Source organism: Ursus arctos, unplaced genomic scaffold, assembly GCF_023065955.2.
Source record: "Ursus arctos isolate Adak ecotype North America unplaced genomic scaffold, UrsArc2.0 scaffold_5, whole genome shotgun sequence".
Classification (NCBI taxonomy): Eukaryota; Metazoa; Chordata; class Mammalia; order Carnivora; family Ursidae; genus Ursus; species Ursus arctos.
In genome coordinates, this window is record NW_026623067.1 from 45,124,429 (window position 1) to 45,185,264 (window position 60,836).

The 60,836-nt window shown below is 37.7% G+C and overlaps 1 protein-coding gene across 3 annotated transcripts; it reads right to left on the reverse strand.

The window, feature by feature from the left end:
- Positions 1–9,546: 9,546 nt before the first annotated feature.
- On the reverse strand, positions 9,547–59,767 carry IL6ST (interleukin 6 cytokine family signal transducer). Of its 3 annotated transcripts, XM_044384182.3 has the most exons (18): positions 59,550–59,750; positions 46,555–46,642; positions 42,311–42,424; positions 41,314–41,393; positions 36,625–36,930; positions 35,635–35,755; positions 29,909–30,075; positions 29,211–29,365; positions 27,620–27,779; positions 25,677–25,759; positions 24,829–25,039; positions 24,135–24,317; positions 22,372–22,473; positions 22,044–22,190; positions 21,572–21,712; positions 18,092–18,188; positions 15,258–15,339; positions 9,547–14,557 (listed from the first exon to the last, which is right to left on the reverse strand). In XM_044384182.3, the coding sequence occupies exons 4-18, from the start codon at positions 41,375–41,377 to the stop codon at positions 13,820–13,822; spliced, it is 2,757 nt and encodes a 918-aa protein (XP_044240117.3). In that variant the 5' UTR covers positions 41,378–41,393; positions 42,311–42,424; positions 46,555–46,642; positions 59,550–59,750; the 3' UTR covers positions 9,547–13,819. The 3 variants fall into 3 exon arrangements, with proteins under 3 accessions (XP_044240117.3, XP_026354730.3, XP_026354733.1); XM_026498945.4 differs by lacking the exon at positions 42,311–42,424 and having other exon boundaries at positions 59,550–59,767; XM_026498948.4 differs by lacking the exons at positions 29,211–29,365; positions 29,909–30,075; positions 35,635–35,755; ... (3 more) ...; positions 46,555–46,642; positions 59,550–59,750 and adding exons at positions 26,669–26,677; positions 27,211–27,226 and having other exon boundaries at positions 25,677–25,777; positions 27,620–27,679.
- Between the last annotated feature and the right edge of the window lie 1,069 nt (positions 59,768–60,836).

Genomic DNA, 60,836 nt, shown 5'->3' on the forward strand with positions numbered 1-60,836 from the left:
ACATAGCTGATCAGTCCTGCATCCTCTAATCTGTTGATTCCCTTTGGTATATTTTTCATTTTAGTTATTGTGCTCCTTAACACTGACTGGTTGCTTTTTATATTTTCTGTTTCTTTTTGGAAGTTCTCACTGAGTTCATCTACTCCTCTCTCACGTCGAGTGAGCATCATTATGACCATACTTGGAACTCTTTATCAGGTAGATTATTTATCTCCATTTTGTTTAGCTCTTTTTCTGAAGTTTTGTGTTGTTCTTTTGTGACCTATTCCTCTGCCTTTTCATTTAATTTGACTTTTTTGTTCCTATGAAATAGATGAAACCCCTACCCCTCCTGTCTTGAAGGAGTGGGCTTGTGTTGGAATTCCCTTGTGTAGACTGCATGTGCCTGGCAGCTTTGGCTGATTGGTTGGATCTGGGCAGGGGTAGGCCAGGGTTCTGGGCCTTTCCATGCTGGGGCCATCCTGCTGGGATGACTATAGCTTCAGCAAGCATGGGCTGGGGCATTCCTCACAGGGGATGTCATGTTGGGATGGCTGCAGCTGAAGTGGGTGTAGCCTGGCAGATTCTAGGGTGCTCCGTGCCAGGACCACTCTGGCAAGATGGCTGAACCCAGGGAGGTCCCCCTTTTTTGCAGGTGACACCTGGCAGGATGGATGGAGTTGTATTGGGCATAGGCTGAAGATTTTCCAGTGTGTGCTGTACCACGGCAGCCTTGGTAGGATGGCTGTAGCTCAGGTGGCATGGGTGGGGCTGATGCTTTGAGGTGATGGCTGGGTCTGGTGTGGGCTATGTGACGGGCTCACTGAGGCAGCAAGCCAGCTAGAGTGCTTGGATCCTGCTTCCATGTGTTCTGTTAAGGTGGAGAGGGAACGCAAACAGTAGCGCTCACCAGCATCTCCACTCCAGCCTGAGTGGAAAGTTGCAGCAGCTCTCCCACCATTTAGGGCACTGTCTAGGGCTGGTAAACAGGTTTCCTTCACTTATAGTCTAGTTGTATTAAGCAGCTGGGTAGGGTGTTTTTGTTTTTGTTTTCCTGTTTTGCTTTTTGTTTTTTCTTTTTGCTGTGCCCCTGGTCAGATGAATCTGTATGCGGGCCCCTCAATGATATCCCTCCCTACTGAAATTTGTAGCACTGGGGCTGGGATTCCTGTCATTATCGTGCCTCCATGTCTCCTGCTGTTCTCTTTGTGGTCCCTCTATCCTTTCAGTCAGCCATGAGGGCCTCAGGAAGAGCTGCTCTACATGTAGGTAGATTTGGTGAGTCCATTGGAGGAGGTCAGGGTCTTGTTACATTGCCATCTTGGACCCCTCTTAGTATGGACTTGTAAGCAATATTCTTCCAATCCATCAGCATGGAATATCTTTCCATTTATTTATGTCTTCATTATCTTTCATCAGTGTCTTACAGTTTTCAGAACACAAGTCTTTCACCTCTTGGGTTAAATTTATTTATGGCACTTGTAAATGGGATTGTTTTCTTAATTTCTAGTTTGTTACTAGTATATAGGAATGCAAGAGATTTTTTATACTGATTTTTGTATCCTTCTGCTTTATTAAATTTGTTCGTTCTAACAGTTTTTTGATAGGCTTTCAGGTTTTCTATATATCTAGAACTCTGTCACCTGCAAACAGTGACTGTTCTTCTTCCTGTCTGACTTAGATGCCTACATTTATTTATTACTTTTTCTTGCCTAATCGCTCTGACTGGGACTGCCAATACTTTGTTGAATAAAAGTGGCAAGAGTAGACATCCTTGTCTTACTCCTGAAGAAAAAAAGAAGCTTTCAGATTTTCATTGTTGAGTATGATATTAGCTGGGGGCTTGTCATATATGGTCTTACTTATATCGAGTTATGTGTTCTCTGTTCCTCCTTGGTTGAGAGTTTCTTATCAGAAGTGGATGTTGACTTTAATCAAAATCCTTTCTGGCATTTCTGTAATAAAGCCCACTCAATCATGATGTATGATTTTTTAAATATATTATTGAATTCAATTTGGTAATAATTTATTGAGAATTTTTAAAAAGTTTTTATTTAAATTCCAGTTACTTAACCTACAGCGTAATGTTAGTTTCAGGTGCACAATATAGTGATTGAACACTTCTCAGATCCAAGTACCACCCAGGCGTGACCCTGCTTGGCTTCCAAGATCAGACAAGATTGGGCATGTTCAGGGCGGTAGGACTGTAGACTTACTGAGGATTTTTGCATCTATGTTCATCAGGGATACTGACCTGTAATTTTCTTGTAGTGTCATCATCTGGTTTTGGTTTCAGGGTAATACTGGTGTAGTGAAATAAGTTTGGAAGTGCTCTTTCCTCTTCTTTTTTTTTTGTGGAAGAGTTTGAGAAGGATTGGTGTGATTTCTTCTTTGAATGACTAGTAGAACTAAGAAAGTCATTTGGTTCTGAACTGCTGTATTTAAGAAGTTTTGGATTACTGATTCAATCTTCTAGTAGTAATCAGTCTGTTAAGATTTTCTATGCATGATTCAGTCTTGGTAGTTGTGTGTTTCTAGGAATTAAACATGTCTTGGAGGTTGTCCAGTTGGCTGCTGTATGTTTCTTGTTTTGATTATAGATAAGGTAGATGAGGGTCAGAGAAGTGGTACCAGATTAGTGTGCCTCCAAAGTCCCATGCTGATCCTAATGGGTAATCTTGCACTGTTTGTTCATGTCTGTGTGGGTCTGTGTGTGTAATTGGAGACGGCTAAATTTGGATGGGGAGTGACCTGGCTGTCACTGAAAACCTGGGGAGCAGCTGGGGCAGGAGTCCCACAGTTCCCTATCACCACCGCCCCCCCCATCACTACCATCTTTCTTGATGCTTTCCACAAACAGAACCTCAGGTGAGGCCTGTCATGTCAGGGCAGTGTTCTCAAAGGTTAGGCAGTTGATGCTGGAACATCGGAAGGATGGATAAAGACAGATATTGATTGGGCAGGAGTATTAACTACGATGGTGTTACAAAAGGAAATGAGCTCTTTCTCAGCTCTTTGCCATTCGTGGTTGCATGGAGACACCCTTGTGAGATTCCCTATCTAGTCACACCCAGGAAACCACTGCTTCCTGTTGGCTTCACCCTCCGCAACTAGTGGGCACAGCCAGAGATGTGGCATAGACATGACCCCCTGAAATCAATAAAATTGCTTCCCCAAGACAGAAACCTGCTAGTACTGAAGAGGGGAGATGGGGCCTGGTGTCGTAAGCCGGAGTCCTAGATCCTTAGGCTTCCCTCATCATCTGCAGGATGTCTCTCCTTGGACACACTAGCCACAGCATCAAAAAGTATGTAACCTGTCCCTTACCTCATTGGCTCATTTACCCAGATACACTTCCTTTACCTCTTTCCTTTTGGGCAGTGTGGCTTCTGGGATGTCTGGTGACTGTCTTAGCCTGCTTGTGTTCCTCCAGGACTAAGCCCGTGTCAGTCTTCATCAGCATCAATGAAACTTTTTGTAACAGTTTGTCATCCCCTCTGGTTTACCATCTCTTGTCTGTTCCTCAGTCAAGTGCTAGAATAATCTTCTCATGGTTACCCCACTTGCCCAGTTGGAGAACCTGGACTACTCCTTGTCTCATGTGATGACAGAAAGCACAGAGCTCCACCATCTCCAAGCAGGACAGGAACAAGAGAGGCACCTGCTTATCCCCAGCGCCACGCACCTGCACCGAGTGCCTCCCTTACTTACATAACCCGACTGTCAGGATGGCCTCAGCCCCCTGCCTGTCACCAAGCTCCTTTCTGTCCTGCTCACTTTATTTCTGACTATCCCCTTTGTGCTATGGGAGGCCCTAGGGAGGCTGTCCAACATCATCAAATCCTGACACTTGGATTATCATGGGATCAGGGGAGACTCTCACCTGCACAATTATTTGCACAGACCCTAGTTGCTTGGAAATGGGATTGGTTTGCTTTCCATGATTCTTTAGGAGAAGAGCGAATCCTGTTCAAATGTTGACTCAAATTCAGTAAAAAGGTTGCAATTGGATATTTCTCTTAAGCCTTCCTCAACTGAGGTCAGAGATCTACGATTAGAAGGCCTTCCTATTTCAGTCCTGTGAGTAGATAAAGTGCAGGGTAATCTCCCCCTGGCACGACTGGATTGCAGATCAGACTGGCAGTGGCTGGCCTGAAAGGAATGGTGTTAGGACCTTGAGGGCCCTTGATTGCTTGAGAAAATCACACTTTGGGTTGTGGGCTGGAAGCAGGGCAGGTAATATCTGGGTGTTTCTAGAAAGGTCAATAAAATTTCTTTGAAATTTTGATCTCATATTACGGTTTTGAAATTTAAATCTCATACTACAAAAAGAATTATAGTTAACCCAGTTTTAAAATTTAAATCTCGGGGCGCCTGGGTGGCACAGCGGTTAAGCGTCTGCCTTCGGCTCAGGGCGTGATCCTGGCGTTATGGAATCGAGCCCCACATCAGGCTCCTCCACTATGAGCCTGCTTCTTCCTCTCCCACTCCCCTTGCTTGTGTTCCCTCTCTCACTGGCTGTCTGTATCTCTGTCAAATAAATAAATAAAATCTTTAAAAAAAAATTTAAATCTCATATTACAAAAAAAATTATAGTTGAATCTGACCCAGAGAAGTGAGGCAGCATTACCTTGAAAACTGTGTGCACATAGTGGTCTCTCTCCTTTGAACTGTCCATGTCCATCACTTCAAAGTTTTATAGAAAGTTTTTTTTTTTTTTCCAGGAAGGCATTCCTGATGAACAGCTTTTTGCCTGAATATCAAATCAGTATTTTCCCTAAAATCATTTCCCAGAAAAGGAGGAGTCCCTTAATAATAAATTCCTTGCAAAGTTTCTCTTACTACACGCTCTTTCTCAATTACTTTGAAAATGGGAGTGTTTGGGAAAGACCCATTCACGAAAATGACCTCAATTTAGGCTTAGTTTGGGAGTTTTAGTGGAGATCTCCAGAAGAATTACCATAAAAGGAGCCAAAGGCAAAACCCAAAGATTTAGTCATTACTCCCATGGTATGAGCTCACTATGAAATATATATGTTTTCATTTTAAACGAGTTTTTTAAAGACCCTTTTAAAAAGCAAAATGCGTAAGCAGTTACCTTATGGAGATGATACATAGGCCCTTCTGAGGTAGTTGGTGAAACTGTTAATATTACACAAGTGGGTACTCAGGACTTGGGACATTGTTTCCAGCGACAGCTTCCTCATGCTGTGTCTCCAGCAACTACATGGCAGTGACAGGGATGAGCTCTGGAAAACCGTGCTGATTCCAAAAGAGGAACTAGTGATGACAAGGAAAAACCCTGTTGTCCACGAGCACGCAGATTTGGATAGAGTTATTTCATGAGTGAAAAATCAATGTTTTATATTCGTGTATTGGATATTGTCTAATTTAAAATAGCAAGCCATAGGTAGACATGCAGCTGTTTAATCAACATATTATAAAATGTATCCATTCATGTTCAAAAATTTTCTTGAGATCTTCTCGCTGGAAAATTGGGAGCTGACTCTGTATTTGGGGCTGCCTTATATTCAAGCCCCGAGATAACTAGGAACCTGGTTTCCCTAGTCTGCCCTTCACGTGTCTTTTCTGATGTGCTCTTTTTTAAGGCTGAGGCTAATCGTGTTTACTTCATCTTCCTCTCCAGAATAACTTCTGAGGACAGGGCTGTTGTCTTTTCTGCTGTAACCCCTCCCAAATGGAGTTCTCCCCTCCTGTGGTGTGGGAATGTTTGCTGGTCTGTCTTCTCATGGTCCTTGTCTGGGATGAGGTGATGGAATAAGACGATCTGTAAGGACCCATCCTGGCTTTAATTTTTGTTTTAAGTTTTTGTTTTTTGACTTACCGAGGATCTATGTTGCTTAAAAAAAAAGCTTTTAAGCCATTGGTATGTAGGGCTGGGAATCAGGAGATGGTTTCATGTTGGAGGCGGAGAAGAGGCCGAATCCCTGACTGCCCATGGTACTGTGCACCCTTGGGTAAAATGAAACCTGAAACCAGTGCTAAAAAAAATTTCATTAACAAATTTGGAAACCTGTTCTGTCTACTCATGCTTTCATGTCTTCCTCTAAACAAGATCTACCAAGCACTTCTATCTACCTGGTGTCCTAGGTGCCAGGGACTCAGAGATGAAAAAAACTCGGGAACCTTCCTCCAGGGGGTGTGGCTCCCAGGTCAGAGGGAGTCAAACCCTGGCCGGCAGTGTTGTCTCCAGACACAGAAGACTGTTAAGTCTGGGGAGAAAGAGGAGAAGAATGAACGGTCTCACCCAGAGGATCTTTTGAGTTTCTCCTTCATTAATAAGAATTTTCTAGCTAAACATGGGATTAGGACTAGGAGAACATAGTAGAAGAACAAATCAGTGCATAGGCTGGGAGGTAAAACAGTATGTTCCAGCAACTAGAGAGAGTATTTCTGGAAAGAGAGGTGCAGTAGGACCAGGAAAGATGATGCAGCCGGAAACGCAAATGTTGGTTATAGGGTCAGAGTGGGGTTGGGGGGGCGTGGCGGGGAGACAACATGCGGGCCTTTCATGCTGCCAGTGCTGCCCCCTAGTGGATTGGCAGGAGATGGGCTGGAGCCAAGGGAAGCCACCCTAGAGGAGAGGCCCCAGAGGTGGACGAAGGGCGATGGATCTGGGCACCGGGCAGCAGACGTGGGCAGTCTGTGGCAGAACAGCCCGGGACAGGATGTGTGTGACCTGAGCACTCAGGAAAGGTGTCCTGCACCAGACCCTTTGGTCACGAGCTGCAGTGGGCCCGATTCCACCATTAGAGGATCTTTTCTTGGGCCAAATGGGACAGCAGGAGTTGTGTTAAAATGCATTCTGCTGAGGAAAGAGGGACACGTTTACCTCCCTTTCCTCCCTCCCTCCCTTCCTTCCTGTTTCCTTTTCTTTCTTTTCTTGTTTTTGTTTAAATTCCGGTACATTTACCTCTCTTTTGGGTGTTGCTATATGTGCTTAGAGCGAATGCCTGAGCTGAGGGGGAAGGCAGTCTTCTGAGATAACTCCGATGAGGGCCTAAGGGGATCCTGATGAGAAAGACTGCTCTGGGCTCAGTGCTGCCGACGGGAAGCTTGGGGAAAGTAGCTGGTGACGGGCGGCAGCGGTGAGGACGGGGAGACTCCGAAGATTTAGCAGGCTCTAGGAAGCAGAAGCGAGTCACTGTGCGAGCCGGTGAGCAGCAAGGTGTTCCCTAAAAGCAGCTGGCGACAGACGGTGTGCACAGCAAAGGATACAGGCTTTGGGGTCAGGTTAGAGTTGGAACCCCATTGTGTTGTCTACCATATGGCCCCGAGCAAGTGGTTAAACCTGAGTCTGTCGGTATTCTGACGCTTACCTCGTAAGAGTTTTTAAGGATTTACTGACCCAAAATGAGTGTTTCGTAGGTGGTACATATTCGTTCACCTTTATGCACCCACACCGGCCTGTGGCCCCCGGAAGCTAATGAGAACTGGCTTGGGCGTGCAGCGAGCGTGCAGCCCAGCGACATCAACAGCCAACACTTCCAGTCGAAATTCTCAACGTGGAGCTTTTACTTTCTCAGGAGTCCTTAGCTGGGCTCTGATGGCAGCTGGGAGTGCAGGTGTTCGAAGTCTCGACTGAACAAGGTGCCGAAGCCACGCTGACTTTGAGCGTGAAGGTGGCTGCCTTTCCCTTCTTTGCGTGCTCATGCACAGTTAGGTTTTCTGTTGTCAGAATCCGAGTCCCTTTAAGTACCTTTTTACTTAAATATTCTTTTAGGCCATTCATTTAAAGGCACGATCCCCTTCTTGGAAGCTTATAGATCCAACTCCAGAGAAATTTATAGTAATTTATTTGAAAGCTGTCCCTAGACCACAGGCTTCTCACGGATGTAGCCAAAAGTGCATGGAAAAGTTTCCTCCAGGGATGGGACGGAGATGCGGACGTACTGGTTGTAGCATGGACCCGTTCATTAAGACGGTTTTATCAAAGCGGTCTGGACTGAGTCCAAAGGTGGCTCTCACTCAGTGTCTGAACGAGTGCTGTGGGGGATGAACTGGTGACTGCTGGGATACTCCGGATACTCTGTCTCTAAAGGATTGTACATAGCCCTGGATGAGGAGGCCCCTGGAACGAGATACACTTCATCTGAGGTGGGGTTGTTTTCACCCCACTCTTACACTTTTGTGTGTGAGGATTCCCCTAAATATCTCACCATGTTATCCTACTAAGATTGCAGTTTCATACAAATGGATAAAGGAATCAATAAATACCATTTAAGTGGGAGATAATTCTAAGAAAAGTTCCAGATCGATACAGGTCTAGTTACACTTTTCTGCTATGTTAAGGGACATAACCATAGTGACAAAGAATGAAAGTAAAAGACTGAGGTTTTGGATGACCAAAGATTTCTAAAACTAAGCTATGCTGTCCCATCTATTTTAAATCTGTAGCCATTGGGAGAAAATAACTACAAAAATAAACGAACTTTGCATTTAAAGGCAGATTTTCTCCCTCAGTGGGGATAGAACTATTTTAAGCTGTTGAGAAACCAAGCATCAACAGGGCCATGAACTGTTGACCTGGATTTAGTGGGCCACACCTCCCTCTGCTTCCCTGCACTGTCCTCTTCTCTACCTCCGTTCTGCTTTCCTCCTCCTCTTCTGCTTGCTCGAGGGAACTCGCCGAAGCATAGGACTTAAATGCGTACGTAAATAAGCGAGCACAGATGCACACACAGACACACACGCACACAGCTGTACTGTTTGCATAATGAAACTGGAATGTTTTATATAACTTTAAAGAGAAAAAAGCTTAATGCGAAAGTTAAAATTGTTTCTCTGCCCCTGAGTTAGGGAAACAAAACTCTGTAATCTTTCTGGAAGCAGGCTGTATTGCTTAATATAAATTAGGATGACACAAGAGGTACCACAATGAAGTCTGGCTGAATCTGTTAGAGCCAAATGAAGGATTTTAAACAAAGGAACACTTAGCCCAAAGCCCGGAGATTATTTTTGTAACCTGTAGTACATACATGCAGGGATGAAGTTAACTTGGTTTATGGATTTGATTCCCTGCATATTTTAGATAAAATAAAAATGTGAAGACATGAAAATCTAATAGTTCAGCATTTTCTTCCAAGTGGAATTGGTGACTTCGTTTCACAGACTACTAAGTAATCTTAGGGGAGCAGTGGGATGCTTTTTATCAGTTGGCTTCATGCCTCTGTTCGTAAGACTTGAGCATTGTGGCTACAGACCAGCCACTAGATGGCGCAGTACCTCTGTACTTGGCTGGTCTCTTGGCGCCTCAAAAGAAAAAAAAAATCCACTGGGAGGTGGTGTGGTGCTGGGATTCCAGAACTCATCTTGTAAATTAATTTACCGGTTTTCCAGATTTACAATCTCTCAGTCCATTCTGTTATTAAGACCAAGATAATATATCGATTTTCTTCTAAAACCTATTCCGTTATGCTAAATGGACATTTTAAAAGCCACAGAACCCTCTAAAAGCATCTAGTAGTGACTCAACAGCCGTAGTGACAAATACTGTTACCTCAAACATTAAATGTAGTGACGTCACACTAGTGATCACACACGGAAAAAATTTAACCAAGAATTTATTTCTTAAATTTACTTGAAATATTAGAGCTGATACATAAGAACGTTTACAGTAACGTTTAGAGTTATGTTAACATAAGACCGATAGCTATGGTAACAATTAGCACATGCAGTTCACTACAGAGGTAAAAATACAATACTCTCTAGACAAGCCTTCTACATGAAGTAGACTAGGTGGGGGTAAATTAGCAAGTGAACTTCAAAGGATTGCACTTACAAGTAAAAGGTACATAGCGAGGATATAAAGAGGATACACGCCTAATGCTAATCACTGTATTGTAGTACTAGCGAATTGCACACTTGTTTAGAGTATACTCAATAAACATTAAGACTAAAGAGTTTTCAAATATCTGCCTTTAAAATATCCCTTTGACATCACATTTTGGTATTCATGTTACAGCATTTGAAAACATGTAGTTACCATTCAGACAAAGGTTGTCTTTAAGGGATAAAAGATCTAGACGAGCTATCTCCATTGGTTTTCAATGCATTTTCATCATAATCAATGGTAAAGCACTGGGTAATGAAGTTAAACTAATCCACTTGAAGGAGCTGCTGACTGCAAAAAGCTCTTAAAAATTTAGGAAAAAACAGACAACAGTAGAGGTCACACCAAGTTGCCTGCCTTCTCTCTTTAATGCAATGTATACTAGAATAGCACGCTAATTAGTGCATACTAGTAGCACGTGACAAAGGTTAACTGAAAAGATAGTACATTTGGCTCTGGAAAGTTTGTTTTGACTTCTATCTGAATTCCGTTTTTAAGTATTCTGAAAAGGAACTGCGTCAAAAGACCATTTGAAAGAATTAGGCTGTAAGTTGCTAGTTTATACCATCTTTGAAATCCATAAGAATGACCAAATTTATTTTATTTTTAAAAATTTATTTTTAGTAATATCTACACCCAATGTGGGGCTTGAGCCCATGACCCTGAGATCGAGAGTCGCATGCTCTTCCACCTGCGCCGGCCAGGCGCCCCGACAATGACCAATTTTACGTTAAATATAAACAGCTTGCCATTTGATGGCTTCATATTCTCAATATATAGAAAAGTGCAATGAATTTTTAAAAGCAATCTTACTTAGGCAATAGAACTGAACACGACCTGCAACAGAAAGCTATCCCAGTAACTTTTAACAATTAAAAAAAATTTATATAGCTTATTACACATTGACATCCATTTCAACAAAGTAACAGAAGTATATGGTTTAAAAATTTCTTCTTAAAACCAGACATAGGACAAAGATGTAGAATATAACAGAACAGAGGAAGAGCTCTCCTCCTTGATTTATACTTGGTCAATGAACATGCTAGTTAACAAATTTCAGAGAATTATATATGATTATCTTCTACATTATTTGTCATGTTTTTAACCAGTTAACCCTGTGGACAGAAAAGACATTTTAAAAACTCATTTCTCTTATGAAACTATTTAAGATGTTCTAAAGGATGAGCTTATGTTTTACAAATACACTTCTTCATGAAACTTGAATTTCACAGTAGGCTAGGAAGATTAGTTAACTTCACGTGTAGGGACGAAATTAAATGAACAGCTAGGTAGAGATCTGATGTGAACGCAGAATGTGTGAATGGTTTTGCTTTTTCCCCTGCTTCTACTTACATGTTGGGTATGCTCCTGAGTGCTGACTGATCCGGGTTTAAAAAAAAATTTTTTTTTTTTTTTTAGATTTTAATGGGTTTTAAGTCTGGGAGTTTTCCCATAGTCGCTTGGTATCATGCCTTTGTAAGGGATGCGGGTAGGGTACCCGGCACACCAGTAACAAACTGCAACGGCAACACCTGTGGCACACATGCCTGCTTTTTACTCCTGTATGAGGCCCAGTGCATCAGAAGCAGTGCATTAGTTTTGTCCATAGAGAGGCTTTGCCAGCATTAAAGGAAATTTCTGGATACTCAAGATTTAGTGAGGACCACATCCACTAACTTATAGACTAATTTTCATATAAACCGGATTTGTTTCTCTGCCTACGTAAAATACAGCTTACATGCCTCAAAACAAATTATCTTAAAAACCTGAAGGAGAAAACCCCACAAATTATCCTACGACATGCCTTGGGAAAGTAATTTTGTACTTTAAGCAAGTTTCAAGAATGCTTTTTCTCTTGCTGGGCAAAGATGTGCATCACTTTTTAGTAATCCAATCTAAGGCTGTTTCCTGAGTGGATTATTGGTTCAGGACTAGCCGTTTAGTATGTCTCAAGTGCTCTTGCACCCGGCATGGGTGGGGGGGCACTCAGGGCACCATGTTCTATACCTGTTTCAACAGATTTGCTTATATGGTGTTTTTTCTTCAATGACTTCATTCTCATTCCCTTAGATTATGAGTGTACATTTTATAACTGCCCCCTTGCCCTCAAGGACAAATTCACACTAGAATTCTTCCTACCACTGCTGTTTATCTTGAGGAAGGGTAGAGCTGACCATTTTTACAAATAACGTGACTACTTACTTGAAGGAAATGAAAAAGTAAACCGATAGAAATTTCTTGACAGATTCTTAGCAAGATAAATGTAATCCTACTTTGAATCAGGCTTAAGTGGCGGTGGTGCCTTTATCCTGTAGTGTGACTTTGGGGTCCCTCCCTCCCTATTTGGCTTCTCTGTGCCCAGTCTTCCTCATGTACTTCTCATCCTGTCATTCGCCAATCTCATGGTGCTTCTACCCTGCCTCTCAAAGACCGGGCGTGAGAGGGCTCTAAACGCAGTAGGCAAGAATACAAAGGGTAACGTCTAATGAACAGGTCTAACATGAACAATATTCTGAGAGAGTAAGGAGTAGAATTAGATTTCAACTGTCAATGGGTAGCAACTTTTCTTAGCCTTTTATTCTTGAATAACCTCTACAAAGTTTTTGAAATTGGCCTGGTTTTGGTGACTTAAATATGACAGAAAACCAAAACATACTTTCTGCAAATGTACCTTATAGCACTAGTCAATCACTAATGATTTATGAAAATTTCTTCATACTTCTTATTCTGTCTTTAGCCCTGCCTCCTTGTCAGATGTGATGGACAGGGTATGACAAAAATGTGAAAGTGGGGTTAAGTGAACATTGGAGCCCTAGCTTGCTTCTCTCTGGGAAGAACAAAACTTGCAAGGAGAAGTTTAAAATCTCTCTAAATCACAATGTAGAACTCAGTCAGTCCCATCTACCTCGGGACTGGCAGATATTAAAATAATATCCCTTCATTAGGTGCCTTTACAACAGGGGATGCGCTGTGACATTTACTAACATCGACACGTATGCTTCTGGATGGTGGTGTATTTTGCTAAGCAGTGCCCATGTCCTCTTAGTTTGCTTCAAACACTAGCAATAAAAACCTTTGAATCTTGGCCTACTTAAAAATAAAAACAAAACATGTATCTTCACCTTAAAATGTGTTTTAATTTAACATTGTATAAAGTGCTTCATCAACCAAATTCTCTAGTATTTTAACAAAAAGGGTCAATAATGTTTATATAGAAAGATGTTAATAATTTAAGTCTTTATAAATGGCGAAGAATTTTTAAAATGGAATGAATGCCAAACTATGTTAACCTAGCTCTTAACTTCTTAAATGGGCACTCTGCTGAATTTGTGAATAACAAGAAAGCAAATTTTGAAAATCTTAGATTACTTATGATTCAAAAATTTTTTAATTTGCAAAATTCAGACTGGAATTGGCAGCATCATTACCAATGGAAGAGAATGTCTACTACTTCCTGTTGGCAATATTAAGCCCAGTATTTTTTTGGTTGGTTTTGGTCAGACAACAAAAACTGGGTTTATGTAATTAGGCCACCTGCAGCTCTCTCAACGCTGTCAGCTGAAGCAGAGCCTAGATCTCACTCGTCCAATTTTTTTATCTTAACTCTATCTCGGCCACTTTATTTGGTGACAGCAGTATAGCTGTACTAAGTATATCACTGCTTATTATTTAAATACCCTGTTTTCTAGCTACCAAAGTTAAGTTTTACTTTATAAATTTCAGACAAGCTTTCTGTTTTTCTTCAGTGCAAACATCCTGAAACAGCACAAAATCATTCAGCCATTCAGAGGATGAAGTCAGTTTATGTAGTGCTTCAAAGTAGAATCCCAGATACTCTGGAAGGGAAATAGCCCATGGGGGAGGACAGTTTCTTGTCCTGAAGGGCAAATGCTTATCTTCAGTGAGTGAAGATTATTTTTATCTGAAATAACAGATAAAATTAGCTTTAGTTTACAGGCGCTGCTGAAATCGTACAGGAACCAGTCTTCACTGAGGCATGTAGCCACCGCGTCGGACAGTCTGCGGGAGGTAACTCTTGGGCATTCCTTCATCAACTGCAGCCTCCATCCCCACTGTTTCAAGTCTCTCTACCTGTCCCTCAGTACGTGGGCCAAAAGCATCTGCTACAGAAATTTCCTGAAACATTTTCATTTGCCCGGATCCATAGGGCTGTGAGATACCTGAAATCTGCTGTTTGAGTCTCACAAACTCTTCTTCATTGACTGATGAAACTTGCTTTGACCTTTCAAAATGTGAACTATCTGGGCTGGTTTCACGCTGACTGCAGTTTTGTTTGAAATACTGTTGCCTGGGGAAATTGCCGACACTGCTCTCTGTGTTATCTAACAGCTGTAGATCTTCCGGCCGCTCCTCAGAATCTAACAAAGGCTGGGTGGACTCGGATCTTGAGAAGACTTGGACTGCCGGGACCTGGTGTCTGTAGCCACTGTGCACCACCGTGGAGTACTGGACGGCGCCCGAAGTGTTCTGTGCACACTCATTTTCATCGCTGCTCGAAATGCTGGGCCTGGAGGAGGACATGCAGGAAGACCCTCCAATACCACTGCTGTGTCCTTCAGTGCTAACCTTCTCCTTCTTGAACAGGTCCAGTGATTTCAGATCTTCTGGAAAAGGCTTTTTGTCATTTGCTGCTTCTATTTCCACAACACTTACATCAGTGAAATTGCCATCTGAATACATTTGATCTTTTGAATTAAAATTATGCTAAGAAAGAAAGAAAAAATGTATTACCTACAGCATTATGTTCATTCAGAAACTCTGAAACACAGATGGCAAATTCTAGTTAAAACCACAGAGAAATGCATGTCTGAAACTTCTCAGTAATTCCCAGGGTGCAGAGATAATCTGTATCACTAAGCCCTGTCAACTAGCTGAACTGCAGATATTGTGGAAATGGTTCTGAGAAGCATGAATCAGACTGTATTTTGCCAGAAGTCCAAATCAATACTGTCATTCAATTTTGATAAGCTACTGGTATATAAAGAGTATTTCATTACTAGACTATGGAGCCTAGGATTACCAGGATAGAAAAACTCAAGAAGGTAAGATTAAAATATGTCCTGTATTTTAACATAAAATCAAAGATTATTAGAGGGTAATATAAAGTTTAGTCATTTCACCTTTAAGGAGGTTCAAAGAATTTTGGTCTAGGTTTCTAGAAATCATTTCAACAGTATTAAACTGGTATACTGTTGAATTTTAATATCCTATATAAAATGCTTGCCTTACAACACAGTTACCACAGAGCAGTATTTATGTGTACTGAATAGAATAAGGAATATCAGAATATGTTGTGATAATACTTTATTATCATTTACTTTTCAATTTGGGCTCATTTGGTTCAACTCTATAAATGTACCCTAACATGTCTGTGTATAAACAAGTAGGAAACACTGTATCTTACCCTAGGGGGTGTATGAGGTGACCACTGGGCAATAAGACTCTTTGAAGGATCTGGAACATTAGGCCAGATATGTTTTTTAATTCTGGAGAGGAAAGAAATATAATGTCTGTAAAACCACATGTAATAAACAACAAATAGTCCTTAATTCTAAACATGAGCTTAATCTAGTCATAATGAAAAGCTGTTTAAAAAATAAAATTCTGCAATAAAAACCAATTAAAAAGTTGAGCCAAGTCACTAAACCTTATAGTACACACTTCCCAACAAAAAAACAAAAATGTTCAATTTCCAACTAAAACTACATAATAAGTTCTCACATAGCTACCAGAAAAAACATGATAAATTTGATTTTTCACAAGAGTATTTACCTTAATATAGTTCCTAGCCCAAAGTCAGAGATCCCTAAGTGTGCATAGTATACAGGAAGTGAGATATCTTGAGAATAAGTTCAAATAAAAATGAGTAATAAGATCCTGACAGACAGACTCTCCTGTGGAAACAACTATAAAATCTGGGTGTAATATAAAAAGCAATAAAGTTAACAACCTAAACAAAAAGAGCAACCAATGGATGAATTCCTCGAAATCGACTGAAAAGAAAATCTGTAAATTAACATTCTTCCCACAAGAAAATCTCAAATGGTAAATTCTAGCAAACACTTAAAGAGAAATAATATGAATCCTATGTAAACTCTCCCAGAAAACAGAGAAGGTAACGTGTCCCCGTTCATTTGATGAGGTAATCACTATTACCCTAATTTCAAAAGTAGTGAAGACACTACCAAAAAAAAAAAAAAAAACAAAAAACAGTGCCACTCATGAAACAAACATAAATGCAAAAATAAACACACTGAATCCAGAAAAGTCTGAGAAATGCAAGGATGGTTTAATGTGTGAAAGAAAAACGATGAATAAAATTCACCATGTATGAAGGAAAGAGAAAAATTGTATGATCATCCACAGATGCCAAAAAAGCATTTGACAAAATTCAACACCCAGTCATGACTAAAACTCTCAGCAAAACAGAAATATATGAGAACTTCCTCAACTTAAAACGAACATCACATGTAATGATAAAAGACTGAATGCTTTCTCCCTTAAAACTGGTGATAATGCAAAGTTTCACTTAAGCAGTGTAAGAAAAAATAACTCATCCTTACTGGTGAGCAGCGAAAATGCTAAGAAATCCAAAAAGGTATTAGAGTAGATGAATCTATCCAGGTCTTAGTATACAAGGACAGTGTATTTTTTTAATAAAAAATTAATTGCATTTCTATTTCTAGCAATGAACAATTAGAAAAGAAAAATTTCTGAAAATGCCATTTACATTGTATAAAAAATATTTAGGAATAAATTTAACGTAAGATGTGTAAGGCCTATCCACTGGAAACAACACACTGCAAAAGAAAATTAAAACCTGTAAGAGATATTAACATATCCCTGAACTGAAAGACATGTAGCTTATGAAAATGTGAACTCATGTTTAGATTGCAATTTTTCCCTAAACTGACCTACAGATCCAATAAAATCTCAATCAACAATGTACCAGATTTTTTAAAAGGAAATTTCCTTTTCATATAAATATTAGTATCAGTTTATCAAAGATTCTAACCAAAATTTTGAAAAATAAGATATTAGAAGAATTCTAACTGCTCTCAAAACAGTAAAAATTAAGACAGTATGGTATTAGGATGAACAGACATATAGATCAATGGAACAGAATTCAGAGTCTGTAAATAAATCCAGACTTAATGGATAACTGATGTTGGCAAAGATATGGGGGAAAAGTATTTTCATTAAATAACGCTGAAACAACTAACTAGGTATCTATGGAAAAAAAAAAACCTTGACCCTAACCTCATACCATGCACAGAAATTCTGAATAGATCACAGACCTATGGCTACAATGATTAAAGTTCTAGAGGAAAACAAAGGAGAACATATTTGTGACACTGACAGGCAAACATTTCCTACATAAAACACAATCACAAAAAAACTGAAAAAATGGACTTCATCAAAATTAAAAACTTTGTTTTTCTAAAGTTACAGTGAAGAAAATGAGAAGGCAAAGCCGCAAGACCAGACTTTCCAAAACACATTTGAGAATAATTTTGTAATCAGAATATATAAAGAAATCTTACAGTTCAATATTAAGGCAAACAACCCAATGTAAAAATGGGCAAAAGATTTCAGAAAATGTATCACAAAAGAATATATAGAAATGGCACATGAAAAGATCATTACTACTTACTAGGGAAATGGAAATAAAACTACAATGAAATAGCATTACACGCTGATAAGGAAGTGGCTAAAATTAAAAACTGTTGCTAATATGGAACTGGAAGGCTCACAGAGCTGGGGAGAATACAAGATGGTATAACCATTTTGAAAAAGTCGTCTGACGGTTTCTCATAAACTTAAATATGCATTTACTATCTGACCCAGCAATCCCACTACCAGGTATTTACACGAGATAAATGATAACATGCCCACGCAAAGATCTGTAGGTGAATGGTCACGGCCATATTATTCACAACAGCTCCAATTCAAAGAAACAACCTGAATTTCCCTAACAGATGTATGAACAAATTTTGATAAATCTATACTGTAGAATACTTTTCAATAAATAGGAGAAAAATAGGAGTATATGCACCAGTAAGTCTCAAAAACATGTGAAATGAAAGACCTAATATAAAAAGACTTACAAAATCCTAGGAAAGAAAAAACTACAGTCACAGAAAGCAAATCAGTAATTACTTGGGGCCAGAGGTTGAGGGAGAGAATAGGGCATAAATCCAGGGGAAAAACTGCAGAAATAAAAATAGGGGTACTTACAGGTCTCGCTTATTAAAGCAGAACAATACTCCCAAAAGGGTTGTCAATAGGAACGCTAAGCAAACAGGCACAACTATGGCTTCAATTTCTCCTTGAGCTAAAAACAGAAGAGGTAAGAAGGAAAATAATGGTCAATGCATATTTTGACACAAATAATAAAACTTCCCAGCCAGAGGATTGTTGAAAAGATGAAATACCATCCTGTTTTCATCACCTTTTCAAACTTAAAGGCTGTTTTCTCTCCCCTCCCTTTTCTTGGTAAATGATATCCTAGCCCTTTATACCTTACACAGTAACCTGGCCACAGGGTAAGCATAAACTATATGTTGGTTAAGGGAATAAAATGACTAAGTTCATTTTATTGGACAGATAATCTACCCAGTAAGCTGGAGCTCCCAAACCCAACCATTTATTACATTTATCATCTACCCTCAGCAGAAGCCTAACAAAAGCTTATCTTTGGGATCTGTGAGTATTGGGGAGAAGGGGAAAAGTTGTAGAACAATCCTAATAATTGAACTACAAATGTGATCCTCTATAAGGATTTAAAAATAAAAGGTTCAGGAAAAATTTTTAGTAGCTATTTATTTTCAAGAAGATGGCGTCGGGGCACCTGGGTGGCTCAGTTGGTTAAGTGTTCAACTCTTGATTTTGGCTCAGGTCATGATCTCAGGGCGGTGGGATTGAGCCCTAAGTCAGGCTCTGCACTCAGCAAGGAGTCTGTTGGAGATTCCCTCTCCCTCTCTCTGCATCCCTCCCCCGAACCCCCGGTTGTGTGCTCTCTCAAATAAATCTTAAAAAAAAAAAAAAAAAAAAAAGATGGCATATCTGATAAATGGCTAAGGATTTATAAGAATTTTTTTTTAAATCTTATTTAATTAGTTGAGAGAGAGAGAGGTGAGAGCATGAGCTGTGGGGAGAAGCAGAGGGAGAGAGAGAAGCAGATTTCCCGCTGAGCAGGGAGCAGGCAGGGCTCGAACCCAGACCTGAGTGGAAGGCAGACACTTAACCGACTGAGCCAGGCAGTAGTAGGAATAGTATCACCTAAAAATCAGTTAAGCGTAAGATTTCTAAATAGCAGACGATCCCTAAGCAGCATTTAAAAGAGGGTTTACTTAATCAAATGAATCACTAATTGGATAGTTATTACTTTTTTTAAAAGATTTTATTTATTTATTTGACACAGAGACAGCCAGTGAGAGAGACAGCCAGTGAGAGACAGACAAGCAGGGGGAGAGGGAGAGGAAGAAGCAGGCTCCCAGCAGAGGAGCCTGATGTAGGGCTCGAGCCCAGAACGCCGGGATCACGCCCTGAGCCGAAGGCAGACGCTTAACGACTGAGCCACCCAGGTGCCCCTGGATAGTTATTTCTTAATGATTAACCTTATGGTTGTTTCTGCTTAACTCCTCCAGTCGCCTTCTAATTAGTCTTTTATGGGAAAACTTTACAAAAGTAGTAGTGCAATCATATACTATTCACTTAGACTGATCTCAGCACCACACATAGACCTTTGTAAGTAACTTTATTTTCTATGAAGCCTAACACAAATCAATAAGTCAGATCAGTGCTCAGAATAAACTGTACATTGGCAAATACTAACTCTTGTATGCTCAGGCTTCATGTATATATCAAATCAGATTCAGGCAGAACCTTTACTGCAGCTAAACTCACTATGTTTTTATGTCTTGGGCCTTCACTCATTCTGTCCTAAGATGCCCTCTTCTTTCTCCTTATTCACATCCTAACCTTGACGCTTAAGTACTACCTCCTTTATAAAATCTTCTTTGAAGGTGAAACTCCCCCCTACTAATTATCTTTAAATTCCTACTCTATTTACTGCCTTCATGGCCCAAAGGCCTTTCCATTCAATTACTTTACTTATGCTGTCTTTCTTCAAATACACTGTAAGGTCCTTTGGGAGCAAGGCCCATGCTATATTAAGAAGCCACAATGGTTCGACAAAACAATACATTGATCAGTGAAAAAAGCAGATGATGAAGTAAATCCTAACAAGTATGCTCTAATTTTTGGGAAAAAATGTATGCATAGATAACATATTTGTATATCCTTCTAGTATTAAGAGATTATTCTAGATGAGGGATTAGGAGTGATTTTTCTTCTCTACAGAACGTTACTTTCGTAATCAGGATAATATTTTAAAAGGCTATTTTTTAAAGATCAATTTCAATTACTACTTGCTACATATTTGATTAACATGTCACCACAAATCTTATTCCAGAAACTATGCTCATTACTGGCTATCACAACAAAGCTCAGGATCTTTTTTTTTTATCTATTTTATGTAGTTATTCATTCGTTTTCCTCCATCATTGTGTTGGTACTTGGGATAATAAAATAAGGTAATTTCTATACTGATTCAAAATGTAGTAGGAACAAGAAAGAATGCAGCAGCTTCAGTCTGTGTTAGGGAGGCTAAAGGAACAGCCAAAACTAGAGAAGGTGAGGAGCTAACGTAGGGCTACACATTTGGAAAAGACAGAGAAAGATGGAGAAAATCATGAGAAGCTTAGGGTCAAGGAAAGAGATTATCAAAGGGCATGCAACAGCAGTAAGTAGAAGGCATGATCAAGACGACTTTATACTTGGCTTATGTAAGCAAAAAAGGTAGGAAGAAATTACTACCTTATCTAAATTTCTGGTTTTGGCAAAGACTTGGACGGTTGTGTCAGGGAAAAGAGAAATGTATTTGGGAAGGAGAGAGAGGATGGCTGAAGTCATGGACAGGGAGTGTGAATAGGTAGATAATAAAAGAGGGCTGAGAATACAGTTCTGGAAAATACAAACCGTTCTTAAAAAGAAGAGTGAAAAGGAGGCCAAGAAGGAAGTACCAGAGAGGGAGAAGACGCAGGAGAGTGCTGTTACAAAAAGACGTTTAGAAGAACCAAGGGAAGAGGCAGTTTCAAGGATGGAGAAGCCAACAGAGTAAAATGCTGAGAAGTACAGAAAAAAGACTAAAAAGCATGCCTTGGTGATCATAACTAAGAGGACTTCCCTGAGTGACATCAGGGAGATTTCAGTGGAGTGGTGGGCTGGAGGCCTGGTTTCAGCAACTCAAAGACTGAGCTGGAAGAATGGATATAGAGCCTGCAAGGATGGACTCATCTTTCCAGCAACCTGCCTATAAAAAGAAGGAATAAGAGAAGGAAGAAAGAGAGCATACTCGACTTTGCTAGTGAAAATATGAACCTATTTAGAAAGATACACAAATTCTTTTGGCATTTACAGAGTACAGATGAAATCAGTGAGAAGCAGTTAACGAAATAAGAGGTGAGTTCTGATAGTTTAAAGAAACCAAAATCGGATAAATACAAAAACTGTAATTTATGAAAAATTCATTTCTATGAATCCAAAGATGCATTTTCAACAAAACTTTAGCTTATTAACGAAGTCCATTTTTAGGCTAATTAAATTTTAGAATGAAAAAAAGAGAAGAAAAGAGCAAACATCATTATTTCTTACCAAACTTTGGTGTGGTGAAAGTGAATTCCGGGCCGTCCTTTCCACCTTCGTCTGTGTATGCTGCCATTCGTACCATGTACAAAGTGTCACTGGTCAGAGAGGACAATGTATATTCTGTGTGCGAAGAATCCACATTCACGGCTAGAAGAAATCAGTAAGTGTGGTTTATTCAACTGCTCAATGTTCTGCTTGATTTGGCTTTTATTTGACATTGCAAAAGTATTAAAAAGGAAAAAAAATTATTTTTCAGAAAACAACTTTCATATCTCTGACTTAATATTCTTCTCCCATAAGCACAACACAGTAGTTCTTTAATAGGACCATGAAAGCAACCGTAAGGCATATTCTCAGGTGTCTCTTTCCTGATGATAATATACTCTACTTAAAGATGTGTAACTTAAGAAAGTGAGACTTAATATTTAAAAGCTTAAGAAAAAAACCAGTAATTCTTAATAACTGATAGTTTTATTACCGGTTTCATTTCCAATGATGGTTCTATAAAATATAGTATAATTTCGGATAAATCCATTCTGAACATCAACAGGAAGTTGGTCCCACTCTAAGACAGCTTCATTTTTCCCCACTTTTTTTGTCCGAACAGTAGGTCCTTTGGAAGGTGCTAGAAGAGAATAAAAGTATTTGATAACCGAAAATCATTACAATTCAGTATATTACTAGAATTTACCAAAATTTAATTATTATATTTGAATATTGTAAGACATACCACTATTTAAAAAAGATAAAATGTCTTTGTTAATAGAAAGCTCAACATATTTCAAAGAAAATGAGTTTGGACTTACGGGCTTGTTTAAGGTATGCTTTTATAGACTCCGGGCTTCCTGGTCCATCAGCATATATTGGAGTAACTGTTATCAAGTAACATTTGCTCTCTGCTAGGTTCCCTAAAGAAAGAATAGGAGAGTAAGCAATTTTCCCCCCAAAAGAGTCTAATTCCATTATTTATTTTTACATTATAATTTCATGGTTCTTGAACTTTTCTTTTAAAACTGCAGCTTTTAAAGTAGGCATTGCTCTTTGTGTACTGGATTCAAGCTTAATATAGTAAATCTATTTATGAAAGGGAAAAGCTTATTTTTTGCCAATATGGTAGAAATAAAAAATATATTGTCAGTATAAGTAATTATTATATTTATATCCAGGACTTATAAAACATTCATTTCAAATTATCCTTCGTCTTATAGTTTGACAGTGTTGAGTACATCTTAACTAATTCTCAGAGAACTGCCTAAAGACCCACTGATAAGAGCTAGGGAAATGGCCGTGGTTTGTCAGGTAACTGGGAAAAAGAAGAATTAGCACTATTCCCCCAAAAAGTAACAAAACTTTTAAAATGAAGTTATCTTGAATACCTCATTTATAATCTCTTCAAATTAACAAAGTAATCTATTCCTTTAATACACAATAGTAAAATCTTTAAGTCTTTCTTTTTATGTAGAATTTTATCTGTCCACATCAGAAAATAAGGTATCGTTATACTGAAGTTTATACATTCAGTAAGAACTTTTATTTCCTTAACTATTACTCATAAAGTTATATATGCTCCTTTGCTTTCTTAAACAGAGTAATTTTACTTTTTCTTGATGACTCAATATTATCAAGAAGATGAATTAAGTGTTATATTCCGCTGTAATACAATGATGTTATTAGAGCTATGAGCTACTGGGGCTCCCTGTGCAACATAAAGGTCTCTGGAGATTAGGCTATGCTTTCTTAAAAACATTTCTATTGTCCATTTACTACCAACGTGCGTCTTCTCTCTAGCTCCACCTTGCCTCTGATAAGGCTGATAAACTAAACAAACAAATTTATGGAAATTTTTTATTAGATAAGAGGTTAAGGAGGCCCAATTAGCTTATTTTGTAAATAAAACTCACAAACTTTACGGCACATATGTTCTTGTTTACAGCTTTTCTCTAATTCATCATATTATTCATAGCTGAATTCTAATGGTTAGCCTTCTTTACTTAAAAAAAAAAAACAAAACCCACATACAAGCTGGTGTTTTCTCTTTAAAGCCGTTTTATCACTTTAAAGCCACACAGTAAGCTGTACCTTAACACACAGGGTAATCCACCGTTCGGAACTCTACATCATTACTTTCTGTCCATTACAACTTCCAGTTAAAAGACGTAAGGAAATCCGAGTTCTAATTCTGCTTCCCCTATTCAACAGCTTTAAGAGTTTAACAAGTCATTCAGATGCTACAGGAAAATACTTTCTCATTGCAGGATGAGGGAGTTAAATGAGGCACAGAAAAAAAACGCAACTAATTACAAGCAGAGGTCATATTATCTTGTATTTCTCTTTACAGTTTTGAAGTGTTCGAAAAGATACCATTAACCCCACTTTGTCCATAAACAGACCCTGCACGGGTTAGATGTGACTTGGTGAGAGTCACACATCCGGCAAACTAGATGTAAGCAGTAACTGATAAACTGGAATTCTTTTCAGGAGACCACAACATCTGTAAAGCACAAGAAAATATGTAAAAGAAAAATCTGAAGAGTTAGACAAGACTTAAGTTTTTTCTAGCCAGGCGTACCTCTTAAATAGGTGCGGTGTACAGAGCCAGCTTCCTGCTGCCAGTCTGGGACACAGGGCGATTTATCTGATAACACACACCACTCAAGTACGTATCTGTTCACAGATTCATTTGGAGCAGTCCATTCTACCCAAAGCATATTATCTTTGGGAAATGCTTTAAGATCCGTTACAGGCCGAGTAGCTTTAACACAAAGTTTGAATACTGATATGACAAATGAACATTAAAAAATTCAAAATTTTCATATTTTACATTTCTATAACCATGTAACCTTGCTACCAGTTTTTGCAATATATTAATATGTATTTCCATGAATAAAGGCACTTTATTATAATTTACATATAGACAATTAATTTTGAAACTAGAATTCTTCCTTTCTCAAAATTCTTCAAATGTTTTCTATATGTAAATGGCATTTTTTTCTTCTTTGAAACAATGAACAATGTATTTAAGTCATATTCATATATGGTTCCCAGAGCCTTAAAAGAGTATTTTAAAAACCAGGTTAAGTAATCAGAAAAGGCTGAAATGAATTAAGTAGTTTACTTCAAAGTTTAAGTGAGCCACATAATACAGGAACAAATTATTTGGTTGTTGACTTAGAATAAAATTATGTACTATGCCTCAGAATACCTTCTACGTTAGGAACCACCTTTTCCCATCCGTAAGTCGACTCCATCTCACAGACACAAACCTTGAAAGTCATAAGCAGGGATAGTTAAAACAGCTGCATCTGACTTGCCAACGAGATTTCTTGCTGTGAGAGTTGCTATATAACGATCATTCGTGATGTTTACTGTCCATTTTGTGTCATTAACTGTGTAATTCTGTAAACGTGATTTCCATCTTGTAAGTGTCACTTCATAATCCAAAATTCTTCCATTGGCTTCAAAAGGAGGCAATGTCTATAATAAAATAATTTTTAAAAAGTTCATCAGTATTCTCCATGTTCACAAATTCTGTTATGTCAAACCTCTAAATGTTTAACTGAAAGGTACCGGCAACCTCATTTACAATTCACTACCATAAACAAAACTACTACATAGTAAATGAAGAGTAAACCCATGACTTTGACTAGGAGGGAAAGTAGCACTATTTCAGGAGCTTTTAGTCCTGTATCGTACCTGCACTGTGGCTGTCTGGCCCTTAATTATATTGTATGCCTGAGCATTTTTTTTTTTTTAGTATGATATGCTTGGAGACTATGGAGTTGACAATAATTTTGTATTTCCTATTACTGGCATACATTTTGATTACTCAACACCTTTCATAATTATTTTCTTTGAGGCACTCAGGAAAGTTCAATGACAGACAAGATCCTTCTCATAGAACTTTTCATAGAATTGTGAAGTATTTATGAGATACAACCTACAGTTTATGACCCTTTTATGTAGTATATGCAAAGCTTTGTGTTTCTATTTATCAAATGTTTTCCTGATATTAAGATGAGTAAAAATTTAAGTTAAAAAACTACACTTATAATGCCATACAAAATTATGTAAATGATAAAAGAATATAAACATGCAATTTTTTTTTTTTTACCTTCCATATGAGTTGCACAGCTCTATAGCCATGAGTATGGGATGGCTCTATCTTATACCAGAAACTTGGTGCCTTGGATGGTCCTAGAGAAATGACATAAACTCTTTAAAAGTTTTTAACAATAAAATATAATCCTGAATTATTCTCTTACTTTCTTCTTAATATTCCTGCCCTTCAGTCACTGTTTAAACTATCATTTTCCCCACCCTAGCATGCTATGCCTGGGTCTTCCTTTAGTCAGGATGATAGATAGCTTGATAATTTAGATTATATTGGAATACTTTTCTAATCTTTAAATTGTAAAGCTACAAACATATCCTAAGGTATAACAAAAGATGGATCACCATTTCTTACTGCTAAAAATCACACTGAAAAATTGTATTTAAGTATATACTTAAAATTCCTAAAGGTATATATATAAGAATACAAAACAAAAGAAATGGAGTAAATGCGGGCTAAGTTTATTACCTTATGTTAGGATGACTGTTAGTAGGATATAATAAAAATGAATTCACAGTGTTGTCTTGATCACCAACAATGTGAAAAATGAAAATCCACTTTACAAAATCCGGTATCAAATGGTAATAATTCCTATAGAATCAACTGGTTTTTCAAAAATTTTTAAGTGCAATTTTAAGGTATGGTTCACCAGAATAAAGGATGATTATAAAGAGGTAATTATGGAGGACAAAACAGAGAAAAGAGGCAAGGCTGAGAACACGGCTGCCGGTACAGGGGGTTCAAAAAGATGCACATACACGAGTATACAAAACAAAGACCAAGAAACTATAATGAAAATGTTACAGGCCAGAAAGACGTCCTAACATAAAAAGAACCAGGAGGAATCATTCACCAAGTTGAAGAAATGCTTAATATAACGATTCGTAATTTTCCAGGTATCTCTTTGACAAAGGTTATGTACCACCTCCCCAGAAAATGCACACAGGCACTAACCATCGTATCTTGCCCACACTTTACAGTAGTTCAGGAACCACCCTCCCCTTGTTTCCCCTCTACAACTGACCCCCCAGCTTTCAAGGCCCCAAGGATCCCAGTTTAATAATTCCTGGCCAAGACAAAGAAATCCAGTTGAGGACCCCCCCCCCCCCCCCAGCTAGCAATAGAGAACTGCTTTCTTTCATGTCATTTATGAGAATAAGAGAAAATTCTTAGTGGAGAAAGGTAGTTTACTTTTCTGCCTTTGATACTCTCGCTTCACTATCTCAACGTCTAGTGCAGCTGGAAGTGAAGGGGCAGACGTGGTACGGGAAGTTTTAAAGCCAGAGTTGTTGCCATTGATACCTGAAGGCTAAAGTATGAAAGAAAACTGTTCAAAAGAAAAATCTGTATGCCACAGGACTATTTCTTGACTGCTACAAAAGAAATTACTGATGTTAACTGCTTAGGGTAGGGAATCTTACCTCGCACCTTAAATACCCTTTTATGACTTTTAGATTCTGTGCTATATGCCCTTTATGACCGTGGGAGAAAAAAAGGAAAATGAAAACAAACCAAAACTCCAGGATTCTTTAACAGGGGTTTATTAAGTGCTGGTAGAAACAAATAATAGTACAAACATATTTCTGACAGTGAGGGGGACTATGGTATATTTTGTTAGTATGATTTTAATGAGCTAGGATATGATTCTCTATTTAGAATAGAATGAACCACTGCCCTTTAATAAAATGTTCTGGACTTAACTGTTAGGTCACTGGTTTTCTCATGGTCATTCCATGATAATTGTCTTTATTAGGAAATCAATTTATACTATCAATAATGCACATTTTATCCTGATGTCCTTAAAGAGAATAAAAGTGTAAAATACAAGTCTGAATAAGATGGTCACAGAATAAGAAGCAATGAGGTCTATGTTATTAAAACCAAACACAACTCATAGCCATAATTCCAAAACCTCTACTTCCTCTTATATCTTAATTACTCACTATCTTCATATGTGATACCGCTTGCTTCTTCACTCCAGTCACTCCAGAATCCTTTACCATCTTCCTTCATACAACGAATCCTAAACACATATTCTGTAAAAGGTTTAAGGTCCTGGACAGTGAATGAAGATCGGGTGGATGCTGTATCTTCAGGAGGAATCTGAAATCAAAGCACATAAACCAATAAAAAAACCCAGTGGTATTTATTGTAACTGTCCTAAATTCCCTAAGATTTTAGATACCGATTTAATGAAACAAGACTACATCTATTAACTTCACTAACTTAGACTGCTTTTTGATTTGCATTTCTCTCTCTCCAGAGCTTGAGTTAAATCAAAAAGCAGTCAAGCCAGTGAAGTTAATAGATTTGGGAAGTATGGAAACATCTATTATTAATCTTTTTTTTTTTTTCCCCTTGGGCCTATAACACTTAGTGTCTCAACAGGAAAAAGATGGTATACTTCAGTTAGAATTTAATTCAACAAGGCTTTATAAAAGGAAATATGGGAAAGTGTAGGGAAACCTTAGATAGTCATCATTACTCCAGGGCTTATAGCTGTTATTACCTTTAGGCCAAAAGGGATGAGAAGAGGTACCAGAAACTGGGAGAAGAGGGTCAGATAGGGTTAACTTGGGCTGAGAGACATGGGCATGTCCACCGGAAGAAGGAGAGAAAATGAATTAAGATTCTATGATATCAAAAAATATTTTGAAGTTCAGATATGTATCCCTCCCTGCACAACATGAAGCATTAATCCATTTTCATTTGTTGTTTTTTCTAATTTTATTTTGAGCAGCGGTTCAGGTAAGTGGAATGGAGAGCAGATTAAGATCATGGGCTCAAACCCCTTATGAGCCCATTACTGCAACATGAGAAAGCAAAAGCATAGTGTTAGTGACAAATGAAGGTATAAAACAGAACATTATGGGGAGCGCAAAGCTATGGTGATTGTTTTTTTAAAAGTTCCAAGTACTTCTTTTGGTGACAGCATCATCTTTGGGTACACTGTTCTGCTCCTTTTCAGTCTTGTAAGTTCCCCAACAACTCCTTCCTCTGCTAAGTCGTCGACATGCTTTCTAAAAAGGGCTAGATAGTAAGTATTTTAGGCTGCGGGCCAGACGGTGTCTGTTCCAACTACTCAACTTGTCCACTGCAGCACAAAATAGCCAAAGACAATATTTAAAAAAAAAACAAGTGTGGCTGTGTTCCAATAAAACTTTATTTATAAAGACAGATGGCGGGCTAAAATTGGCCTGCAGATTTAGTTTACCAATGTCTGCTCTACCTCAGCCAAATAATCTCTTCATATACTCCCCCACTTAATTTGCTTATTTTTTTGTGTTCCTTTCACCTCCCATCAAAAATACTATTCCTTATCGCTTGGTATCACTTCCATACTTCACTTAAAAGCTACTGTACTCAGCAAAACTGTATTTTCTACCTTAATGTCTTCCTGTTTGCCCCTGCATGAAATATAGATTAAGAAGAGGTGTCAAGCAAAATATTTCATATAACCACAACCTAGGACATTGAGACTTTTAGGTTAGAGGGCTGCAAGACTATTTGCTTAAACAGTAACTTGCAATTTACCTGGTTCCAAATTGAGGCATCTCTGGTCCTATATTGAATGTTATATTTCAGTCTTATAAAACCCTGAATACTTGAGTTGATCCACGTCAATTTTAAGATACTGGACAGTTCCTCTGAGTTGCTTACAGATAAATTATGTGGCGGATTGGGCTTCACTGAAGAATAAAATAAATCCAAATGTTTATCATGGTTTATTTTTACAACTTCTTATACAAACTCAAACATACTACTAGCATTTTATTTCACAATATTTATTTATTCTTACCAAATGAACTAATTTTTTTTAAGAACAATGAGATGTCATACTATTATAATGAAGAGAAAAGATTTCTAAAGAAATTTTAGTTTTGTCAAGTTTTTATATGCTTATCTTTTTAGGTTCAGTTATCAAAAGACAAACATTTACGGTATATATAAAGAAAAAGACAATAAAAACCAAACACGTATACTATAATTGCTATGTTGTAAAATGTTTGATAATTGCATAAATACTAGCAGACAACATTCAAAGTGAAAACCACTGTAGTATAGTTCGATTATTAAGATTTTTCCAGATTATTTTTAATGTTGATAAAATTATCAAGCTTGTAAAAATCACTAAAATAATAAGTGCTTGTTTCTATATTAATTAAAATCTAAAAACTTAATAAGCCACTGTATATATCCTAATAAATTCTCAAATTCAAGTTTATAACTACCTTTATCTACAGGATCAAAATTTATATGATCTGATGTAACCTTCCCAAGGACGTTCTCTGCTTCTACCCAGACTTCAATGTTGACAAAATACACAGGAGAATAATCAACAGTGCATGAGGTGGGGGTGTCACGTTTTGTTTTACAATCAGCAAACTTCTCTGTTGCCCTAAATACGAAAATGGAAGAATCGGTCATTAAAAACAGATTTTAAAAAATTAAGACTGAAAAAGGTTACTTGATGAGACCCAGATTGTTACAGCTTAAAATAAAACTTCTTAAAACCTATCATGCTTTCCTTTAAAACTGAGTTTGATCTGTAACTTAAAACCTATTATTTTCAAATTTTTACCCCAAGAACATTACATTTAGAATACTATGCTCTAACCCCAATGACACTTCTCTAAAAATCATCTATTTCCTGTGATCTTAACTACTATTTCTTTCCATTCCTGAAACAGAATCCTTACCGTACCTGCAATGTCCTCCTTTAAGCACAATATGATTTTTCTAAGCACAATATGCTAGGAGGTAATAGGAGGACAGGGTTAAGAGTATCTGTCAACCCCAGGCAAACACTTTGATTTCTATCACCAAAAAAGTTTCAAGTGATAAGACTACTCGCTTATATTTAAATTATGTGTCAATTAAAAAGACACACACACACACAAGAAAACTGAACTATTATGATGTATACCTGAAACAAACAGGATATTGTATATCACATCATATCTCAATTAAAAAATTCCTAAAAATCAAAAGCAAAATGAAACATATAAACTCTTGTATTGAGCCGGTGCTGTAACACATAGAAAACTATTTTACATGTCTTTATTTTTAAGATTTTATTCATTTACTTGAGAGAGAGAGAGAGAGAGAGCAGAATCGCGGGAGCGGGAGAAGGAGAGGTGGGCTCCTTGCTAAGCAGGAAGCCCGATTCAGAGCTCAATTCGGAGCTCGATCCCAGGACCCCAGGATCATGACCTGAGCTGAAGCCAGACACTTACCTGACTGAGCCACCCAGCTGCCCCTTCAAGTAGCTTTAAAACAGTAATTTAACTATATCTTTAGTGGAAGAAAAACAATCTTAAAATTCTTTTTCGTATTTGTATTGTTGGTGCTGATACTGGCACTGCTATTCTGCAGCTGTTGTGTTTACTATGAGATAAAGCAAATGAATTATTACATTGGTGCTGTTGGAGAAGAAGGTTTTCAGCAAAGAAAGATGAAGATGTTAGATGGATGAAATTAATTAAGAACAGGTGGTCCAGATTTTAAACTGGGAATATCATTATTAGTGCATGATGTCTTTTACCTTAAAACCTTTCCTAGCTGTTTCTGCTGTAAAAAGCCTAGAAACAACCCAGTGGCAGTAAGCTCCCCTAGCACCCAGACTGTAGTCTCTGAACAGTATTTCCTACTAAATGGAACCATGGCTACTTGGGAAATGGTTGAATCTAGGTGGGGCAGGACATATATATACTAAGATGAATCTGGAAAACCGTGTCATAGCAGAAAGGAAGGAAGCTGTCAGAGCTGTTAAAGACTAATGAATGAAGTTAGAAAGGGAAAACATTAATACCATTTTGCTTCTCTATAATGAACTATGTACCTCAGGGTAACCAACAGCTGATGAAAGAAAGTTTTAAGTGTTATCAGGTTTTTAAAAAAAGACAGAATACCACTATTTTATACCTCGTGTACAAATAATGATCACTGACGGCTCAAACCTTTAAATGAAAAACTAATGGGAAGCAACAAGGTTAAATCCCCAAAACATTCTGCTGAGTCATAGCCTGTCACAGAAGAGTACATACTGTCTGATTACATTTACATAACATTCAGAACAAGCAAAAATCTATAGTGAAGAAAATCATTTCAGTAGTTGTCTTGTGGGGTGAGACAGGGTGGTGGATAGGACTGACTGGGAAGGAGCAGAAGTGAACTTTCTGGGGGTATGAGTAATGTTTTAGATCTTGAAGGGTCTGAGTTACCTAACTGTACTAGTCAAAAGTCACTGAATGATACACTTCAGGTATCTAAGTATATTTAAACATGAACCTAAATTTTACCAAAAACCAAAAATGTACATGTAAATCTCTAATTACATCTCACTAATAATGTAAACACTGAAGTGTCTGAAGGTGAGTCAGTTTGAGATACACTAAAAAAAGATGTGACAGGCGGAGAGAAGGGTGCGTAACATGTATATGATAAAGCGAACGCAGTCGAATGTGAACTGTAGGATTCAGGTGACGGGCCTGTATAAGCATTCACCGCAAAGCTCTTCCAGCTTTTATCTGATAAAAACTGCTGTTAAGAACTGTGTAAGATCAGTTTGTACTAGTGTATGCAGAGTGTGTCAGTCATGTCAAAGCCAAGTCCAATAAACAAAACCTGTCTTTGCCAAAAAAGAAAAAAAAAGGAAATTTTATAACAAATGAATCAAGCTGACAGCACCTGAAACCACCTCTCAATCTTAGTATCAGAAAAACAAAAGCTCTCAACCAAAAGAGCTAACGAATGAATTCAGTAAAGTTGCACAATACAAAATTAAAATACAAAAATTAGTGCTTCTATACACTTACAATGATTTTCTGAAAATGAAATAAATCTGTCCCATTTACAACAGCATCAAAAACAATAAAATAGGAATAAATTTAACTAAGGGGGTAAAAGATCTCTACTCTGAAAACTACAAGATGTTGATGAAAGAAATCAAAGACAAAATAAATGGAAAGGTACCCTGTGCTCATAAATTCAAAGAATTAATGTTGTTAAAATGTTAATTACCACCAAAAGCCATCTATAGATTCAATGCAATCCTTATGAAGATTCCAATGGAAATTTTTTATAAAAGTAGAAAAAAACACTCCTAAAATTTATGCAGAAATGCAGAGGACTGAACAGTCAAAAAAAATCCAGAGGAAAAAAGAATAAAGCTGGGAACATCACACTTCCTATTTTCATGCTATACTATAAAGTTTAAGTCATCAAACCAGTATGGCACTAGCATAAAAACAAACAGACCAGTGGAACAGAACTGAAAGCCTGGAAATAAACCCAAGCACAATTCAACTAATTATGCCAATTAATATTTGACAAGGGAGCCAGGGAAATTCCTGATGGAATAGTGCTGGAATAACTGGATATTCACCTATAAAAGAATGAAATTATCCTCTATCTTATACCATTCACAAAAATGAACTCAAAATAGATTAAAGACTTTCAAACCATGAAACTCCTAGAAGAAAATACAGGAATAAAAGCTCTGTGACATGGGTCATAATACTGATTTTTTTTGGATGTGACACTCAAAGTACAAGCAAAACTAAAAAAGAGACAAGTAGAACTACATGAAACTAAAAATGAGGGACGCCCGGGTGGCTCAGTCAGTTAAGCATCTGCCTTCGGCTCAAGTCATGATCCCAGAGTCCTGGGATCGAGCCCCATGTTGGGCTCCATGCTTGGTGGGGAGCCTGCTTCTCCCTTTCCCTTTGCTACTCCCCCTGCTTGTGCTCTCTTGGTCTGTCAAATAAATTAAAAAATTTAAAATAAAAAAAAAAAATCTGTAGAGACACCATTAATTAAGTGAAAAGACAACCTATAGAATAGGAAAAAACGTATGGAAGCCATAGATCTGATAATGGGTTAATATTCATAATATATAAAAAAAACTCCTACAACTCAACAGCAAAAAAACAAATAACCCAAATAAAAAATTGGCAGAAGACCTGAACAGACATTTCTCCAAAGAAGATACACGAAAGGGCAACACAGGAACATGGAAAGACACTCAGCATCACCTGTCATGGGAAGAATGTTAATTAAAACCATAATGAAATATCACCTCATGCCATAATCAAAAAGGTAACAAATGTTGGTCTGCATGTGGAGAAAAGGGAACCCTTGTGCACTGTTGGTGAAACTGTGAAGTGCTACAGCCACTATGAAAAAGATGTAAGATCCTAAAAAAAATTAAAAATAAAACTACCATATGATCCAGGAATTCCACTTCTGGGAATACATCCAAATGAATCAAAAACACTATCTCAGAAAGGTATCTGTGCCCTCTTGTTCACAGCAGCATTATTTACAACAGCCAAGACATGGAAACACCCTAAGTGTCCCTCAGTGCATGAACGGATAAAGAAGCTGTGGTATATACATGCAATGGACTATTATTCAGCCATAAAAAATGTGGAAATCCTACATTTGCAACAGCAGATACACACCTTGAAGGCATTATACTAAGTGAAATAAGAGAGAAGGACAAATACTTATGACTTCATTTATCTGTGGAATCTAAAAGTCACAAACAAAAAGACCAAACTCACAAAATAAAAAAGATCAGACTTATGGTTATCAGAGGTAGATGGTGGGGAAAGGGCAGACTGGAAGGTGGTGGTCAAAAGGTACAAACTTCTAGTTATAGGATACTAGGTACTAGGGATGTAATGTACAACATGACTATAGCTAACACTACTATATGATACATAGGAAAGATGTGAAGAGAGTAAATACTATGAATTATCACAAGGAGAAAATTTTTTTCCTTTTTTTTGTTGTATCTATACAAAAAGATGGATGTTAGATAAACCTATTGTGGGAATCATTTCACAATTTAGGTAAATCAAACCACTATGCTGTATGACTTATACAGTAATGTATATCAATGATTTCACAATAAAACTGGAAAAGATAAAAATGACTGACAGAAATAGTAGACAAATTTCTAATTGCTTATGACTCCACTTTAAGATAAAATATGGTGTGCATCTAAAAAAAAAAAAAAAGAAGAAAAAGGGGAAAGAAAGAATCAAACACTATGTGTGGTTCCTGATTGGAAGTATATACCACCCCTACGACTTACTTAAAAAAAACAAAACAAAAAAAACAAACCCAAATCTGATCAAGTATCTAGATCTAACAGCAATTTCTAGGAAAGAAAAAAAAAAAAAGGACAGAGGAATATGTTAAACAATGTTTAACTGTTACTTTAACAACTGAATTGCAAAGGAAAAGAAGAGAAAACCAGGCGGAATCTATGATTTAAAAAAAAAAAATCAATTTGCAATGCATGGAGATTATTCAGATGGTGATTTGAGGACTCGTAAAAATATATACAAATATTCATGGCACAGCAGAGGGAACACAGTCAATAATATTTTAATAGTGTTATATGATGACAGATAGAAGCTATGCCTGTGGTGAGCACTGCCTGAGCTTTAAAGAAGTTGAACCACTATACTCTATGGCTGAAACGAACACTGTGTGTCAACTGTACTCAAATAAAAAAATTTGAAAATATGTGTATACATATATTCATGAAACACCTGAGGAAACATGAACACTAACTGAAAATGGGACATCTATAAAAGGTTCTTCAACTGTATTTCAGTATAATAATGGTATGTAGTTATGTGTCTTAAAAAAGTACCCCTATCTTTTAGAAACATGAACTAAAATATTTATGGATGAGATGATATGACGTCTGAGATTTTAAGATAATTTGGGGTGGGGTATATAGAAGACTGGTCATGAGCTGGATGATGAACACATGGGAATTTACTCTGCTATTCTTTCCACTTTTATATATTCCAGATGCTCTAAAAGATAAGCTGAAACAAAAATTTGCACTTAATATTTCCACTTGAAGAAACAGAAACTCCAGCACAAACGACTAAATTAGTAAGTTCAACATACAAAAAACTTAAAAACAACTTACCATTCAGATTTTAAAGTGAAGTTTGTTTCCAGGTATGTTTCCCTTCCAGGATCCCACTGACACATCATTTTCTTTCCTTCATTCACAATGCAACTCAAATTTTTAGGTTTTTCTGGAGGCACTAAAAGGGAAAAATGAGCAATTTTCAAAAAGCTTTATATCCACAAATAACATGCAATTTATATACCACCCAAGACATTTGCAACCTAAATTGATGGAAAAAACCAAACATGAGCAAAATGTATGGACATACTGAAAGACTAGTGACTACAAAATTAATCTTTTTTATTTAAACTCATACTTCAACTAATATACATTTGCTATAATTGTCACTAACTAGCATGTTTCAAATTTATTTTCTAAAGAAAATCAACGTTCATTTATAACTGGATAAGAATATTAACTGATTTCTCCACGAAGTGTATTTTAAAAACTATTACTGCATGTTAGTAAGAGGCAATTACATGGAAACAAATGATTCACTTATATTTCTCTTACTATTGCTTTCTGCAACTCTGCTGGAGGAAAAGCAAATACCAAAGTTATGGTTTTGGGGATCCATACATTTGACAATCCACTCTTGGATCACACTAAGTTTATTTACTCTGACACAGAAGGACTCTCTCCAGTACTAATTCACCTTCTTCAGACAGTTGCTTTCTATGCGCATCTTCTCGGCAACTAAAGGATACTGAAGTTACTAGGGATACACTCACAAATTTCAGTTCAACACTGCTTTTTTACGGGTCTCATGTAAAAACATTTTTCTAGAACACAGAGATACCTGACTTTCAGGAAAGATCTAAATCTTATGTTACCCTTCAAGCTTTTTGTAAGGAGTTCCACTTCAAACTTATTTTTAAAACTTGTATTTTAAAAAGTCAATGAGCGAACAAATAACTGCATTTCGTAAAGACCAACAGACATTACAAATGTAATTCAGCAGTCATAACAAAGTTTGAAATAAGACAAAAACAATATAAAACTCACAGCCTGAAATTATTCTGATTCCATAAACATTCTGATCAATCTGTCCAAATGTACGAATGTTGCAAGTGAGCTGAGTATTTAGTAAAGATGTATCTGTAAACGTGACACTAGATGCCGTTCTGTTTATGATGGTATATTGCTCTTTCGGAACAGTAAGATGGTTTGTTTTCCAGAAAATGTAACTAGCATTTACATGAAAATAATCCATACATTTTTCTTTTAGCACACAAACTGCAGTGAAATTAGAGCCAAGCTGCACAACCGGAGATTCAGGTTTGATAAAACCACATGGATCTAGAAGTTCACCTGAAAAGGAACAAGAGAAAATACAAAAATGGACTGAATTATTCTGGTATAAAATGGTTATTTCATATCAAGGCAGTCCCTCAATCTTCACTAAAATATCTCTTAAAGACAGGGAAAAAGAATTACACAATGAAAAACTAATATGGCCAGAATTCAGTGCCTCAATTTGTAAAGAAATATACAAATTATAAGGCTAATAAAAAAACAAACAAACCTATGTAAGCTTCGGCCCTTTTATAACATTCTAACTTGGCTTTAGGAAACACAGACTGACTGCAGCATGATTCACACTTACTCCACCACCAGTCCTGTTCCCCGATTCAGACCCAGGGTCTAAATTAAACCCTCCGGCAAACAAGCAGTGGTAGGCTCTGTTCCTCTCCAGTCCTGAATGGTGTTGGGGGTGTGGGTGAGGCCACAGAAAACAGTATACATTGCTCACTTATCAAAATTCAGCAACAAGGAAATAGCAAGGGTGCAACAAAAAAATATAAAGAATAGAACAAGATGCCAAATATATTAAACAGTAAATGTATGGGATAAAATCCTATGTTAAAAACAAAAAATCAGCCTGTATAAAAGGTAACTATGTACCACAACTATATGGTTTAACTATCACTTAACTCCATGCTGATGACAACAAATCCCTATGTCCAGCTCTAACTTCCTACTGTTTTCAATAACTTGCGAGACAGCCATCTGAGATACTTCCGAAGTACTTTAAGATGAACACATCTAAAGGGCACCTGGGTGACCCAACTGGTTGAGCGACCAACTCTTAGTTTTGGCTCAGGTCGTCATGTAGGATTGAGCCCCACGTCAGGCTCTGTGCTCAGTGGGGAGTCTGCTTGAGATTCTCTCCCTCTGCCCTTCCCCGCACTCACCCGCTCTCTCAAATAAATCTTTAAAGAAAACAGATGAACACATCTAGAACTATACATCACAGTCCCTTTCAAACTTACTCGTATTTCTCCACGTCTGCTAACAGCACTATTTACATCCAGTCGTCTAGTCTTGTAGTCACCTTCAACACCTCTTCCAACTTCACAATATTGCACTGAGTCTTGTTGGTTCTATATTCTTAGTATGTCTATCAAACTCTTTCTCACCAGCCCTTTTTGCCTGCTGAAGCTCAGGCCACTATACCACTGTCTGACCTCCTTCTGGTTTATCCTACATGCTGCTATCAGAAGTTACTGTTCAAAATGATCATGCCATTTCTGTATTTTAAATTATTTAATGGCTGCCTACACCATCAAGATAAAATCCTAACTACTTGGCTTGATTCTAGCCTCACTGCCCAGAAACGTAAGGCAACTTTCCCTAGTGAAACCTTTTGCCAGTGGGTTCTTGGGTGGTAACCCATCCTGAGGTTCAATTTTTTCACTTGAAAATGAAGTTAATAAAAGCTTTTTTTTTTTTTAAGATTTTATTTATCTGACAGAGAGAAAGTAACAAGCAGGGGGAATGGCAGGCAGAGGGAGCAGCAGACTCCCCACTGAGCAAGGAGCCTGATGTGGGAGTCAATCCCAGGACCCTGAGATCATGACCTGAGCTGAAGGCAGACACTTAGGCGACTGAGCCACCCAGGCGCCCATAATAAAAGCTATCTTGAAGAGTTTCTGAGATTAAAAATTACTTATGTAAAGCACCTATTACAATGCCTGGTATTCAACAGTCCACGAATAATAAATGGTAGCCTATCATAATTATTATTACTCTCCAAAGACAATCGAGTCACACTGATAGGGTCTGGAAGATTCTCTCAAAGTCAGCAGAAGAATTAGAACAGTTTTTTGCAGTTGAAACTATACTCCCAAATGGAATCCTGGAACCTCTCATAATAAAAATCATCCTATGCCAAATGAATCCCATTTTTATAGGGCTACCGGGCTATTTGAGATTAAACTGTAGAAAGAGAGCATTTTAATTTTAAAAAGGCATTTGATAAACTTAGTTGTGATCATGTGGACGAGGTGAAAAACTGTGGATTAGGTAACAGCTGAACATTACAAAACTGCTGGTATCTGGCTGTTCTTGATCTACAAAAACAGAAATTTCACAGGTTCAAAAAAGATTCTTAATTGGATTGATTACTCATATATAAATAACAGTACAAAAAAGGTGAGAGACAGGTCTTAAGTAGAGTATGCTGAAATACCTGCTTCCAGTCCTTGCGGCAGACTGTATTTTCCAAACCCGGTCATACCTATGTATCTCTCATGCTTTTCTTACAATGTGACTGGTATTCCTTCCACAAAGAAAGGGGGCCAGTATTCCCCTCCTGCCCTCAGATCTGTGTGGGTGCTTCTATCTGCCCCAGCCAATGGAGTGTGCTATGGGACTAGCTAGATCATTAAAAGAACACAACTTTTGACTAGCATTCTTTTTCTCTTGGGACATTTGTCCTTGGAACCCAGTCACATGTTGCAGGGAAGCCACGGCCACATGGGGAGACCACATGTGGTGTTCTGGCCAAGAATCCTAGCAAAGCCCTCAGCCTACAGCTAACATCAACACCAGACATATAAATGAATATGCCTTCACATGATTCTAGTCCCCAATCTGTGAATATTCCAGGTGATCCCCCCCAGACATCACAGTGCGAAGATGAAATTGTCCAGCTGTGCCCAACTTCATTCCTGACATACACAAACCGTGAGAAATAATAATTACTGTCACTTTAAGCCATGAGGTTTTAGAGTCATTTGTGAGGCAGGAATAACGTACTTCTGTTATTTTGAACATTTTTTTTCAATAATTTGGAGGAAAACAGAGACATACACACACATGAAATTAGCAAAGGACAAGACTACGAAGGACTGCCAACACTTTGCATGTTAGTATTAGAATTAAAATTATTTTAGAAGATTAGACCAAAAGGCCAAAACTAATATAATGAAATCTGCTAGAGGGGAAAGAAAGTATCTTTTATTCAGGCTGAGATTAAATAAATACAGGGTAAGGGAAAAATGGCTTAAAAGTAATTCCTGTGAAAACCTAAGAATTTTCACTGATCAGTAGCTTAACATGAAACTATGGCCTATCTTAGCTGGCAAAAAACTATGCTGACTGAATAAGAATGATGTTCAGATCAAAGTAAATAATAAAATCACTATACTCAGACCAGGTCCAGTTCTGGTACATTTATTTTTTTTCTTTAAGTGCATTTTTATTAAAACCTCAATAATAATTATACACTTACTATCCTTTTTATAATGTTTACTATGAGCCAGGCACTGTCTAGATGCTTTGTGTACAGTAACTCATTTAATCCTCACAATACCCCTAGGAGTCAGGACCATTATCATCTCCATCTTCTACATCAGCGAACTGACACAGATCAAGTGACTAGCCTATGTTCTACAGCTGATAAGTGTGAGAGGTGTGACGGTCTAGTATTTCAAGTGTGCAACCAAGAGAAGAATCAGGAGGGTAATCAGCATGTATAGAAGCCAAGTCCTGTAAAGAATAATTAGGACAACTGGGTAAATTTAGTTTGGGCAAGAGAGGCCTTAGAGACACATGAAAGCAGTCCTTCAATATTTTTCAAGAGTTCCAACAGTGGGAAGAGAAAATGGGACTACTCCAGAACTAGTGATAATGGGAAAAAGTTACAAGAAAGAAAATTTGGGCTCAAGAATAAGGAAAGATTTTCTAAATAACGATTTTTCAAAATAAGTTTTATGTCACTTGAAGTGTTAAAAGAAGTTGCATTCCTAGATTTAGAAAGGGGTTGGTTTACAGCAGTGCTTCTCAAACTCTCTGTGGTGAAAAGATCAGTTTGGTTTTTTACCCCCATCATCCACAGACTTACACTTTTGCTCTCTACCATGTTTGATGAGCTAAGTCCAGTGATCACATGCTTGGATGTCATGGCTATGTCAAACTGTTAACAGTTTCTAAACATTTACTCTTAATTTCTGTACTTATTTCACTGTGAACTAGTAACAAGCAGTTCTCAGACAGGCATCAGGCTGTGGACCAGTCTGAGCAGTACTGCTCCAGACCTCTTTATTCTGATATCATGATCACACACTGTTCTGTTGACACCTTTGGCCATTAAAAAGTGAAGTGCTAAAAGTTAACAGATTTTTCTCCTATGTATTAAAAAAACGCCCCAAAACCCAACAACATATTTTCCCCCTCCCACCTTAAAGTTACTGTTAGTATACCCAAACAGCATTTAGGATCACTGGGTGACTGTTTCAACTCTAATTTTTAGGAGTATTTTTACATTTCAAAATCATTTTTAGGCTAGGACAGCATTATTCTCTCAATAATGATACTAGAAAGAATAAAAACATTAATATAATTACATAATTATGAAGCATTAAGTTTAATAATTATACAAAAAGATATAGGGTATTTCATGAACCTTACCTACAGATTCAGTGGTGAAGAAAATAAACAATGCGTGCACTATCCAAGTTTGCAATGCCAACATCTTGCATTAGAGATTTCTGTAAAAGACACATATAGTATGATTTTCATTATTTTTTCTCTTATCACACATAGTAAGGAAAGATACAATTCCTAAAGCTCTTGTTTCCACTGGATAGCTGTCTTCTAAAATGTGGTAAAATTTTTGTAAGAATGCAGAAAACAAATTTAAGTCCTCAGAATATTTTTCTTTATTCCCACTGGGTTATGGCTACATAAAATAGTGATGGAACACAACTTATACTTTAAGGTTAATTAAAAGAGCAATCCTGTTTCTTTATTATGTGAAGACTTACACTCTTAGTAAATACTGGAGATAGTACTTCAGAGAGACAAATATCTGCATGGCAAAACCCACCAAAAGCAACCTCAAAAGATATTTGCAAAAATGGGGGGAAAAAGTTTGTAATTCATACTATGAACAAAAATATCTCCCACTATATGAAGAATGCCTAGAAAGCACTAAAAAATTCAAACACCTAGCAGAAAAACCAGCAAGGTGAGCTGAACAGGCAGTTTATAGAAAATACAAATTATTTAAAACCTATGAAATGATACTTTTTCAATCCCACGCATAATAAGAGATGCAAATTAAAACTACCCCAGAAAGGAATGCAAGATGATACAGACACTTTGGAAAACAATTTGGCAGTTCTTTACCAAGTTAAATGTACATAATAATAATCTGTATTTCCACTCCTAAGAATGTATCCAAGAGAACTAAAAATACATGTCCACATGAAGACTTATACTCAAATGTTCATAGCAGCCTTATTTGTAACAGTCGCAAACTAAAAACAATACAAATGTCTATCAACTGGAGGATGGATAAACAAATACCCAAACAATGGTATATCCATACAATAGAATCCCATTCAGCAATGAAAGGGAATGAATTAGTGATACATACAATAGCATGAATCTCAAAAGCACTAACCTGAATAAAGGAAGCCACACATAACAGGCTATGTACTGTTGAATTCCATTTACAGGGTATTTGACAAATGGCACAACCAGGGTGACAAGAAAGCGGATAACGGGGTGGCTGGGGCTGAAGTAGAGAAGGGGAATAAATGTAAAGAGGCACAAAATAACTTTCTGGGGTGAGAGGAATGTTCTAAGACCTGACTGGGGTAGTGATAAAGCTCTATATATTTGTCAAAATTCACTGAATTGTGTCAAGAATTGTGAAAGCACTGATATTTTACCCTACTTGTAAGCTAACAAGTTAGCCTGCTAGCGCCACAGACACTGGCAGAAGACATGAGACTCCTGTGTCAGAGACAAAGGACCTTATTACTCATACCAGGAGCAGAGTATCAGCATTTTCAGAGTATCAGCATTTTCTTAAGTCAGCTGCCTGCTCCCCAATTCTGACAGAGCACTGTGAAGAGGGACTGGTAACACCTGTACACACAGTGGGTCATGTTACAGGAGAGGAAGACTGAGCTTAGGAAACCCCGATCTTTTAAAATGGCAGTAAGCATGCCTGCCTTTTACTTTGGAGAGAGACATTATCTCTATTTTCCAAGGCTGTAAACAAACCTTCACGAGACCTATGAGGAACTGTTTCCTAACAAACTGTACACTAAAAATTGATGAATTTTATTCTTTACAAATTAGACCAATTAAAAACAAACCAATAATATCTATTGAGACAAGGTATATAGTCAAAAGAAATGAGTGCTTCACTCCTCTAAAAGACACGTACAAGAATGTTCATACAAGTTTTACTTAAGTACTGAAAAGTAGAAGCAACCAAAAACACAAACACGGTAGAACAGAAAAATTCAAGTAACTCAATCACAGTACTGAAAAAATTACAAGTACTCACAACAACATGACTGAATTTCCTATATAACAGAGAAGAAATGAGACACAAAAAAAGTATACACGATTCCCTTTATATGAAGTCCAAAACCAGGCAAACGTAATCTGTGGCGATAGAGAATTGTGGTTATCTTTTTGGGGGGTGGGGTGGGGTGGGGAAGAGGGCAGAAGGGAGCATTCTGGGATGCGGGACATGTTCTATACTTTGAACTAGATGGTGATTAAAAATTTACTGAGCTATAATCTTGTTATCTGTGGACTTTATTGTATGTAAGTTGTACTTAGTAAAAACAGTAAACAAAACAAAAATGACCGCAGTATCATTTCCAGTTTCGGCAAAAGTATAAAAAATAAAAAATTATCAATACGGTATTTTGAGACTATGACATAAAGGCATTCTCATACACTGCACTTAAAGAGTGTAAACCGGCATAACCTTCCCAACAAACTATGGCAATTTAAAACTGAATTTTACTGTTTGTAAATCAGAGCTCAATTATAAAGAACTACCCAGACAAGGTTTATGCCCAGTTTTGCATTACTGATCAAAATTAAAATATATATACATTTGAATCTAATGATTCTACTTCTAGTATTTTATCCTACAGATAGGAGCAAAACAACACACATAGAAGGTATTCACTACAGCACTGTTTTTAGTAATGAAAGGTTGATGCACAAATGGGGGACTAGTTAAATCACGGTACATCCAAATACAGCACACATGGAGCTAAAGAAAAAGAGGCAGCTCTAGATCTCTACCTAGAGTTGTGTAATGGTATCTAAAATAAGTAAAATACATTATTAAATACAATACTGTTAAAGTAGAGAACAGTGTATCAATTATTTGTGGGGAGAAGCCAAAAAAAGGTAAAACATACACCATTTCCTTATATATGCATAAAATACTTCTAGAAGGATAAAAATTCAAAGATTGGCTGCCACGGGATGGGATACCAGGGCAGGAAGGAGACGCTGTACCATATACTCTTTTCATCTTTCCAATGTTGTACCACGTGACTTCAGTACTTAGTCAAAAACTGAATTTAAATTAAAAAATACTTGATGCGTAAACTCTCTCTTCCAAATAAAGCTATGAACTCTTGATAAGGCTTCACACTGAATACAGTATTCTTTTATTAAATATCAATACTAACTTGACTTTATGTACTCCCTAACCATGTACGGTCACTCTGTGATTTGCTCATGAACTATTTAGACCGTTACAGGGTAAAGGATAAAACAATGAAGCTGCAGGAACCATTTTCCTCCACCTGTTTTATTTCTTACTTCCTAACTTTATATAGTCCCATATTAGAAAAATCCACACATTCAAATGTTCATCAAAACAAAATGAAGAAAATATCTGAGCATGTTGGGAGAGCAGTATGTGGTCATGCCACCCTGCCCACCCCCACCAAGTACCTTGTTCACACTGTGAAGAGGATTCTCTATAGTTCCTGGAAGCTGGCAACCTTTCTATTGATGCACTATATTCTTATAACAAAACTCTGACACAAGAGGTCCCATAAAAGTATTTATAGTTACCACAAAGCAATCAGATTTATCTAGACAGGGCCATGAGACACAGTATGTAAAAGGAAAACAGGCAGAGGTAGGTTTCACATTTTAATAGTTACGTTTCCTGGGACACCTAGGTGGCTCCGTCAGTTAAACGTCTGCCTTCAGCTCAGGTCATGATCCCAGGGTCCTGGGAGTGAGCCCTAGTCAGTCTCCCTGCTCAGCGGGGAATCTACTTCTCCCTCTTCCCATGTCCCTCCCCCTGCTTGTGTGCGGGCGCACAGGCTCTGCCTCTCAAATAAAAAAAATCTAAAAAAAAAAAAAAAAAGTAATGTTTCCTAATTTTTGAAGGATTGTCACTGAGATGTGATGAAGAAACATCTATTAAGGAACTTAATTTCATAGTCCCAACCTAAGAGATGGAAACACAGTAGCACTATCTAAAATATTAAATGCAGTTTCGTCAACTTCATTTTGGGGCTTATCTTGTTTTAAAATGGACAGAACTGACAGTACACTGCATACTCTTCCTCTCCTTTCATTTTGTTAACAGTACCTACTGAACTTAAAATTCTTTTATTAGCATTATCCTCCCGCGTCTCTGGCAGAATTTTCCATGCATATATTATAATCACATATTGCATACAATGATTTTCCTTGAAATCTGCATCGTATCTTGGAAGATTCTATGAAACCAAAACATAACTACTAAGCACAGATACAGGGAAGATCTATTCCAAGCACTGAGTGGTTCTTCTAGAGTGGCAATTCCTCAACTATGGTGGTTCAACATGGTAATGTGCAGAAAGGTGCTATAAGATCCATCACAACTAATTCACTATTATTGTCTATTATTGTTAAAGTAATAAAGTTTACAAATGATTTTAAAAAATTAGAACAAATCAAGATAATCCCTATAGTTGATCATTCTTACTCATTTTCATTCCCATGGATTTTCTTAAGTGGGAGAAAATGCACTGGAGTTATAACTGATAAATATTTAATAATTTTGCCCTTTACAAATTCTTTTTGTTACTTATGGATTGTGATTTTTGAGTCTCTTTTTCTTTTTACTTTGATGCAAGGACAAAATGAAAAAGCATGAATAATACATTTAGATACAGATTTCATGGGAGGAAGAATATATATTCAATATAAACTTAGTATAGTAACATTCCTCCTCTAATTGTAGAATAGTAGATGAACTACGATTGCCAAGAAGAAGGCAAAGTAATGTTTGTTGAATAAATAAGCCGGGCAGGGATCAGGATGAGGAAAACTTCAATATGGTATCATGTATACGCATTACAGTGTTACTCTGAATAAATCTGCAAAGAGTCAGTCATACCTACATTATATTAACTAATTATCTTAAAGATTATCCAACTCTGCTCTATTCCATTATTACTAATTATTAATTCACAGTAACACTTGTATACTATATTACATTACACAAGTGCTTTTATGTAAATTACTTCACCTGATTCTCTTAATATCCTAGAAAAGGAGGTTGGTAGGGCAAGAATCATTATTTTATTTTATTATTTTAAGAGTTTATATTTTTAGAACAGCTTTAGGCTTAAAACAAAACAGAGTAAGGTACAGAGAATTCCCACACCCCCTCTGCCCCCACACATGCACAGCCTCTCCTATTATCAGTCTCACTCACCAGAATGGTACATTTTACCGAGGATGAACCTACACTGACACACTTTAACCCCCCTAAGTCTGCAGTTTACCTTAGGGTCCACTCATGGTGTCGTAGATCCAATGGGTTTCAAATTACTAGAACTTCACAAAAGGAAAATCCTGACAGGTTAAGTTACTTACCCAAATCACAAAATTAGGAAGTGAAGAAACAGGGCCTTGAAACTTAAGTCTTCTGTCTCCAAAGTCATGCTCTTTTCATTCGGTCTCACTAGAAAGAGAAGACAGCCTTGTTCAGAAAGCTGGCTTTGATAATATTTATTATATGCAATCTTCTTAAATCCTTGCCTGCGATAAGCCTTCCTGAAAGTATCCCATTTTAGATGCCTTCTGACCTTCAGCATAAAATAATTTCATAAAGACTTGTATAACAATATTTAAACATCCCACAGTTGTTTTGAATAACACTTGGAAACATTATCAGCCCCTCCATGCCTACTCCAAACTTCCCTATGTTCATGTAATGTCACAGAAACATGAAAGGGACATTTTGTTAAATTTGACAAAAGCAGTTAAAGTAAATCTTTAAGAGAATCAATCATACCTTTTACCTTTCACTAGCAGTTAAGGCTACCGACTCTTCAACTGCCATACTATTTTATGCACACAGACAAAAATTCAGTTTAAATTTCAGTACTAGGTTAAATTTTAGTGTAAGTAATGGTGGTTCCTCTTTGAAATGTGAACGATAACTTCAAACTTAGGCAAGGAGTTGAATCCTCCATTACTGTTTCATACATATTAAGCCTTTGATATAATTTAATAATGTGTAAGAAATTAATTACAACTGATACATAAAAATGCAAAGGAAATAATTATCTTTAAATTTTCAAATGAACAGAAGTTGAAAATACATCATGTAGGAGTTCCCTATAATCCCACCAAAGTAACTAATGTGAACAATTTGCTGGATATTTCTGCAAAATTTTCTATATTACAACATTATATTGTATAAATATATACTTTCTTATTTTACAAAAACGGGATCACAAACATGTGCCATAACTTGTTTCCACTTACTACATTCGGACATCTAAGTCAGTCCATAAAGATTAATTCCTTACAGCATTTGCTCAAATTCACCTTCTCACACAGGTCTTCTCTGACCACCCAGTATTGTTTATCCCCCTTTCCTCTTTTTTATCAATGGCACTTAACACTTTCTAAAATGACTTGGTAAACATTTCTTGTAAAGGGCCAGATAATAAATATTTTAGGTTTTGTGGCTACTAAGGTATCTGTTGCAACTAGCTGACTTTGTTATAGACAGTATGTAAACAAATGGACAGGGCTGAATTCTAATAAAACTATTTAGAACAGGATGCATGCTAGATTTAGTCTGTAGACCACAGTTTGCCAACCTCTGTTTGAAACAGTTTACTTATTTTATTGGCTGTTATGGGTTGAATTGTGTTTTCCTACCGAAAGATATGTTGATGTATTAACCCCCAGTATCTCATAATGTGACCCTGTTTGAACATAGGGCTGTGGCTGATGTAATTAGTTAAGATGTCATAAAGGAGTAGGGTGGGCCCTTAATAAAATATGAATGGTTGTTGTTAGGAAACAGAAACACACAGGCACAATACCATGTGACAACAAAGGCAGGCACTGGAGTGATGTAGCTGTAAGCTAAAAAATGCCAAGGACTAACTAAGGGCTACCACCAGGAGCTATGAAAAGCCAAGGAACCATTTTATCCAGAGCTTCAGCAGGACTTCTGGCCTCCACAACCTTAAGAGAATAGACCCTGTTATTTTAAGTTACCCAGTTTGTGGCACTTTGTTACAGGAGCCCTGGAAAACTAATACATTGTGCACCTAAAATAGAATGTTAGCAAATCAGGCAAGGAATTTTGTCTGCTTTGCTCCCTCCTGTATTCCTAGCATCAAGAATCACACCCAGTATAGTAAGCACTTCAAGTATCTTTGCTGGATAGATAAACTGACTTTCTTGCTGTAAGCAGGTACATAATATTATTAGTGGAATAAATATACTGTAATATAACTAGTCCCAAGTCTTTGCATGGACATAAACTTTTGCTTCTCTTGGGAAAATACCTAGCAGACTAGCTAGGTTGTATCTATGGTAGGTATATATTTATATTCTTCTTTGGTGATGTGTCTGTTCAAATATTTTGCTCATTTTTAAATTGGGTGTGGTGTTTTCTCATTATTATGTTTAGAAAGTTTTAAAAAATAGAATTCTAGATACAAGGTCTTTATTAGAAAATCCTTTTCAACTATTTTCTCCCAATCTGTGGCTTATCTTCCCATTCTTTCACTGTGTTTTTTAAAGAGCAGAAATTTCCATTTTAACTGAGTCCAATTTATTAACTAGTACTTTTGGTACTGTATCTAAGAAATCCTTGCCTAACACAAAGTCTCAAAGGTCTTCTATGTTTTCTAGCTAAAAGTTTTATAGTTTTAGGTTTTATACTTAGGTCTATAAACTATTTTGAGATAATTTTTATATATGGTGTAAAGTAGGTATTCAAGTTCATTTTGTTACATATGGATAGCCAATTGTTTCTGAACTATTTGTAGAAAACTATCCTTTCTCAAGTGAATTGCCTTTACACTTTCATCAAAAATCAGTTGTCCATATATGTGTGGGTCTATTTACATCTCTTTATTCCGCGGTTGGGCAAACTTTTTATGTAAAGGCCCAGAGAATAAATGTTTTAGGCTTTGTAGACCATGTCTCTATTGGAACTACACCATCTGCTGTTGTAGCAAAAACGCAGCCATAGATAATACATAAACAAATGGGTGTGGCTGTGTTCTAACAATACTTTACAAAAATAGGAGGCACCCTGGATTTCACCTGTGAGCTCTAATTACCCAATTTCTGCTCTATTCTGTTCCATTGATCTATTTGCTTTTAAGTCTTGAAATCAGTGTTCCATGTGTAGTTAAAAACCACTGCTGCTGCTAGAGTGTTAAATGTAAATCAGGCCAATCTGGTTGATAGTGTTATTCAAATCTTCTGTATCTTTAGTCATTTTCTATTTCCTCTATCAATTACTGAAAAGGGGGTATTGATATCCCCAAACAGAACTGTAGCTTTATAAATTCTTCTTGCAGTTCTTTTAGATTTTGCCCTATTTTGAAGCTACATTAGGCACATAAGTGTAAGGTCTTGATGAAGTGACTCTTGTGTCATTGTGCAATGATGTTCTTTACCAACTGAAACTCTTTGCTCTGAAATCTACTTTAACATCATTACAGACACCTAATCTTCTCTTCCGTTAGTGTGATCTTGGCATATCTTTCTCCATTCTTTCATATTTTACCTGTTTCTTTCTTCATATTTAAAGAGCTTTGTTTTTTGTTGTGTTTCGTTTTGGTAGGTAGCCTTAGTTCTATCTAATCTGACAACCTCTGCCTTCACTGGTTATCCAGGCCACTTACATTTAATATCAGTTAGGTTTCCAGCTATCATCTTTGTACTTGTCTTCTACCTATTTGATCTCTGTTCTCCCTTTTCTTCTACTGTCACTTGTGTTAAGTGAATATTTTTTATGATTTCCATTTTGTCTTCCTTTTTGGCTTATAAGCTATTAATTCTTTGTTACCTTAGTGATTACTTTAAGATTTATAGTATATATGTTGAACTTACCAGTCTACAAGTGATGGTACAGCCCCACGCAAAGTGAAGTATACGAGAGTATACACCCATTTCTTCCCTCTTGATATTTATGCTATTTTTGGCATACAACTTACTTGCACATATTTTATAAACTTCAGATGTACTTTATATATGTTGTAAACCATACTGTTATTGTTTTTGTTTAAATATTTTAAAAGAGATTTCAATATTACAAATAGCTTGTGTATATATCCATGTCTACTACCATTTCCAGAGCTTCTCATCCTTTGTCTAAGGTCTACATTTCCATCTGATATTTTCCTTCTGTCTGAAGTATTATTATTATGTGTAGCGCGGCTCTGCTGGTGATGAAGTTTCTACATACCTAAAAATATTTCATTATTATTTTTCACAGATATTTTCACTAGGTATAGATTCTCAACTGATAGACTTTTCTTTCTAGACTATTTAGACTATTTAGACTATTCTCAACTGATAGATTTTTCTTTATATAGACTATTAAGTGCTTGCATGCACTGTTTCTAATGAGGAATCTATCATCCTTATCTTTCTTCTTTTGTATGAAAAGTCTCTTTTCTCCTCTGGATGCATACAAGTTTTTTGTAACCAGTTTATCACTAATTTTGAGCAATCTGACTGTGATGGACCTTGGTAAAGTTTTCGTCCTGTTTCTGGTGCTTAAAGTTTGTTGAGCTTCTTTGATCTGCTGGTTTAAATAGTTTTCATCAAATCTAGAAAAACTGTGGCCATATTTCTTTGAATACATTTATCTCTGACCCTCCTGCTCCTACCCTTGAGGATTCTAGTAACATGTATTGTTAGGATGCTTGAAGTAGTCCACCAGCTCACGGATGCTCAGTCCATTTCTTTCTTTTTTCCTATGTTTTATGATAATTTCTACTGCTGTGCCTTTAGGTTTACTGATCTTTTTGTCTGCAACATCTAATCTGCCATTAATTCTAACTTGTGTATTTTTCATCTTACACATCATAATTACCATCTCTAGAAGTTCAAATGAGTCTTTTTCATATATTCTGTAACTCTACCTAATTTTTTGAGCATACAGGACACAGTTATAATAACTGTTTTAATTTTACCATCTATGTCAGCTCTAGGTTAGTTTTAATTAATTTTCTCCTTATTATACATTGTATGTATTGGATGTTGGACACTGAATTTCACCTTATTTGCTACTGGATCTGTACTGGATTTTTTTCTATTTCTGTAATTTTTTTTTTTAAGATTTATTATTTCAGAGAGAGTGCGAAAGAGACCACACAAGAATGAGGGCAGGGAGAAGAGGGGCAGAGAGCAAATCTCAAGCAGACACCCCACTGAGCGTGGAGCTTGACATGGGGCTCAACCTCACAGTCCTGAGATCAAGACTTGAGCTGAAATCAAGTGCGACACTCAACCAAACTGGGCCACCCAGGCGCCCCTGTATTTCTATACTCTTGAACTTTGTTCCAGGACATAGTTAAGTTACTTGGGAACAGTATGGTCCTTTCAGGTATTGCTTTTAACATACACTGGTAACTAGGTATTTACCCAAAGAATACAAAAATATTAATATAAAGGGATACATACACCCTAATGTTTATAGTAGCATTATCTACAATAGCCAAATCATGGAAATAGCCAAAGTGTCCATCGACTGATGAACGGATAAAGATGATGTGGTATGTATATACACAATGGAATATTACTCAGCCATCAAAAAGAATGAAATCTTGCCATTTGCAATGATGTGGATGGAACTGGAGAATATTATGCTAAGTGAAATATGTCAGAGAAAGACAAATAACATGTGATTTCACTCATATATGGAATTTAAGAAACAAAACAAAGGGAAAGTCAAACAAAGAAACAGTCTCTTTAAAAAAAAAAAGATTTATTTGTGAGAGAGACAGAGCATGAGTAGGGGGAGGTGGCAGAGGGAGAGGGAGCAGACCCCCTGCTAAGTAGGGAGACTGATGTAGGGCTTGATCCTAGGACCCTGAGATCATGAGCTGAGATGAAGGCAGATGCTTAACTGAGCCATCCCTGCACCCCCCAGATTGTTAACTATAGAAAACAAACTGGTGGTTACCAGAGGGGAGATGCATGGGGGGGATGGGTGAAATAGGTGATGGGGATTAAGGAGTGCACTTGTGACAAGCACTGGGTGTAGTATGGAAGTGCTGAATCACGATAATGTGCACCTGAAATTAATACCACACTGTATGTTAACTAACAGGAATTTAAACAAAAACTAAAAAAAGAATATACAGTGGATGGGACTGGAGCAGTGCTTTTCTAGGGCGATTTATTACCTACTACTGAGGCAGCATCCTTCTGTGTCTCTATCCCATGTCCCATGAGTCAAATGGTTCCCAACCTGGCTGGTGAGGACAGGAACTTTTCCTGACCCAATGGAAGCACCAAGTAATGTTATCTTTACCCCCTCCAGGAGGTTCTTTTCCTGGTCTGTAGCAATTTCTTTACATGCATGCACTGGTCAGTACTGAGATGAACAGCTAAATGGAACCTCTGAAGCTTTTAAGAGTCTGCTAGTATTCTGTTTTGTGAACTCTAGCTCCTTTGGTATTCCTAGCCATCTGCACAGGTCAAAGAGAATCCATGGAGCTTACCCTGGATTCCCCCTCCCTGTGCCATGGCCTGGGAACTTTCTCAACTAGCAGGCTAGTGCAATCACAGGGTTCATCTTATTTGTTTCCCATCTATCAAGACCACTGCCTTTCATTATCCAGTGTCAAGTGTCTTATCATTGTTCTGTGTGTTTTTTTGTTTTATAGTTGTTTCAGGCAGGAGGGTTAACCTTATCCTCCTCATCCCTTTTTGGCCCTAACTGCAAGTTGCATAGTCATTTGGATACCAAATCAAACAAGGATTACATAATAAAACTACTGTCAAACTATTATGCATATTGGTGTGAAAAATCCTAATTAAAGCATTTGCAAATTAATTTTAGCAACATACATGAAAAGAACAACAAAAAACCCCATAAATACTAACAAGTATTAAGCCTAAAAATCAGGGTATCTGGGTGGCGCAGTTGGTTATGCATCTACTTGGGTTCAGGTCATAATCCCAGGATGGAGCCCTAAGTCAGGCTCCCTGCTCAGTGGGGAGTCTGCTTCTCCCTCTGCCTCTCCCCCTTTCCCCATCCTGCTCATGCTGTCCCTCTCTCTCTCTCTCTCTCTCTCTCTCTCAGAAATTAATTTTAAAAAATCTTAAACAAAAAAAAAAAAAAGCCGAAAAATGTAAGTATGTTCCATTAAGCAAAAAGGTAACAATATTACCCACTGTATTAAAAGAAGAAAACTACATAATCATTCCAACAGATGTCTGAAAATCATCTGATAATATTCAACAACTGTTCACTTAAAATTTAAAAATAACAACCAAGTGTCAGAAAATGAAGACTGAGAGAGACCATCCTTATCTTGATGAAGTGTAACAAAGAGGATGGATTCTGGAATCAGACTGCCTATGTTCAAATCCCAATGCCTTTATTTTTTTGTAAAATATCTTGGCCAAGTTATTTGATTTCCCTCACTTTCATTTTCCTTATCTGTAAAATGAGGATACCACCACCACCTACCCACATACTACCTAGGACTTTTGTGAAGATTAAATAAGTCAATAAACATAAAGCACTTAGAATCTACCTGGTCATAGAATGTACTCAATAAATGGTAACCTGTTGTTATCAGTGCAGCTCTTGCTGTTGCTGCCACAATCCTTTGTCAGAAACTTACAGTAAGTATCATACTCAAAAATTAGAAGCATTCCTATTAAAGACAGAATTCAAACAAGATGCTTGGTATCATCATTTACTCAACGCTGTTCAGATGGCTTAACCAAAAATAGAACAAATAATGACATAAAAGTGGAAAAAGAAAAACTTGTAGATACTATTAAGAAAAAGAATGAGAATCAAACGACAAACTATCACAACTACTGAGAGTTTAACATAATAGTTCAACAAAAGATCATCAAAAAACACTCTCCTATATACCAGTAATAACCCATTAGAAATGTAAAAGAAAAAATCCTATTCACAACAGCATCAAAAACTGTAATAACTAAGAAAAAAATCTAATCAGAACTGTGTACTAACTTTATACAGAAAACTATAAACTCTTACTAGACAGCTCATTAGTTAAGACTTAAATACCATGGAATGGAAAACAAAACATACATAGTACAGACATTGTTCTTCACAAATTACTATACTGATGCAACACAATTTTAATCTAAATCACAAAGTGGTTTATTATAGAACTTTACAAACCAATTTAAATGTCATATAAAATATTAGATAATAGCCAAAAGCCAGTTTTCAAAAGGAAAAGTAAAGAGAATACTTGCCCTATCATCTATTAAGGCATACAGCAACATTATAGTAATTAAAACAGGGCATTGCATATGAATAATTTGATCAATGGTATAAAACAAAAAAATCCAGAAACAGACCCATATATATTTAAGAATTTAATCATCTAACAACAACAACAACAAAAAAAAAGCACCTCGTATCACTGGAGAAATAAAGGACCATTTAATAAACAGTACTGGTACAACTGGCTCCACGAGCAAAAAGAGTTCTATCTACTTCATTACACGTACATACACTTCAGATTAAGGATCTTCAGATTCCGAGTATTAGAAGAAAATAGAGTTATGTTTATGACCTTAGAGTTAGTTAAGTCCCCCTACAAATTATCACTGACTGCTTCAGACATACAAAAAGGTTTAAAGAGTATTCTGATGACTATTTATGTTCTCACTACAGCTTAAGAAATAAAACATAACACATACAGTTGAAGCCTCATAAACAACTCTTGCTCTTAAGAAGTTTGAAGTTTAGAGAGGTAGAATATGCAGAATGCTACAGAAGCATAGAGAATAAACCAATTCACAAAGGGCCCGGGAAGGCCCAGAAATGAAATGCGAGTAAATGTTTTTCTAAACAGAGAAAATACTATACGTATGAGCTATATGTCATCTTTGACTCTAAATGTCAAAAGATTATCATCAATGGCAAAATTCCAGCACATGCCAGGGTACAAACCAGAGCTGCACTATCTGAAACACAGCTCCCATGAGTTTACTTTGTGTTAGGGAACGGAGGTGAGGGAACACACACAACAGAACATCCAAACAAAAACAGACTGTGTAGACAACCAATTACGAAATGCAGTCTTTGGAAGTAATGATGAAACCAATCTACCTCAGAGCACAGGATGAAACTGATCAGTCTGAGTAAGGGAAAATGAAAATTTGGAGGCCGAACGTCCAAATTTTAACAGGGCTACAGATTGACTGTGCTGAAATGAATAAAACTCCTGCTCTGGATATGTATACATACAGCTTTAAAATAATAACTCATACTACAGCCACATTTCAACACAGATAGCTCTCTTAGTCATGATCAATTAACTAATTTCTCATGAAATCTCATTAAGATATACTAGACAGACACAGAATGAAAGAGAGACTGTAGACAATGTAACAATATCACGAGTGTTTCTGAACATTGTTGACCATGTTTGTTTCTTGAATTTCTCTTATCTCCTGGTTTCTATGTAATGATATCATGTGGTTGAATCCTTTTATGTATCTACTTTATGTCTCCTTCACTGAATTCTCTGCTAGGGTTTACCTCCTGGCTACGAAAGTACCCAAGTATTTGGAACCTACTATTTTTTTTTAAATACCAACATATGAAGACATAGGACTTGAACTATCACTATTTCAAACAAAATAATTTCAAGAATTCTGGCCAGGATCTTTCTTTTGATTCCAGTCATGTATCGTTGTCTTGGATATTCTGCCTCTGATTCAAATAGAAAGGTCTAAACAATACACGAATACACACATGCTGATGCACACATATAGACATAAATGCACTTACTTCTAAGAAAAGTTAGTGTACTTATCTTTTCCCCGATCTAAGATCACCCTTCTTGAACTGCCTAAGTCAATGAGGACCCTTGTTGCCTCTTACCTATCCATTAAATTCTAGCTTACCTAATCTTCTTTCATGTCTCTTCCATTTGTCTCCTTTTTTCTACCCTCCACCATGACCAACCTCCATCACCTTACTATTTATCTGCCTTCCTGCTTCCAGTCTCTTTCTGTCCTCCAAATCATTCTGACATTTATAAGTAGATCAATCTAGATCAATCTATCTAAAACACTACTTTAAACTTATCACTCTTATCTTCAAAAGCTTTTTAAAGGGTCAAAAATAATGCCAAATATTTTAGCTATTTAAGAACCTAAAAATTTGGCTTCATATGTGCCTGTCTAACCTATCTTCTCCAGTATTTAAAATCTACTCTAGAGGGGCCTGGCTTGCTCAGCTGGTAGAGCAAGTGACTCTTGATCTTGGGGTTGTGAGTTCAAGCCCCATGATGGGTGTAGAGAATACTTAAATAAATAATAAAGTCATTCTAAGAAACCGTTCTACTCACACTGTTCCCTCAAGCTACCCCACCACTGTACGTCTAAGAAGAATAGCAAACCATCTGCTTAAATTATTTATGTAGTTTCTCAAATGCAAAGCAAATATTTAAGCTTCCATTTTCCTTGACCTCATCATGCCATTCACATTTTGGTTTACTTTTTATCATTTCCTACTCCTATAGACGAAGCTAACCTCTACAGACTAAGCTCAAGCCACGGTAAACTACTAGACTTTCTCTAACACACTTTGTTATTTCAGAGTTTGTGCTTCTACATATGCTATCCCCTGACTCTAAAATGTCTTTTCCCAGACTCTGCTTTGCGTTGTGTAACTCCGATGAAACATCATCTCTCCTGTGGAATTTCCCTGTTCCCATAGCATCTCTGCTCCAATGCACTTGTGTACAGTTCCGTAATAGGACTGATAATACTGTACTGTAATTATTTGTTTCTATGTCTTGATACCCTCAGAATTTAAGATACTTTGAGGCACACAGAGGACAATTAAGAGTGTGTTTTAAAAGACCTCCTGGAATGGCCACATTATTCTAGACTCTGCCATTCAAGTATACTATATGAAGAGGGAATATATGCATCAGAGTTAAGAATTCAGATTCTGAAGCCAGACTATAGGCTATCTATGTATGAATTCTATATCTGCCCCTTAGTAACTATGTGGCACTGGTCAAATTAACTTCTCTTTGCTTTGGTTCCCTTCTTTGTGAAAGGAAGATAGTAACATTTACCTCCTAATGTTATAAGGATTGAAAAAATATGGGCAAGGTGCTCAGAACAGTGACTGGCACAAAATAAGCATTACATATGTACTGGCTATTATAATTAATATACCTTGTTATTTCTGACCGTTTCTACATAGATCTCTATTTGGAATGTGTTTCCTTCATTTTTCTCTTTATCCAAATCTCACGAGGTTTTCAAGTCTGACCTCTCTGCTCAATCGTTTGATCATTCCAACCATTAAATAATCACTCCCTAATTTAAATATCTACAGCAGTTTTTGTATCATTCTATATTTAATTGTAACTGCCTTGCCTCCTTGCAATTTTTCATACATCTATCAGCCCAATTTCTGTAAACTCTATAAAAGTCCTAAGAATACCTCATGCATCTTTGTGAACTGTAGCCAGAAGTTAAGTGCTTAGTATTTGTTGTGTAAAATGAGAGAGTAGAAACTTCAACTCTGATCACGCGACCTTTGCAATCAAAGAAACGGAGAAGACTGTGAGAACATTCCACGCTTCTCTGGGAGCCACGCTGCAAATTTACTAGGGCCAGAAAGTCCTGACTCCTGTTAAAATGAGAAGCTCTAGCTTCTGCGGGGAGAAAACCCTCCCTGTAGATCAGTTATGGGGAGTCCGCAAGTTCCCAAACCGAACTGTAGTAGAGGATCCTTTACGAGGAATGTATCAGCAAGGCAAAATGACCAAGTGAGAGCACAGGATTTAGAATTGCACAGATCTAAGTTTCAAAGGGACCCCAACCCTCAGTTTCCTTCTCTATACAGGATATTGCAACATTTTACTTCATAGGTATATAATAACTGACATTCACCCTAACATTTAACTGCAGTGCAAATTCCCTTGGGAAAATTTTAAAATAAGGTGAAAGAAAACACTGCAACTCATAAATAAAAATGAGAACACCGTGCACGTTTTTCATTACATAGTATATTAACTTAGCTGGCAACAATATTTATAATATTCTAAATTATCTATGAGAAAATTAAACATGTATAGCATTGCCAATTATACAGACTTAAGAGGGAAAAATTCCACTACAAAACTTATTCTCCTTTTCTCACATTCTCCATCTTGTAATCTTTCTCTTCCACTTGTGATTAAAAACAAGTGTTCAAAATAATCCCCCAAAAGAAATAGCTGGAAAACTTGATTTAACTTAAGATCAAGTTGGTTCTATAAACGCAGAATTCCATTTACAGTTAAAAAATACTTCCAAGTGGGAATTATCATGAACTTGAGAAATTAAGATAATGGCGAACAGCTCATATGATGATCTGAGTCAGGAATTTCAAATTAAGAGTTGTTCCAACTTGAAGCTGGCAGTCACACAGTCTAAAGGGTTTGTTTACAGCACTGACTTAACCAAAGACTCCAATCTTTTAGAAGAGTCACCCTGGCATTCTAATCACTGATTATTTTATAGGAGTGTAACTGCTGAAAATGCCAATACTACACAAATTAAACCGAAACGAGTGTTTTTCCGAAGGGAGAAAAACCCCAAAACCAGAAGTGGAAAGTCTTAGTTTTAACCTGTGATATTTTTTCAGTTGGAGTTATGAATAAAATGCTGTTCATCTACTGAAAAACAGAACCTTGCCGCTTGGAATAACCTTTAAGCTTGGGGGAGGGGTGAACTTTTAAAGATGGATTTGGTGCTTCTCAAATACAGTGTTATGTGGGATTCGTTAGGACGGGTACACGTAAGAGATAAAAAGAAGAGATAAGACGTTAGTTTAAAATGTTTTAATTAAGGTGAACTTTCAACCATGTTGAAACATTACAACTTCAGGATGAAAGATGGCTTTGGTGAAGAGAGACTCATCTCCAGGTAGAAAATGAAGAGTGAAATGCGGGGCTAGTGGAAATGAAGAGTGAAATACGGGGTTAGTGGAAATTAAGGGGAGACGGAAAGGGGCAAAAAGGGGGGATTTGGGGGCGTGGGCCTAAGAAGGGTAAGGCTGAGGGTGTGTGTGTGTGTGTGTGCGCGCGCGCGCGTACGTGTGCTGGAGAGAAGGTCTGCGCTTACGGTTTAAAATATAGGTGACAAAGTTGTAGAAATCAAATTCAGAGGTGTGTGAATACGGAAAGGAAGGAGGAATGTGGGGATTTCCAGGCTGGAACTAACAAGTTTGGGACGGGCACGCTATTGCGGCGCCCCTCTCCCCGGGAAGGGTTGCCCCCTCGAGTGCCAGGTCCCCAGGCCCGAACGCCCCGACCTAGACCTCACCCTCCCGCTACACCGCCCTTCACTCGGCCACGGCACCTCCTCACCTCAGGCCGCGGCGCCTCGCTCATCCGCGTCGGTACAGAGCACGACTCCCTCCGCGCCAGGCCTGGCCGGGCCCGTCGGCCGCGCAGTCGCGGCCTCCGGCTCAGCTGCGCCCGGGCGTTCCCCGCGCGGCTCCGCGGGCCTGAAGGTTCCTCGCTCCTGCTCCGGCTCGCTCCCGGTTCCTTCCAGCAGACGCGGCACGCGGCCCTCCTCCCACGGCGGGGCGTTGCGCCCCCGACCCCGCCCCGCAGAGCCCTCGCCGCGCCCCGCCTCCGGGCTTAGGGACTGTATGCTGATTGGCTCCAGCGAGACCCGGCGCGCTAGAGTATTGGCCGAGCTGTAGCCCGACGGCGAAGGGGCGGGGCTCCAGGCAGCTGCGATTCCCGTAACGCGGCTCCTGGCGTCCGGGATTCCGGCGGCTGCGCCCGCGTCGCCTTTCCTAGACCAGATCGAAAGGTTCCCCCCAGCTTCTCTTTGCGGGCGGAAGGAGCGGAATGTTCCATTTTTCCGTGGAATAACGGGGTCGTGAACTGGGGCCCGGGTGGTTTGTACGCCTGCCGCCCTCCCTTCTCGTTGCGGTCCCGCGGCCTGCCTTCTCGGCCTTCCCCGAGGGACTCAGACCGCGAGGGACCGCCGGGCTCCCTTGGGGACAGGGGAGGCGTGGGAGTTTCTCAGGGAAAGTGAAGAACTCGATGGTCGTGACTCCACACGAGATTACCGCAGATCGTGGTGGCAGCGGCCTCGGTCCAAGTCTTACATAAATGAACCTTGCCACGATATATATTTTTAAGTTACTAAATGAGTTTGGCTGTGATTGATCAGTGAACCCCAGAGCTAGTGTGACACGCCAAGAAACTAGTTCTTTGCGGTTTGTATCTCCCAATCTGTGATAAAAATACCTAGCAAAAACTAATTTCATTACATTCCTCCCCCGCCTGGGAAATGGACCTTCAGGCTCGCTGTGATTTTTACCCCCCCCCCAAAAGCAAGATGAGAAACTTGTAAGATAAGCTGTGTATGTCTAAGTGTGTAAAGAAACACCCCGGAGGCCAGGGCCTTTTGTGGAAGAATGGCAGGCTGTAGGAGAGCAATGGACTTGAACAAATTATACCCATAAACTAACAGTTACAAAGTTTTTCATTATATTGAGGATTCACACAGAGGAAAACACAGAACAAATTACGATCTCTTAGTTGTTCATTAGATAATTTTGAAAAGACATGGAAAAGCAGGTCTAGTGCTAACGGAGTCCCAAGCAAACTTGGGGATTGTGCTGTTAAGAGAGACAA

What these genes read in the sequence shown, in the direction of transcription:
- IL6ST (XM_026498945.4), bottom strand. Translation starts at nt 41,377, where the DNA reads ATGTTGGCATTGCAAACTTGGATAGTGCACGCATTGTTTATTTTCTTC. An exon ending in AATCAGAATAATTTCAGGCT is followed by an intron (nt 35,756 to 36,624) that starts GTGAGTTTTATA and finishes TTTCCCTTTTAG; the next exon opens with TGCCTCCAGAAAAACCTAAA. An exon ending in TGCTTTAATAAGCGAGACCT is followed by an intron (nt 15,340 to 18,091) that starts GTAAGTACCCCT and finishes TTTCCTCTCCAG; the next exon opens with AATTAAAAAACATATCTGGC.